Here is a 72089-nt window from a genome sequence, read left to right on the forward strand (position 1 = left end):
AAACTTATATGTAGTATTTTAGTGATTTATTAAAGAGATTGTTTAAACCTATAAAGAATAACATGTTGTGACATTTCCGGAGCAATGTGTTATTTTAGGATAATAGTTGTATTGTTTGAATTCTTATGTATTATGGGAAGCATAAGAACACAACATCACAATAGGAATCCAAAAATTTCTTTTATGTCTTTAATAAAGAACAAGATGTAGATAGTTGTATGGTTGGTAGAGATTATCAATGATCACATGCACGCCAGATTGACATAGATGTAAATGACTAATTAATGATTATTAATAGTCTAGAGTAGTCAAGAAAGAATGACCTACTTGATTTAACTCATTTATTAAGGCTTTGGTCAACGGCCAACCTGAGCCGAAAAACAGTTACCCAAATTGTGGCAGAAGCTGGCCATAGAATCAATAACTAACAGTGGAATTCCACACTGGTGAAGTACTGGAATGATCGTATTTTGATTAAGATGTTCACATCAGTCGTGACTTTCAACTCTCTATTATAGTACTTTATTATTTGATGTTATATTATGAACACTTATTTTTTCAAATTTTTAATTGTGTTTTAATTTCCTACTAGGTTTTATGACATCGGTGTTAAATTATTTTCAATTATGTGTTAAATAGCAAACATGCATGATTTACGAAATCCTAGAATGCTTAAACTGCATATAAGGTGCTATTATTTAGAATTGTAAGATTCCCCTACTGGGTAATTCTCCTATTACTCATCTCTACGACATCACAAATTTCAGGTGCACCTAGTTTAGGTGATTTTTTCGAAGAGACTCACTATCATGACATTATAGACGATCAGTCCAAGCTTCCAAGAGTGAAGCATGGGTACTACTGATGAGTTTTGAACTAGAGTTAGGTTTGAGTCTTTTGCTGTCATTTTTATATAACTACGAACATGATATTATGCCATTACTATTTTATGTATATGTCAAGTATACTGATGTTTGAGGATACATATATGTTTTATTGGACAATGATCAAGTATGACATATAGTTATTTATTTGTTGTTTACACTTATATATAGACTATTATAATATGGGTTATATATCATGCCTCTGGATTCAATTTGAAAATCATGGGGATTCAAGTTGAGTATTTGGGGCGTGACAACCAAACCCATTTTCAAACCTAGCCAAAATACCTAAAGCCATCCTAACTCTATAACCCAAGTCTAAAATAAAGTCCATACTAAGCCCATGGTCTTATACCTCCTGCTTAAAGATGACACATGATGGTTTCCTATAAGTCCCAATACCCAATGTTCCAACTTAATTAGAGAGTCAACTCCCCTGTGAAAATATAAGAATGCCCTCCTAAAAAAATATAGTCAAATAAAAAATGTACTTTAGTTTTTAGTAAAAATCCCTAAAGTTGGGAGAACGTCCAATGCTATATTTAAAAGGTGGGAATCTTCAAGTACATACATGGAACTCTCCAATTTGTCCATTTTAAAAATATACATCCACCCATTCTTTATGAGTTATTTACAAATGAACCAATGTCTGCTTTTTTACTTATCACTTCACTTTTACACATGTTACTCCCCCTTACTTATCTTTCCAAAAGTATTTTTGTTCTTTCATCTCTATTTATCAAAAATACTTTTAGAATTTCTTCTCACAAACTCCACCCTTACACTCATAAAAATGAAAAATCTAAAAAGAAATAATCAAAACCTCATATCCATTCTCTTTATTTTTAGGGTCAGACCACTTTATCCCCAAAAGTTTTTCAAAAATTCTATAAATAATCTATTTTCCTATGGGAAATTCATATTCTCAAGCCCCCATCCTCTAATCGAACCTCTTTACTTAGATTTTAAGTGGGTCATGTCTTTCCCATGTAGGAGAGTCATTACAATGATAAAACTAATTTCAAAATCATTTTGGGTGCCTATTCAAATCCATTTCTAAAAAAAATGGTGGTAACTCTAAATAACATAACGTTGAGGTTCCATGACGAACATCTTATGTTTACAACGAGTAAGTTATCTTTTTTACCCTTACAATCATATTATATATTATTTGCATGTTTCAAATGCCTATTTCTTATCAAGCACAATACAATATATTATTTCGTATAAAATTAAAATACAATTCATTTTTAAATAATAAGTAATACTCAAAATTTCAAATTTTAAATAATAATTTTTATTTCTAAAACCTTGCAAATTTCAAATTAAAAATAATAATTTCATACAAATCACCAAAATTTGAAATCAACATTGTCATAAAATCTGTTCATACAACACGCACGATCTTCTTTCTCGTAATAACAGTTGAAGCATCCCATCATCTTATTTCAAAGATGTAATAATTTAATTTTGGATGACTAATTTTCGAAAGAAATGAAGGATGTGTAATTATAAAAGCACTCCACGAATCAATAAGGGCAACCCACACCATATCAAATTTTTTTTTGTCTTATATGGGTTAAAGTTTTTGGAATGAGCCAATTTTTGGTGAGGATGATCTATATGGTTTGGAGATTATCCTCACCAAAATCTAGCCCATTCCGAAACTTCTAACCACATCAAAACTGGTTTCTAAAAACAAAAAATGGACGATTTACAGTTCTTGAACTTGTTTTGATGGGGTTAGAAGTTTTGGGGCTGATTTTTGGTGAGAATGATCTCCTCATTGTAGAGATCATCCTCACCAAAAATCAACTCATTCCGAAACTTTTAACCCATATAAGACAAAACAATTAGATTATGGTGTGGGTTTATTAATTTCTGAGGTGCTTATATAATTATCCATGGGCTATAAGAGGTAATATCCTTTAAAACATAAGAGTATACTTGTCCATGCTGAAAGAGAAGTGCTTACCACTTCAGCGCAAAAATTAAGCATCAAATAGTATTGATTTTTTTTTCCAGCATTAAGTACTGAAAATTAGTGCAAACAAACAATGCCTTAGTATAGAGCAATTAAAAAGTAAGATATTTGGGAATTTTCGAAAAGAATTTTTTTGAAATTGATTAAAACACTAGACTGTACAACAAGTTACTAAAACGTTGGACAATTCACGTTTTAATTTTTTTTTTTGAAAATTTTAAAAAATATAATTTTTTTTATTATAAATAATTAATAAAGTAACACATTTTTAGTAATTTTCCCCAATGAAAATAATCATATATTAGTTTTGATATATAAACAAAAACATATACATTGAAATGTGAAAAAATCTAGATATTAAAATATTTTAAATTATCATCATATTTAAGTTTGGGTTTGGGCAAATCAAGTTCCCTAATATCCATGCCCAAACCCAACCCGTTTTGAATTGGGCATATTTTTTCGTTGCCCCAACACATGACCGAACCCAAATTAATTATGCCCGAACTTGACCTAAGGCGTGGTTTAACCCATCCAATTTGCATCGCTAAGAGCAATTTCAACACACTCAGGCTAGGCATCCCCTCTCAATTGCAGTTTTGCAAAACTAGAGAGTCATCTATATCTAAAGAGTCATTTAAAGTTTTTTTTAGAGAGAGAGAAAGATGAAGAGACAAAAGAAACAAGTGGGATTCTCTCTCTCTACTTATTGATGGTAAAAAAAATAATGACAATGAGACTCATTTTATGCAGATGAATTTGGAGAGAATCATTTTGGCTGGAGTGCAAACCCTTTGAATAGGAAAAATGCCTCTCCAAAATTATGTCTAGTAGCTAGTATGGCTATTTGCGTTAGAATTCCTCTAGCGCGGGTCTTTGAAAAATTTGCTTTGTTTCAAAAGTTTTGGGTGCCCTCCAAAATTCTTGGGTGCCATTAACACTCCCATTCAATAAATTGGAGGGAACTGGAGTGGTGTGGTGGAGAGTACTGTATAATAGGGAGTTGTGGAGTGAGTGAGAGAGCAGAGGAGATGACGTCAACATTCTCCTTCCCCGTTTTCCCTCGCAAAGAAATCGTTACAATCCTCTCTGAATCAGGAATAGCAAACATCAGAGAGCAAGATCTCATCAATCCCAACCCTGATTTTATATATTCTCTCTACACCAGCATCCTAGTCTTTCTCGATCCTCTCCAGTACATCTACTAAAACCCTAACAACTTAAATTTTTTTTTTTCTTCTTCTTCTAAATCTTCATCTAGGGTTTCTGATATTGTTACAGGGACGATCATGGACAACCTGATTTCGATGCGTTAGGGAAGTTGGAGAATCCGGACCATCATGTAGATTCGGTCCGGAAGATTAATTTGTGCCACAAGATTAAGGAATTGGTGGCGTCTTTGAGTTGCTCCACGAGATTTAATTTGTTTGATCTTATAAGACCCGATACGGATCGAACCGTATTTTTCCTAAGTGCAATTCTGAACTTCTGCCTTCACAGGTAAATTCTTTTTGACAGATTTATGTCCAGAATCTCTCTTGCAGATTAATTCTCATGTTCTTGTTATCGCTGTTTTGTTGCGCTGTGTTGTGTTGTTTACTGTCTGTTTGGTTCTGAGAAATTGTGGCTCTAATTTAATTGGTCCTGCTTTGATTTTTTATTTTTAATCCAATTTACTTGTTGGTTCACTTATTTGAAAAAAAAGAGAAAAAAATTTACTCATTGTTGCCTATCTCTTAAATTGGTGAATTTTAGAAGAAATATTGTCGAATGAGTTTTATAGAATGCTGCTTCGAATCTCTTTGCTGGAATTGCTGGCTTAGATTGTTTAGTATCACATTGTTCTTCCATAATATCAATTGTTTGTTTCATAAAATTAAAAGAAAACATAAAAAAATGATAGGGTGTTCAAGGACAAGGAGCAAGAAATTCATGAGATTATTTTTGATATTATCGATCTTTTGTTTCACTGGAGTTCGGTGTTCATTGAAGTAAAAGGGATCTTTTTCGAAGACCACTAGGGGAGGTGGGATTAGGTTTGTAATCATATGGGTAGCTCTTGATTGCTCTTTTCTCTGTTTGCATTTGTTGTTCTTTCTCTGGGGTTTTTGTCATCTTGACCGCCCCCTTTCAATAAAGAATTTTTTACTCAAAAAAAGAGCATAGGAGAGGGGGACTTTTGAGAGTTAATTGGTGATGGGAAAAATTGTATTTTGGAATGTTTGAGGATTGGAGTTCATATAAACAAGAGCCAAAGTGAAATCTATCTTCAGGTAAAAACCCAACCATGTTTGTTTTGTAGGAGACCAAATTAGATAATATGGATGCTAGAATTAGATCTCACATTTGGGGTAGTAGACGGATCGATTAGTGTGAGCTCTCGACAATTGGTTCGGCGTTAGAGGTCTTGATTATGTGGTATAAAATACGTATGGATATTTCTGGTGTTTTAATAAGGTTTTTACCATCTATCTCCTTGTGAATTGCGTGGGAGAATATTTCTCTTGGGTGTTCTGTTGTGCATTACGACCTATCTATGATAGGGAGAGTTCTTAATATTTTTTGGAGTTGTGCGATTTTGTTGGTTATTGGGATAAATCATGGTGTATGGGCAGCAACTTTAATGTGTTTAGTTTCTCATATGAAAAGAATGTCATTTCTAAAGTGACTGAAGGCATGAAAGAATTTGGAATTTTTGTGAATTGCAATTTCCTCATTGATCTCCCTTTTTGAGGAGGCTATTTTTCCTAGCAAACCATCAATAGTGGCCCACATTATGCTAATTGGATATATTTTTAGTGCCTCGGAAAAGGGCACTAGAAGTTTGATTGGGGGAAAGTCTTCTTTTTCTATTTCACTTTGAGAATATGTTTTCTGCCCCAACCATGGTTGTTGGATCTGATATGGGTTCGGTGGTCATCTCTCTCCTTCTGTGAAAGACACCGTCCAATTTAGATGAAAGCTTAAGGCAATCAAAGGAAAGCTCAAGGTATAAAACAAAGAATTCTTTGTGAGGGTGGACATCAAAATGCAATTTTATTGTAAAATAATTCAATTGGATGTTTCGGAAGAATCTCAATCATTGTCCCAAGATGGAAAGGTCAGACAATCTAATTTAAAAGTTGAATAGGAAAAAATTGTTTATTTTGGTTGAAGGAGGGGTTCAACAACAAAAGCACTTGCTGTAGAGCTATATCTAGCCATAAAAGGAATAATCGTCTAGTTTGGATGATATTATGTAGGGTGGTGAATTATTAAAATTTGTATTTTGAGCAGGCCTATGTGAGGTCTTTTCTAGACAACTTTCTTCGGATCACCAGAAGTGGCTTGAACGACCATTTTGGGGAGGATGAGGTGTGGGAATCAGTGAGTAGTTTTTTTTTTTTGTCGGGGGGGGGGGGGGCAGTGGTAATAGTTATTGGGATAGATTGATTCGCCCCAACATCTTTTAAATTTTATTACTAGTATAAGGGAGTATCCAACATTTTTAAATATGGTCTAGGTCTAGGCCATTATCTTTAGAGGGCTTAGGTGTTATTTGGCCTACATTGCAACCTGTGTGCGTCCAACAAGCCTTAGTAAGGGTAGGAGTGTGACTAAGTTAGTCATGTTGGCCTAATTCATAACCAAATTCATATGTTTGCCTTTCTTCTTGATTATTGTGAATGGTCCAATGGATTTTTTTAAAGAGTTATAGAGGTTTAAGGAAGGAAGACTCTCCATCCCCATTTCTGTTCGACATCATGATTGAAGCACTAAGTAGATTAGTTGGTAGGACTGTAGAAAATGGAGAGATTTTTAATGAAGTCAGTCCAATGGTGATCCACCTCCAGCTTGTTGACGACACTTATTTTTATCGATTCATCTTCTAATAAACTTAGATGTCTTAGAATTTTTTTATTTATACATTGATGTGATGTTTGGTCTAACTATTAATCTTTCCAAAAGTATGGTCTACGGAGTTGAGGATGTTCTTAGTGTTGTTGAGCTAACAAGTGTACTAGGTGTTGAAGTGGGCTTTTTCCCTATACTTATCTTGGGCTTCCCCTTGGTGTTGCTACCTATAGGTCAAGGGAAATTTGGGACCCGGCCATTGAGAGAGTGAGCTCGAGGATAGGCTCTTGGATATGCAAATTCCTATCAATTGGTGGTAAATGAACCTCATGAAAAGCACTTTTGGCAATTGTTCCTATGTACTTCTTGTCCTTCTCTTTTCCAAGGAGTGTGGAGAGTTAGCTAAATTGATCTGTGGTTTTCTATGGAATGAAAAGGGTGGAATCCATATGTTTCATTTAATTGGTTGGATGTCTATTTTTACCCCTAGACAGTATGGAGTTTGGGGATTCGAGCCATTCAAAGGATGGACACAACTCTTTCAAGGGCATGGTTGTTGGTATTTTGTGGAAGAGAGTCATTCAATCTAAATGTGGGTCTAGGACGTTCCCAGATATTGCTTCATACGATTGTAGTGTCTGTATAGGGGCATTCTTTTTTACTTTTTGATAAGTATACTTTTATTAAGGAAGTAAGGAGGCTTTAAAAGACTTACCTTGTTACAAGCACTAAAGTTCAACTATTTTTTAACGGAACTCATAAGGTCCCAATTAAACATAAAATCCTTAAAAAAAATATGCCCCTTAAACATGTTGAAAACCTTACTCTAAAAGACCATGAAATCTATTATACTGATGATTACTTATTGTCTAAAGAGGCATTCTTAATTCCTTTCTTGAACTTATGAAAAAGATTGTATTTAGAGTTGGCAAGGGTGATGAGATTTACTTTTTGGGAGGATTGTTGGTGTGGCAAGCCCCCAATTCAACAATCAATTTGGCGTGCTGTATGCAATGTAAGAAGAGAAAAGCATTCCATTTAGCTTGGTTAATTAGTCACATTTTTGAGGTTCAAATATGTCCTTCAGATGAAGATTCTCGGGAATGGGCTAAGAGTCACTATGAAGATTTTTTTTGGGTAAAGTCCTTTCACAATGTTTGTTTGCCTTGATTAGGCCCCCATAGTTAAAGGTTTTGTGTTGTTTCATAATGTTTCTGGGAAACATTCCGGTTTTAGTAGAAATCAGAATGAAACATTGTCCTCAAAACATGGAATGTTTCTGTCGAGGACATTTCAATTTTTCTCATCACTGAAACATTGCATCAAAATGATATTTTAAACCTTGTCGGCCACTGTCATCTTGGGGACAAGGGTGTCCTTAAAGGTGTCTTTCTTCATCTAGACTATTGCTTTAAAAAGAATCCTGACATGGTAATCTCATTTATAGGGGCTTTCTTATTGTTAACTTATGCTTCCTTTGTAAATATAGATTAAGAGTTTGAGGAGAAGAATATAATAAGATATTGGAGAAAACTTGGGAGGAGTAGAAATTGAATATAAGAATATAGGCACGGACATCTTTGGGGTTAAACCGGTAAAAGATGAAAGATAGTTAAGTTAGAGGGGTATTATTGAACCTAGAACAGGTTGAAATTGGATCGTGGTGCATTCATAACCAATCTGGTAATCAAACTGGATCTTTATTGTGTTGGAACTTTATTGGAACCAAAAACCTCTTTCCAAAGCTAAGCCGATAACAATCAGATTGGATCCAAAAAGGGTTTGTTGTTACTTGATAAATCCAATATACGTAAACATAAATATAAAATATATATTTACTCACTATAAAATATAATGTATGTTCTATGGATTAGGTCTTCATTGGATTGGAGCTAAGCTGAGTCAGAACTAATCCTAAATTTTATTTGATTGGATTGAATTTTGGGTTCAATCTGATCTATTGACAGCCCCTACTTTTACTACCATCCATCTAAACATCCTCATTTTTTGGTATGCTAATTCTATGAACAATTGTTTCTTGATTGTCCAACATCCAGTTCCATAAAGCATGCTAGGCTATCAATGAATTTGATCAAACTTGATATTTGACTGATCTCATCTGATTATATCAGGTTGGAGCAATCTATTATGATACGACAAAGACCCAATCCAATATGATATTCGATCCTTCTGGATCAGTCATGCCCCAATCCAATAATGCTCTGATCCAAAGTATATTAGAACAGATAGACTACAAATATTATAGATTGTTGTATATAGGTTGTGTGTATATATTGTGGTTATTGGATCAGATTACGCTGGGTTTGGAGTTAGTCATGGTGTTTTGATAATGACATAATCCAATAATATATCAGTTTGGTCTAGACCTGATCTAATTTTTATCTGATTGACTTGGATTTGACTCAACCCTAATCCATTTATAGCCTTAAGAATGGCTGGTTTTGTTTTCTCAATCTGTTAAAAAGAGGGAGGGGTGCAACTCTAGAACTTCTTAGGTCACCCATCCTAGTACTATTGTCGCCTAAGCATGTTAAATTATGGAGTTCTGATGGGATCTAGTTCATTAGTGCTAGTATGATTGCACCCATGGTTAGTCTTGTTGATGTCTACTTTATCATCCATATAATAAGACACAACTGTAGGGCCCACTTTTGTGGGGACAAACTTCCATCCAGCTAGGATAAGCATTCCATCCAACTGCAATTTTTGTGGAGCCCACTTTATTGTTTTTCCCTTCACCCCTTCTAACTTTACTATATTTCCTCTTTTACTCCTTTAACTCATTTTATTTTTTTCATCTTTACCCTTTAACCTCAATTTTTTTTAATAATACCCCATAACTTTATTTTTTTCTGTTTTTACCCCCTTAATCCTAAAGAGGATGCATGAGTGAACTCTTGTCTTTATAAGGATAAAAATAATTTAATAGTTTCCTTATCAAACCGGATACACATTCACTTCTACACAAATTTAAGTTAATATGTGATTATACTTAATTGTATATCTTTAAACACTTGCTTAAATATTTCAGGGAATCTAAATTGAATATGTTGCAAACATATGTTGATAAACTTAATTTCCATGAAGGGCGGCGCTTGGAGTTGGAGTCAAGGATTTCACAGGTCTTTAAGGAAAATAATTATTAAAATAAATAAATAGTATTAATTAATTTAAATTTTATTTGGCACTTATGTATGAATTAACCATGCAGCTGAATATGGAAATTTCTGAGCTCAAAGATGCTAGTGAAAGAGAACAACCTTTTGTTCTGGAAGTAGATGCTAAAGTCAAAGAGTTACGTCAAACTATTCAGGGCCTCAACAATCACCAAATGTCGCTGAAAGCTTCTTTTCGAACACTGAGGGATAAGACCAAAGAAGTTGAAGACAAGGTTTGGTTTCACATCTTTTATATTTACTCAAAAAAAGAAAAGAAAGAAGAAATCTTCAATTCCTCATCAAGAAAATTGATGCCCGCATCCATAGTTTGATTTCAGGAAAAAGATGGCCATTTGAGTAAGAATAATTTTATGTTGAAACATGTTTATTATTGTTCAGTGCAAGAGGGCTCCATGCCGCTATAAGTCACACGCTTTACCTAGTGATAGATTGAAGCAACTCTTTGGACAAATGAATGTGATACTAAAGATTGATTGATCAAGTCACATGCCCTTGACTTGGTCTCCTCTTAAGGATCGAGGGAGTTAAGAAGGTCGTCCTATATTTTGAGAAATATTTGAGAAGCCCTTGTATTTTCAAACTGATGACACGCCCTTGACTTGGTCTCCTTAAAAGATTATTTTTTAATGTCTCAAATGTTTCACCATCATTTCAGTTTTTGACAAAACCAAAACATTGATGTGAAACGAGATCTTAAACCAAGGATCCAACCTTATTCTATCACTTTCTGTAAGGGTTCCGTACTGTCAAGGTCCAAGTATTGGTCTAGCCAGCTTGATGGCTTTCCTCTCCCAGCAAGGTAAGGCATGCACCTCGGTGAACATAAGGACACATTTCGGAAACAAGCTAACGTCCTTCGGCCCAACAATCGGTGGCCCCTCCCATGTTTCAGGGGTATAGAAACACAAACACACACACACACACACACACACACATACACGTGTCACAAATTGATTTTGCCAACTAACCAGCCGGCAATATCGTTTAAGGACTTCTCACTAGTGTCTTATCTAGAATATGCTATATGATTTAATAAGAGATATTCTATGTCCACACCAATTTTTTTGCTAATGCCACCCCAATTCATATGTAAATCACCAAAGGTTAGCACACATCTTGGGGTGGCGTTAGCAAAAGTTGGTGTGGCAATAGAATATCTCTTTAATAATTGCAACTTGCAATTTTCACCATCCACATTTAGGGGAATTATTGTCTGAAGTGGTTCTTGCATTGTCTCCGAATAAGACTAAGAACTGTTCAAAGCATGTTGTTTTTGACTCTTTTATGTTAGTAGATATTGTGCTTTTCAAATTGTCTAGTTTCTGTTCCTATCAATGTCTGCTTCGCATCAAATAATTTCTGCCAGAGACATATTATGTAGTTTAAATGTCAAGAACTGCTTTCTTCATACTTCTAATTGCTGCCTCTTGTCCCTTATAATTTCTTGCAGATTTCTAATGCTGACTTTGCATTGGTGCAAATTGCCCAAGAAAATGCCAAATTGCGATCTAAAATTGTTCAATCACCAGACAAGCTACAGGTACTGCTCTTGTTCTCATTATATGATAATTGGTGGGTAAAATTTGTCCTTATGTTATACATGGAGATCTGAGATTTCTTTGACCATGTTAAGTAACATGGTGTGATTGAGCAACCCTGTGAAGTACACAAGTATGAAATTCAGATATAAGAAGGATTTGGGACCAAGACAGTGTGAATACGACATTTATGCTTAATGTGGAAGTATAATCCACTTCATGGACACAACCTACACTTTAAAGCGTACAATGTAGTACAAGTACAAGCAATTGATAACAAATAAGTACAACATATAACAAGTAAATGTTACGAGGATAGAATAGTTTTAGGATATGATAAAAGAGTCTTTTGTAAATAGAACATGAAACCATATGGTAGGAAACTAGCCACTGATCAGTTTGAGCCTAAAATTCGAAACTCAAATAGGGATTTTAATTGGCCTGTTCAGTTTGAGCCCTTGTAAAATAGAGTTTCATCTGTGCTTGATTAACCAATGCCTAAAACAAGTGGACCTTTTCTTTCCCAATGGCTTCATTTTTCTAAACTTTTTTTGTTTTGTTTTTTGTATTTGTTTTTGATAGATATAAATTCTATTAGAAAGAAACAAATAAAAACTTAGTCGGGGGTCGAGTAGACCTACCAAGAGATCAAAATAAATAAAAAAGAAAAGACAAAACGAAGAAGAGGAGGAGAGACGGAAAAAAAAAAAAAGAAAAAAAGAAAAAAAGAAAAAAAGAAATGATGCAAACAACTATACAACTCAGCCGCCCCCCTAACAATTTGTCTCCCACCTAAAAACAAAGTCTTCAAAAAACTCCCTTACACTCCTTGAATTCTTTATACCAAAAGTAAAGAAACCGGATGATCAAGATAATAACCTCCTGAATCTAGTTGCTCAGATCCTTCAAAATCCCAATAATTCCTTTCCTTCAAAACACCTTAAAATATGACAAAGGGGGTCAAACTCCACTAAATTCCTTTCTCTCGAGTTTAGGGTCATCTATTGGCATCTTTTGAAAAAGATATGAAATTGATTTTGGGAAGCACCAATGAATGCTAAATAATTATATGAAATGAGATCAAATAGCATGAGTAAAATGGCAATTGATTGATAGATGATTAGTAAGACTCGCCATTTGTTTTGCAATGTAACAAAAGTCAACCAAAATAATGCCTCAAGCAATGGTTTTTGTCCATTGTCAAGATTTTTTCGAGACTCACCAACTAGATAAAGAGAACTATTTTAAAAGGGATTTGTGAGCCCCAGATAGATACAAAAGAAAACTAAGAAGATGGAGAAGAAAAAAGCAAAAAGTGATTGAAGAGCTTACCAAAAAGCTTCCATCTCTTTTGCTAAGCCAAACCTGAGATGGAATGAGAGAGTTCTGACCGATAATGGTAAAGATGGATTTGACCTCCCAGTTCTTAAAGTCTCTCCTGAACCCAAAATCCCAAGGCAACTCTTTCCTGGTCCAAAACATGAATTCTTGAAGAGGCAACCTAATTTAAGGAAGTATAATACATGTTTGGAAATTGCACATTGAGGGGCGAACCAGCACACCAACGATCCTCCCAAAATTGAATCCTAGAATCCTTCCACACCCTAAAAGAAATCCTACTATGTAACTCAAGAATAACTTCTAGAATCCTTTTCCACACATACATCAGATAGAGGATCTCCCTTGCCCTCTTTCCCAACCCAGATTGTCTAGACCTTGTTTCGACAAATTTTTGAAGCAAATAAAGTTCAACCAAACATTTCTAAGAAGAAGAATATGAGGAAAAATATTATAACTTAATTATTAGGTGGTATGCAAATTTTAATTTGGACCTTGGATTAGAAGAATTTTTTTGATGTGTCCAAGTAGTTCTGTTGTAAGAGTCAAGAGTAAAAGAATTTAAGCCTTGGAGGTTAAGGAGTCCTTTTGGGTAAATGAGCCTTATATATATTGAAGATATGTATGCTAAATACATATGACCTTCTCGTGTAACTCTCATTTGATCAATCTCCAAGATAAAATCTTATCCTACATAATACTTCTTTTCTAATGAAATCCTTATTTTTTTATCAATCTTTGTGCTATGGCACTTGTGTGGTGTCTGCTACATGTGCTTCATTAATCAAGTCGGTAAATTATATGTTGCAAAGAGCAATGTTTTTAGACATTGAGGCGTGAGGCAATGCTCTCGGTTGGCCAGTGCCTCGAGGTGTAAACCTCATACGAATGATAATTTTAAATATGTAGTATAACATTTAAAATAACAACTATTGACAAAAAACATATTTGTATTTCAATAATTCAAACTTTCTATAGTAAAAACTATTTTATATTTATTACAAAATACAATTAAATATTATTTTTCAATAACTTACTCTATATAGTACTAAATGCTACAAAGATATTTATAAACTCAATGATTTTCTTTGCATACACTATTCTATATTCAAATACATTTTTTAGTGTTCCAAGTATGTGGCATGCTAGCAACGATGAAGTATTTTTTTTCAAATAAATAAATAAAAATAACAAAAAAGGGAAAACTGTATAAGAAAATCAGAAAAATATAAGGAAAAAAAATAGGACTTGAACAATATATATGGATAACATTCATTTTCCAAATTAAATAAAATTGATTACATTTAGTCATTTGGTAACAAGAATTTGAGCTTGAAAATATGATGCATAAATTCAATATTTTGAAAAAATAATAGTAAAAATATGACCTAAAGAGAGTATATGCGAGTGAAAGAATAAAAGAAATAGCTTAGAATAATGCAGAAATAGGAGGTGGAAATAAGGTATATGTAGGAGAAGATATATGAAAAAAATTTGAACTTTTTGCTCCAATAGTCAAATCTTTGCGGAAAATATGCCATCACATGATCCAGAAACCCTAAATTGTATATGCCCTGATGGCATATGTGATTTACATATAAAAAATAGCATATGTGATCGCGTTTGACAACACTGTTTGTAACACATGCTTTATATATTTGCTCATCTTTATTTTTTTATTAGTTTGCATGATTGCCATATCCATTTTTCACATATTAATGTGTTTCGCATACTTTGAGTTTACATATCCACTAATTTTTTTGATTTGCTTTTGTTCAAAGGGGGCTTTGGAGGAGAAGAAAACAATTCAAGTTGAGGTAAAGGACTCTGAAAGATCAGCAATGCAATCTTTTCAAGAGAAGAATGCCACTCTTGAGGTGTACTTGAAGGTAATGTAATTTGAATTTTTTTTTCCGTATTTTATAATTGCATGAAATTGTCTTACTTTTTTTTTTTTTTGATAAGTTAAAATTTTATTAGAAAAAAAGGGAGAGGGGTCCAGGTGACCCCGAGAGAGAAAAAACTAATAAAATAGAAGCCCTAACTACTAAGCCTCCAAATTACAAAGAGCTCCCACCGAACTACAAAATCCTAAAAAAGCAAACCCTTGAACTCTTTAAAAGCCTCCCCCCCCTTCAACAAAAAAAAAAAAAAAAGAAAAAAAATTGAAAGAATAAGATCATGTGTAAGAAGATCTTTTCCTTCAAAAGTCCGATTATTTCTCATTCCAAAGCCCCCAACAAATGGTAAAGGGAAGAAGACACCACAGGATCTTGTTAGAAGTTCTTAGAGGGATCCCCTAAAACAGACACAACTCAAACAACTCTTTATTGACCTGGGTATGCCGCCATCCACCCCAAAAAGCCCAAGGAAATTTGCCCACACCTATTACGCAGTATCCCAATGCAAAAATAAATGATTAGCTGTCTCTTCGTTCCTCATGCACACAATGCAACAATTGGGAGTCTGAAAACCTGATTTGATTAGTTGGTCCAATGTGGTTAGTCTTCCTAAGCTGCCTACCATGCAAAAATAGTGACTTTGAAAGGAACCTTTGCTCCCCAGATTACAGAAACCGGAAAGGTAGGAATCATATTATCTTTGTTGAAGAGAATAATTTTTGGAAATCTCATTGACAATTTATGTTTCCCCCCTTTAATGGTTATGTACACTTGGTGCTTACTTCCTTCAATTAATATCTCTGACATGTTTCATTAAAGCCATGCTCCTGTAAAGGAGATAGTCACAAAACCATGTGAAAATCCTAGTTGAAGTTTATCTAATATAGTAAGCTCTCTTGCAATGGTTTTATATCACATTTACCTTGTTTGACTTTAATTTAATTTTCATGATTCACACTTAAAAAAAAAAAGCAAAATAACTTTTATTGAAAATAGGATAAGATGTCCTCAAAGGTACAACAAAAGGGAAAGCATCTAAACACTCTTCTTACAAACTAACTCCCACCTCCACAGAAAATCCTCAAAAAAGAAGCTTCTAACTCTTTGAATTGCTTACACCAATAGGAAAGCAAATCCAGAATACTAAAAATGACATCATGAAAATGATTATCCTTTCCTTCAAAGGTACGCCCATTCTATTGTTTTCATAAGCCCCAACAAATTGCAAAGGAGATGAGACTCAAAGAATCCTCTCTTTGCCTAGAAAAATTGCGGATTTCCAACATTGAAGAACCGAACAAGGTTGATACCAAGAGATACTAAACAAAGAGAGAAAATGGGACCAAGCTGAACATGCAAGATAACAATGGATGAGAAGATGGTCCACAGGCTCCCCACTTGCCTTGCATAAAAAGCAAAAATCAATAGAAATAACACCGCTAACCATGAGTTGGTCCTAGGTAAGAAGTTTGTCACAAACAGTTAGCTACATTAAAAAGCAAACCTTAGACGGGATTTGACTAGACCAAACATCCGCAATAGGGAAAATGGTAGAGGAAGAGTTCTCAAGAAGGGAATAGAACGATCTCACCAAGAACAAACCATCCCAGCTACCCACCCAAGTTCTACGGTCTTAGGAATTCATTGTCCCTTTTTCAGAGAAGTTTGGTCTCATTTCTTAAATCTTTTTAAAACTTCTTGGTGTTGCCCACATTCTATTTTAGATATTTTAAAAGTTGGCAGCACAAGGGTTTAAATTTGAAAGAAAGAATTCGTTGGTCCTAAACTCCATTTGCCTTATGATGAGGAATTTGGTTGGAACGAAACATTAGAGTTTTTGAGGGGAAGGAACACTCATTACACTTTTCTCTTAGAGCAAGCTATTTAAGGAGTTAGAGGGATAATATTTTGGGGATTTGTTGTATAAATGGCATAATATCTATATTGTTTGAGTTGCTTTTATGTTTTTTTGTTTCTTTACCTTTAAGTTGCCTCCAATTTTTTTATTTTTATTTTTAATAGTATTTGGCTTTACCTATATAAGAAAAAGGTTCTACAATCTTCCAACTGAGTAGAAAAATCATGGTAGGATAGGGTTGATAAGTGAATCCACCTGTATAATCTTTCAATCATTAAACCCAAAGTCCCAAGTTGTATCCCCTCCATTAAGAGTCAGGAAAGATGAGCATCCTCTTTTTTTGAGGATGTATAGCTTTGGAAAGAGCAACTGAAAAGTGGAATCACTATACCATCTGTGCTCCCAAAAATGACCACAACTACCTCTCCCCACCTTGAATTGGGGATGTTTGCTAAATTCAGTGGCAATTTTACATATCCCTTTCCACATGCTACTGCCGTATGACATTCTTATTGCCTAACTCTCCCACCCCATCCCATCTTCCACATGTCCTTTTTCCCAAGACGCTACAACCATTTTCCCAATAAGGCCTAATTAAAAGTCCTTAACTTTTTGATTCCCAGCCTCCTCTCCTTTCAGGCTTACACACTCTTCTAATTTACCAAATGAAACTTTTTTTCCCCATCTTTATCATTCCAAAGGAAATTTCTCACCATTTTCTCAAGTTGGACTTCAACCTTTCTTGGCATTGAAAGCATAGAGAGATAGTGGGTTGGGATATTGGGAGTTCTCTTGATCAACGTTATCTTTCCTCCTTTTGAGAGGTAGTGGGCTTTCCATGATCCCAACCTTTTCCCCATCTGCTTTAGAATTTGATCCCAAATACTTACATTCCTATAATCGGCACCCAACGACAAACCCAAATAAGATGATGGAAAAGAGTCCACCTGACAACATAAGAACTCTGCTCAGATAGGAACATCTGGAATCGATCCTACCCGAAAAGTTGTACTCTTCCTTAAGCTAATGGGAAAAGAAGACCACGTAGAAAATATACCTAATTTATGGAGATGTCTAAGAACGAAAGGGTATCATCCACAAACTGAAGGTGGGAAACTTGTGGACCATGTTAATCAACTCCAAACCTTCTCAATGCCCCCAAAATGGTAGCTCTCAACATCATCTTTCCAAAAGCTTCCACCACCAAATTGAACAGAAAAGGTGAAAGAGGGTCAACCTGTCTTAAACCTCTAGAGCTCTTAAACATGTTTTACATTCCACAGTGCACTATACTCAATGGAAGAGACAAAAACAACTCAAATTATATTGTTTGCTAAAATCAGTCTGCAGTTCATGGATATCTATTGCAGTCTCGGTAAGCATACAACTAATGCAATATGCGTTCTGAAATCTGCAAAATGTTCTTATTTGAGAATTTAATTCAACAGGGTGCATAATGGAAATAAGCTTGTGTGAAAGCTCAGTTTAATGTCTAAATTTTATCTATATGCACTATTATATGTGCAGACTTGTGTATCGTCAAATCTAGTAGGAATGCATGTAGACTAGTAGAAAAAGACAATCTTTGAAAGAAAGAGTATTCTATATTCTTAATGTGATTGTTATCCATTTGGCAAACATATTCATCAATCTGTACATCCTTTGGATCTGGACGTAGATTCCAATGTACCACATGAAACTCTGTCATATATTACAAAGAAAAGATTCGATTTTTGGGGAACCCATTTAAGGATGGTCTAAGATTTGAAAATTTTTAATTGGAGATCATGTGTGCTGCAAGACATCCATCAAGAATAGAGTTTCTGTATTTATGGTGTAGGGAATATTCCAATAAAAAGATATGTGCAAATAGAAAGTTTAGAATAAATTTATAGCTAATGGGGATGTGCACAGGAAATAACTACTATAGAATATAGATCATCATGGAACTTGGTCACAGCTTCCTTAGATACCTTCATTTGTCCAATCTGATTGAACAAAATAGAAGGTTTATATCCTTAGATCAAAATACACTATTCACAGATAATTAAGGCTGAGTCATAGCATATGTATTCATTTATGTATTGAACTTTAATAGAAATAGGAGACACTAAAATATAGTTTCTTGCACTTGTAGAATTACTGGAACTGCTTTGGTCTTTTTCATAGGACATTATAGTTTATAAACTGTTATAAAAACTAGCCAGTGATGAGTTGCTAAAAGTAGTCAGCAGAAAAGTTACCATAAACAGAAAGTATGATTTATTGTGAAATCAGTTCGATATTACCTTGAATTCCCCGCAAGAGAGTACACAAAGTACTTATATATATATATGTATATATTTATGGGTGTAGGTGGACTTGAACCAATACATATTTTTAATTTTGAGACAGACATATCTAGTTGAAGTAATTATTGACTAGATTCTATGTGCTAAATAATTGTTTTTTTTTTTTTTTTTTTTAAAATTTTCCAGGCTGGCAAGAAAATGTCCAAACAGTTCGCCCAAATGCAAACAATACAAGAACAGGTTTGGTTCTATATTTACTTACTTTCACAGTTTAATTTGGAAGACTGATTTGGAGCATCTCTTTCTAATAGCTCATAAAAAAAGCATCTCTTTCTAATCCAACTATGGCCAGAGTTTTGATGATACCTAAAGAGGAATTGAATGCTCAATGTTTCTTCTCCTCTCATGCCCAGACCTCTTTTGAAATGCATAGAAGACCTTGGACATTATTTTTAAAAGTTGAAGGGGTGCAGATGCAAGAGAGGTTGCTTCTATCATTCATAGGTTTCTGCCAAAGATATCTCATAGGCGTAGAATATACCCGATTGGGTGATTCTAAGCATCACATCTATTGACCTTTCTTCTACGTTTGTACTTTGTGACTTCAAAGAATGTAAGAAACTGTTAGGACAATGTAATCAGGTTGATTTAGGAATACATATTTTTATGGGTCAGGTTCGGAGCCAAAATTTGTCTTATATGGGTTAAAAGTTTCGGATTGGGCTGATTTTGTCTGAGGATGGTCTCTATGGCGAGGACATCATCCTCACAAAAAATCAGCCCATTCTGAAACTTCTAACCCCATCAAAAGTGGTTTACAAATTAATGGTAAAAATCGACGGTCCACAATTCTTCAACTTCTAAACCACTTTTGATGGGTTAAGAAGTTTCAGAATGGGCTGATTTTTGTGAGGATGATCTCCTTAGCATAGAGATCGTCCTCACGAAAATCCGAAACTTTTAACCCGTATAGGACAAATTTTGGCTCCAACGCTGCCTCCCTAACGTTGGCTGCTGAACGGGACCATATATATGTAACGATTATTTTCTTATTTTATGATCTTGGACCTATCTAATAATGACATAGGTATGTAAAATGGTAGTTTGGTTGACATGACTCCTTCAAGAACTTTGAAGAACAAATACGTCCGTGCACATGTATATAAATAATATTTTTAGATATATTTATATGATGATGTTTATTTAAACATAATTAAGGAAAGAAACATATGAAAGCAAAAGAATTTATACAATGTAAATAGAATCAAAGGGTGAACTATAGAAGACCTATAGTTATATATCTTAAACAATTTAATAAAGTCGTACATACAGGCTACCAACCATTTTTAAATATTTATAAATAATGTGAAGCAACTTCTTGAAGGTTTTTTAATTGTGTATTAGATGTTTCTAATTAATTTGTGGTTGATTGAGCTTATTTTATGTTTTGAATTGTCCATATTAATTTATTCTTAATCTCATAAATATTATCTTAGGGTAATTTTCACAATCCTGCATCCAATCATCACAGAAACCTCGAACTAGATGAAATAAGTCTTATCTTCCGTAATAATAGTGCAGTTTTTTGTTGTTTTAGTCTTTTTAGGGTTAGGGTTTGTAGAAGAAGAATTGGAAAAAGTGAGTAGTGAGAGAGCACACCTTCTCTCCCTCTATTATATTATATATCTACCAAGAATATGGACTAATTAACATAATACCACAATTACCTAGAATACCCTTATAACATAAGGTATTTTATAAAACCCCCCCCCCCCCTCCCCTCAAGTTGGTTTGTAGATGTCACACATATCCATCTTGCTAATAATATTACAAAATTGTGAACTACCATGTCCCTTGATTAGAATATCAACTAATTGATCTCTAGTATTCACAAATGGAGTACAAATGTTGTCGGACTTCAATTTCTCTTTAATAAAATGACGATTCACCTCAATGTGTTTGGTTAATATTATTTTGTACTGGATTATGGGCAATATTAATTGTTGCCTTGTTATCACAATACAATCTCATAGGGTTTTGGGTAGGCAAACCCATCTATACTAGTAGCATTTGAACTCAAAGGAGTTCACATACCCCGTGTGCCATGGTTCGAAATTCTACTTCTGCATTAGACCTTGTAACTACAGAATGTTTTTTTACTTCTCCAAGTCACCATATTACTTGTCCTCTCACAAAGATGCAATACCCTGAAGTAAAACGCCTATCTGAGATTGATCCTACCTACTCTGCATTAGTATAAGCTTCAACTTGAGTATCACCATGATTGGCATGTAACAAACCCTTGTCAGTAGAGGATTTCAGATACGTAAGTATTCTGTAAACTAGCTCACTACACTTACTGCATATGCAATATAAGATCAGGTGAGAGATAAATAGGTAACACACGACCCACAAGTCTCTGATATCTTCTTGAATCAAGAAGAGAGTCACCACTAATTTCACTTAGTTTGTAATTTGGGTCTATCGGAGTGTCACAAGGTTTGCACCCCATCATGTCCATCTCTTGTAAGAGGTCAAGAACATACTTCCGTTGAGAAATGAAAATGCCTTTCTTGGATCGGGCAACTTTAATACCAAAGAGTTTTGTAAGGGTAGAATAGTCATTTATTTTATATTGTGGATTTTCTATTATCTTTCTATTTTGTATGGGGGTATTTTTGTCACTCCCATGCAAACCTAATATAAACAGAATTTCTTGGAGGCATGTGATTCATTTATGCTCTCCGACTCTTTATTCTTCTTCTTTTCTCCTTTGTCTTTTTCTCTCTATTTTTTCCTCAATCCGACTTAGGATTTTTTACATTTACAACTTGGTATCAAAGCAGATTGAAGTAAAGAAGATAAAAAGGGATCAGAACACCTCGTTGAGAATCTCTGATAATGTTGACGTCAACAATCAGAAAAGACCCTAATTTTGGGTTTCAACCTAGGGTGACAAACATCAATATTCTCGATTTTTTGGTGATTTTTCCAGAATTTTTTGATGCCATATTGCAAGTTTTTTTTGGAGGTATATTGGTATCAGGAGGTTTTCTAGTTTTTATTCAAATGATCACCACAATCTTTGGAAGATGTTTTGATGTCTTAGACTACCAAGTCTAGACTCCATTCAAAATTCCGAATATCTCAAGGCATGTTTTGAGTCGATCGGAGTTCGATTGAGCACGCGGTGATGAAAACACCACTGTAGGTTTACCGCCCAACTTCTTTGCTGTTTTTTTTTTTGTTGTTGGTTTTTGGGTTGTGGACCCACTATAGTGGCTGTGCTGCTATCAGTTCTTGTTTCATGGTTGGTTTTTGGGTTGTAGAACCCATTATAGTGGTTGTGCTGCTCCTATTGGGACATGTGTGCATCCCTCTCATTGTTTTGGTTATATTCTTTGGTCGTGGGATCTCTATCTGTTGTGTAGCTGCGTTTTTTTGGATTGTTTTGTACAAAACAAATCCTATTGTGGTATTTTCTGCATTTCCTAGACTGTATTGTTGGCCTTTGCAGTCCTCTAGTTGTTGAGAAGATTGATGGCAACTTCTTAAGCTCCGAAGTCATGTCAGGCACTTCTTACTCTCTACAATAGTCGTATGTTCCCTTGGAGAACCCTAGTATGATGATTACTACGGTTAAGTTGGATGGAAAAAACTATCTGGAATGATCCCAATCGGAAAATGTATATCAGAGGTAGAGAGAAGTTGGGATATGTCACAGGAAATGTTACTGAGCCAGATCAGATGGATGTTCTCTATGACAAGTGGGAGACTGAAAATCTCACTATCATATCCTAGTTACTTCATTCCATGTAACCACACCTTAGTCGTGGGTTTTTGTTCCTCCAGACAGCCAAGGAGATTTGGGAGTTTGCAGCCCAAATATACTCTCTAGCAGAAGAATATTGCATGAGTTTATCAGTTGTGACAAGAGCAATCTATTTGCGTCATGGAGAGAGTACTTTGACTGAGCTATGAATCAGGTTCCTACCACTGAAAGATCTACAAAGATTTCATACTCAACTCCTCAACGGAATAATAGAAGTGGAGGTTAGAAATTTAGTGGCAAAGGAAACATGAATTCAAGTGATTGAGATAAGATCAAATGTGAGCATTGTGGCAGGAAAGGACATACTTAGGAGAAGTGTTGGGTTTTGGTTGGCCGTTTGACAAAAGTATACTCGGTCAGGGCCTTCCATAGCTCATAATGCTAATATGGATAATCCTACATAGGGAGGAGTTCCATCACAGCCTTCCTCCAAGGATAGGGTCACTGTTCCCAAGAAAGAATTGTAACAACTTAGTCAGGCTATGGCTTAGTTGGATCAACCATCCACTACCTCTTCCTTTGCTCAGTTAGGTATTATTGGTTCTGCCCATCACGTGTCCAATTCTTTCCCCACTCCTTCTGGATTATTGACTATGGGGCTTCCGCACACTGATAGGTGTGTTGTCCCTGTTCTCCTTTTATTCCGTTGTCAGGTAGAGACAAAGTTAGGATTGCTGATGGTACCCTTTCTTCCGTGTCCGGAAAAGGGAATATTACCATTTCACCAAATTTCTTGTTATCTTTAGTGTTGTATGTGCCCAATTTTTCTACTAACTTGTTATCAGTCAATTCTCTCACCAAAAAAAATAAAAATAAAATTGTTGCATCAATTTTTTTCGTAGCATTGCGTGTTTCAGAACTTGGATATGAGGAAGCCGACACTGGACGTCAAGCTGATGGCCTCTATCTTTTCGACAAGACTTCCATTGTGTCAACAACATTGCAAGCTAGTAGTAGTAATAGAATCAATAAAAAGCATGTTATGTGTTGGCATGCGTGTTTTGGTCATGTGTCTTTTCAATATTTAAAACTTATACTCTAACATTGTTTTTTTTCTTTGTCAAATCTTCATAGTGAAATCTGTGAATTTGCCAAACATTTTTGAGTGTATTTTCCTACTATATGTAATAAAAGTAATTATATGTTTGATCTTGTCCATATTGATGTTTGGGGACCTTCCCCTGTTGCCTCTATCTTTGGATTCTGTTATTTTGTTACTTTTGTTGATGACCATTCTTGATGCACATGGATATTTTCAAATTTTTTCATAAGATGGTGGTCACCCATTACAAGAAAAGAATAAAAGAATACTTTGGTGAAAACAAGATTGAACATCAAAATCGTGTGTTCATACACCACAATAGAATAATGTGGTAGAACGAAAGAATCATCATCTTCTTGAGGTAACCAGATCACTCTTGTTTGGTACCAATGTTCCAAAATCTAATTGGTCGGATGCAATTCTTATTGCTACGTAGCTCATTAATCATATGCTTTCTCATGTCCTCGATTTCAAGACTCCATGTTAGAGTCTTCAACCTGATTGACCCTTGTCTTGGTCCTACCCAAAGTATTTAGGTGTGATTGTTATGTTCATGTCTTTGGTCCTAACTGTACTAAGTTAGATTATAGGACTCTTAAGTGCATTTTTTTTGGTCATCCTTCATCTCTCAAAGGATACAAGTGTTATCACCCCCCTACATGACGTCAATTCGTTTCCATGAATGTTACTTTTCAAGACTCTGTTCCTTATTTCACCATAGGTAGATCTACCTCTCTTCAGGGGGAGAATTTGGGTGACAATACTAGTGAAAAGAGGTTTTTTCAAATTCCAATGTCTGTGCCAGTTCCCTCTGATGTGTCTCCTCTTGTTGATAATACTACTATAACTCGCAACTAGGTAATTCCATTATTCCTAGTAGTACTCCTTGTCTTGATAGTTTTAATCTTGCTATCCCTCTTAGAAAGGGACACAAAGGTTGTACTCAACATCTAATTGAAAGATTTGTGTCGTACAGGGCTTTGTCCCCCTTGTACAATTCGTTTGTTACCTCTTTAGCTTTTGTGTCTACTCCCTCATCTGTTGTAGATGCTCTAAAACATCCAAATGGAGGGAAGCAATGGTTGATGAAATAAAAGCCTTGGAAAAAATTCTATTTGGGAAGTAATTGATCAACCAAAGGGAAAGATACTTGTGGGATGTAAGTGGGTGTACACTATCAAATGTAATCTGGATGGTGCAGTTGAAAGATAGAAGGCAAGATTAGTTGCTAAAGGCTATACTCAAGCCTAATGGAATTGACTACAAAGAAACATTTGCTCCAGTTGCAAAGTAAACTCTATTAGAGTTATCATATCTGTAGCAGCTAATCAGAGATGGCTTTTATATTAGGAAAATAATGCTTTTTTATACGGTGACTTGAAGGAAGAGATAGCCTTTGAAATACCTTTTTGGCATAGAAGTGGTGAGATCTCGCGAGGGAGTATTTATATCTCAAAGTAAGTATGTGCTGGATCTTCTTCAAGAGACAAGAAAGTTGGGGGCAATACCGGTTGATATACCTATAGAACCTAATCATAAGCTTAATAAACAAAGTGGTGGGCCTCTACAGGATATTGGTATGTTTTAGCGTCTAGTTGGTCAACTTATTTATCTTTCTCTCACCCATCTAGATATTGCTTAGTTAGTGTCATAAGCCAATATATGCATTCTTCTTACACACAACATACCATATCTTGAGGTATCAAAAGTCTTTCCCTCTTGTTATTTAAAAGTAATTGGCACATGAGGATAGAAGCTTACATTGATGCGGATTGGGCAAGATCTGTAGATGATATGAGATCTACTTCTGGATAGTATACCATAGTAGAATGTAACCTAGTAACATGGAGGAGCAAGAAACAAAATGCTATGGCTCGGTCAAGTGCAAAGGTTGAGTTTAGAGCTTTTGTTCAGAGTTTGTGAGATGTTATGGCTAAGGACTATCCTTCAAGAGCTTGGCTTCCATGTAGATGGCTCAATGAGGTTGTATTGTGATAACAAGGTAGCAATTAGTATTACACATAACCCAGCTCAACACAACAGAACCAAACATATAGAAGTTGATCGTCACTTCATCATAGAAAAGATTATGTTTGGTATTGTGTGCACACCATTTGTGAAAATAGAAGATTCTCTTGTAGAAATTCTCACCAAAGGTGTTAATAGTTCTCAACTTTATGATATTTTGGGCAAGTTGGGTGTGGTTGATATCTATGCGTCAACTTGAGGGGGAGTGTTGTAAGGGTAGAATAGTTATTAACTTTCTATTGTGGATTTTCTAATATTTTTCTATTTGTAAGGGTGTATTTTTGTCACTCCCAAGTTAAAATTGACATAAACAGAATTTCTTGGAGTCATGTGATTCATTCATGCACTTCAACCCTTTATTCTTTTTTTTTTTTTTTTTCTGCTTTGTCCTTTTCTCTCTATTTTTCCCTCAATCTGACTTGGGTCTGTTACATTTACAATTGAAAGTACCTTGATTGACCAAGGTCTTTGATCTCAAACTCTTTCGCTAAGTGACTCTTCAGTTTTTCAATCACATTATGAAACTAGTTACTACTATGTCATCCATGTAGACTATACCAGCTGTAACTCTCTTATTTGAGTGCTTGATGAATAAAGTGTGGTCAGTTTGGCTTTGTATCTATCCATTCTTTATTATGGGACTACGAAATCTTTCAAACCATACTCTAGGTGATTGTTTCAGGCCATACAAAGTCTCCTTCAATCTGCAAACTTTCCCATCTGTATAGGGACACCTAAAGCCTGGAGGTGGTACCGTATGTACCTCTTCTTTCGTAAAAAGGGATAGAGAATGAGAATTTCTCATTGCATTAGAATAATTGGTACACAGAAATATATAGGCCATTCTAGGGTGAAAATAGGAAACTAATCTACCTAAATCAGAAAAAATTCCTATCATTACAAATCCCATGATTTAAGGGATCAGAATAATTTTCCTAACTAAATATACATGCTGATTTCTTTCCTAACAATTAGACTATGACAACTATACTAGTTAATCATGACAACTGTACAATTCAACACACCCCTCAAGTTGGAGAATAGATGTCTTCCATTCCCAACTTGGAAATAATTCCATGGAAAGTTGCACTGTTGAGTCCTTTGGTCAAGACATCTGCTAGTTGACTCTTTGAAGGCACATAAGACATGCAAATTAGACCTCTTTCCAATTTTTCTTTGATGAAGTGTCTGTCAATCTCGACATGCTTTGTCTTGTCATGCTGAACTGGGTTATGAGCAATGTTTATTGCTGACTTATTGTCACAAGACAACTTCATAGGACCTTCCCACTTGATTCTCTCCTTTTGGCTTAACAACAAGCTCCTATGTTTTGTTTTTTTCCAGTGTATCCATCTCCTCTCTCATAGCATTCCTCCACTCCCTTTTTGACAATGCCTCAGATGAAGTCTTTGGAACAGAAATAGTGTTCAGACTCAATAAAATTTCTATGGAGTGGTGATTAACTTTTAAGTGACACATATTAGGACAATGGATATAAAGGGTGTTTTGTGCATTCTCTAGTACCTTTCCCAACAGTAATAGGAACATCAGAACCCCCTTTTGGTGTTTCAATAGATTGTATATGCAAGGGAGAATCAAAACTTACCATATCTTCATTAGCAGAGTTCGGGATGTCATTTTAGACTTTTGTCAGGCTTGGAACAACTTTTCTCTTTGAGTATACCTAAGGAAATCTCATCGAGTCATAAATGCGGACAGACATTGGAGTGACTGGAGTATGGATGGGTATTGGAGTGGACACAAACTCTGGAACGGGTATTGACACAGAGTCAGGACTGAGACAGACTCGATGGAGATTGGGCCATACTGTTTTTGAGTAGATGGAGATGGTAAGGGTTACCTAAAGGAACTGAGATCACCACCACAACTTTATCTTCCATAAGTAGAATCTCCCTCTGAAGATGGGACTGTGTGAGGTACGGTTTGTTTTCAGCAAAGGGGACATCTGCATATATGTAAAATTTTTTAGGAGGATGATAGCATTTATATCCTTTTTGTGTATATGAATAGTCAAGAAACACACATTTGATTGCTCTGGGGTCTAACTTTCCTCTATTAGGGCTATGAATATGGACAAAAGAGGTACAACCAAAGACTCTGGGTATGAGATCGTTTGAGGTTCTGACATGGGGATGAAATTTTGCAAGACTTTCCATGGGAGTTTTGTAATCTAATGTTCGTGAGGGTAACCTATTGATCATGTATGTGGTAGTAAGTATAGCCTCCCCCCAATAACATTTAGGAATATTCCCTTGAAATAACAATGCCCTAGTAAATGGCCATTTTTCCTTTCAGAAACCCCGTTTTGTTGTGGTGTGCTAACACATGATGATTCATGAATAATGCCTTCTTTTTGAAAGTAGGGTATCAAAATTTGGTTGAAGTAATCCCTTGCATTGTTAGACCCAAAGTGTTTAATTTTTACCCCAAATTGGTTTTGTATCATGGAGTGGAAGTTAGGAATGACACTGCTAACATAAGATTTTTGTTTGATCAGCAATATCCATGTAACCCTAGTACAATCATCAGTCAGAGAAACAAGCCATCGAGACCCCTAAATATTTGGAATTGTAGACGGTCCCCAAATGTCACTGTGAATCGATTCAAAAGGGTGAGAACATCTTTTATTACTAATGGGAAATGATACACGAGTATGTTTTGCAAGTTCACAAATATCACAAAGAAAATCGATAACATTCAATCATTTAAACAAAGAGGGAAACATGATATTTAAGACTCTAAAGAATGGATGACCTAAACGAAAATGGTGAAGCCTAATGACATCTTTATTTGAAGAATTGAGAAATGATAAAAACAAATTATTCATGATTTTCTTTGAAGTACTCGATGTCTCAAGATAGTAAAGCCCATTCCATTCCTTAGCAAGTCCAATCTTCCTTTCCGAACATTGGTCTTGAAAAACACAGTAAGAAGGATGGAAAGTTGCATAACATTTTAGGCCTTCTGTTAGCTCTTGAATTTAAACAAGATTTGCTGACAATTTTGGTACATGGAAAATATTTTTAAGGACAAGAGAAGGCATCACAAATATATCTCCTAATCCTGCAACTATAGCAAGAGAACCATTTGCAACGGTAATTTTCCTACTATTAGGACACAGAGTATAAGTGCTAAAATATTGTCAGGTGTAAGTCATATGGTCTGTGGCCCTCAAGTCAATTACCCAAGAGTTGGTCAAACACTTTTCTGAAACATGTAATCCAAAACAAAATGAAGACTTACCTAAGAGTGCCAATGAACATGCACCAGAAGGATTCTTAAGATATCCAATCAAGCCTCTGAGTTTTTCAATCTCTTCACTATGAGTCTTCGTTTCTCCAGTCCCCTGTTTTGGTTGATTTGTTCTATCAGGTGAGCCTAAGATTGAGACTTGTGTTGACCTCCACGGTTTTCCCATTGTCGGCTTGGTGGTTTACTGTTCAATTTCCAGCAATTCTCCTTGGTGTGCCTTGGTTTTTTATAGTGGGTACACTACAAATTATCCTTATTATCTCTCCCTGATAATTTTGACAGGTTTGCTTTCCCCCTTTCTTGCATCTGAGGTTATTCAACTTTAGTCACCAAGGCTGAGCCATCTAAAGCTTGAGGATCGAACATTATGCCCCTTCGACTTTCTTTTACCTGAACTAGAGAAATCGTCTCCTCCAGTGAAGGTGTCTCCTCTTTGCTGAGTATCTGAACCCTAACTTGATCAAATTCATGATTCAGTCCAGTCAAGAAATCATATACTCGATCCTTCTCAATGAAGTTCTTCAAGATAGCAGCATCTTCTGGGCATTTCATCTCAAATACTTGATAGTGATCGAGTTCCTGCCACAAGTTGTTTTGTAAATTGGCATACTCTTTCACCGTTTTGCCTCCCTGTTTGGTTGCACTAGTCGTCACCTTAATCTCATACACTTTGGCTGCATCACAAGCTTTTGAATAAGTTCGCCTAACGGAATTCCAAATCTCCTTTGCTGTTGTGAAGAACACATAGGTGTCGCTAATTGCAGGATCCATAGAGTCCCATAACCATGACATGATCATGGAATCAACTTCGTCCCATGCTTTAAACTTTGGGTTTCCCTTTTTCGGTCTGGTCCCGAGAAGATGACTGAGTGTCCCTTTACCCTTCAGGTACATTTTTACAAATTGGGATCACTTGAGATAATTTTTGTCATTCAATTTGTATGTAGCCCGAACATTCTGCAGATCTCGAGTCATTTGATTTGTGTTGACCTCGTTTGTTTGAGCGAGGCATTTGAAGCCTTGGTTTCAGATATTGCCATGTTGATCGAAAGGAGAAAATGGTTGGAAGAAAAGGATTGAGGATGAAACAAAAAATAACGTAGCAATGAAGACTGCAATCAAAGATAGAAATTCAAAAAAGAGCCTAATGCTCTGATACCATATCATAAAAAGGGATAGAGAATGATAATTTCTCATTTAATTAGAATAATAGGTACACAGAAATATATAGGCTATTCTAGGGAGAAAAATAGGAAACTAATCTACCTAAAATCATAAAAAATTCCTATCATTACAAATCCGTTGATTCAAGGGATCATAATAATTTTCCTAACTAAATATACATAATGATTTCTTTCCTAACAATTAGCCTATGACAACTATATAAGTCAATCATGACAACTGTACAATTCAACATCTTCCTCCAAGTCTCCATGCAAAAAAAATATTTTTTACATCAAACTGTAGCAAGGGCCAATCCCGGTTGGTTGCAAGAGATGACAGAACTCTAAAAAAGTTCATCTTGGCCACTAAGTAGGCTTTATATCTCTCAATTGATCCATCCGAGTGATACTTCACTGTAAAAACCCACTGGCATTCCCCTGTCTTCTTCCCCGGAGGTTGGTCATCTATATCCTAGGTATTGTTCTTATCAAGAGCTTGCAATTCTACTTCCATTGTGTTTCTCCATTCAAGCTGAGAAAGAGCATCTGTGACACTGCGAGGAATAGAACAGAAGACTAGGCTAAGGAAAAACTACGACATGAAGGAGATAATGCACAATATGAAACAAAATTGGAGATAGGGTATTGAGGACAAGAACAAATATCTTTCCTAACAACAATAAGGTCTGAATCAATCACCACAGGACAAGTAGGAGAAATACATGAAATAGGAGGAACTGAGGAAGTTGCTTGGTAGGGCTCATGAGGGTCTTCTATAGCCCCTTCCCCCCCCTCTTTTTGAGTAACACTGTCAACTCTTTCTCTCTCGTAACAAAAGTCTTCCCATGTCCAATACCATTATGACCAACTTCCATTTCATTATCTTCATTGAACATGTAATAAGAAATAGGAAGAGGGGATGTCTCTTCATGCAACTACTTCCCCCCCTGAAGAGTTCCCCTAATAGAAAAAAAAGGGAGTGGACTAAAAAATGTTACATCTTGTGATGACCTAATGGATCATCACAAATTTTGAGGATTAAATGTAATATAATGATGTAATGCCTAAATTATTTTAGAAATGTTTTTGACATGACCTGACTCCACCATTAGTTCCAGAATAGTTGAAAAACATAGGTTCAACTGTAAACATGACCAAATCCAAGTTCGATACAAAACCCAGAAACCTCGAGATATGTGTTAGGGACTGAAAATCAATATTTTTACGGAGTAGTATTTTGGAAAAACTAGTAAGCCGAGTATGTAGATCTTGAAAAATTATCAATTATCGATTATCTAAACACCAAAATCGGAACTCCGAATATTGGAAAGGTAAGCTTTGTAGTAATGAGGATCTTTGACCCAACTCCAGTGAGTCAACTCAGCAAATGAGATGAGTTAAATGACTCATAGTTGAACTAAATGAGTCCAATCAGTTAAAAGAGTTGAGTTAAATTACTCACAACTCAATGTGACACATGTCATGTGATTCATAACTTAACGTGAAACATGTCATAAGACATTCCATGTGTCTAGAATGACTAATCTATTTAATGTAACTTAGTTACAGTCTATTTACATAAATAATTGATGTTTCTATGTATAATTTATAAGAAAATTTTTGAATGTATAACAATTTTCTTTTTTTTAAGGAAATTCAGCAACTTCTCTCTTTTGATTTTAGCAACCAACAACAACTACATCTACAAATTTGAAATAAAAATCTGCAAAACAAGAAGTTTAGTAGCTGAAATTCAAGGAGAAGATTAGAACTAAAGAAGAAGATTTAGAAGAAAAAGATGATTTTGACTTAGATTTAGAAAGAAAAAAAACAGTTTGATCAAGTTGAGACCTTAGAGGAAGTTAAGGAAGTTGTAGAGTTTTATTAAGCTTGGATCATAGAGTGATCAAAGCTAAGAAGACTTATTCTTTCTTCATATAATTATTTCAGTTTTACAGTTTTTAAATTTTTGAAAATTAATTTCAGATTATCATATGTTTGAAAAATCATACATATTTCTTTCATTTTGCTAAGTAGTTTAAAATCTGTGGAAATAGTTGTTAAAATGTTATATATAGACGCACATAAATACTTTATAGATTGTGTATAATGCTTATACTAAATAATATCAAACACTAATCAAGTCTACTTTAAGATTATTTAGAATTCTTTAGTTACTAACTATATGTGTACATATATTGTCTTTTATTCAATTTTCTATTTAGAATTAAAAATAACAGCATAGTGTTGAGAAAACTATTTAGATTTATTGCTGATTTATAATGAGAACAAGCTTCTCATTTGTATGTATATGTGTTGAGGAAATCCAGATTGAGTGTTTATGCAAAGGGCATTGGGTCATGTTGTGAGGTTGTTATCTATGCAAAGGGCACTGCCATGTAAGACATAGTTGTGTGATTATTTAATTCATATGCAAGAGGGCTTTGCCCTTTAAGTCATATTATACATGAACTTGAGATATCTGGGTTTCATCACACATATTTGGTGCGCATTACAATTTTATTTTTAAATAAAGGAAAGTAGTATATGTATTACATATATATGTTTGTACATAATTAAAAAATTAGTGAATACCTGAAACTTGATATTCTAGAGTAAGAAGTTAAGCTAGGATAGTAGTAGCGGTGTATCTTCTCCCTTGTAGTATGGGATGCACTAGAGAATAATATCACTACTGAGATTCAGGATATTCATTTCAGTCTTTAATGATGAATATTGATTGCTCAAGTGGTGGTTATAAACAGTGTAAGGATGATATGTATGATTGATCATAAAAGTCAGTTTTGTTCCTTAGCCTTTAAATTGCTACTCTGTCATGTTGTAATTTGTATTTCATGTAAACATTGTTAGATTATTTTACTATTGAGTTATGTGGTAAACTATCTTAAACACGTGGTAAGAATTACCAAGTTTATTATGTGTCAAGATGTTTAGCATGTTTTCTTATCATTGATTAATACTTATGTGAAACCTACACATTTATAAACTGTTTAATATGATTAGTTGAGCAGATATGATTATATTGTAGAAACTTTTCTACTAAGTAATCTCAATTACTCACCCCCCAAAAAAAATAAAAAAATTCACCAGTTTCAGATGTCCCTAAATTGGAGATTCGTGAGGAACTTGCCTCAGAGATGCTAAAAGAGGGAGATATTTGTAGTGATGTTAATCAAGAGTTTTGTTCAGTATGAGTGATAGTTGTTAGTATGATGAGAGGTTTGGTATCTTCTTTTGGTTATAGTTGTATATATTTGCACTATAGCTATTGTTATTCTTTTTGTTGTACATGTCATTTATGGAGAGTAAATGATATTGTACTTGGACTTTTGATATATATATATATATGATCCTCTCTTTTTGAGTTGATTTTGTGTCACTTTGATATATATATATATATAATACTGAGTTGCTTCTAGTATCATTACGATAGAATTGAACTATTGTCAAGTTAATTATGTTTATCAAATTTATACATGAGATTTTAATATCTCACGCTCGGGATTTGTCATAGAGTCATGGGGATCAGTGATAGGTTTTGGGGCGTGACACATCCATAGAGAAAATTTTCGCGAAGGAGGATGAAAACATTTGCATCCCTTTTTTATTAGAAAAGTCCCCAAGAAAGAGGCACTTAAGAGCTTTTGGGTCAAGCTTGGTACGATCAGAATGGGGCACATGAATAAAACTAGTACATACAAAGATTTTTGGAGGTAAGGAAAACAAACGGTTAGGGGAACACAAAACATCAATAGGAGATTTATATTGTAAAATTCTAGATGGCATATGATTTATAAGATAAGCAGCAATAAAAGAGTTTCAGACCAAAAAACTTTAGGAACATTCATTGCAAATAAAAGAGAACGTGCAACTTCTAAAAAGTGGTGGTTTTTTTCTTTGCTACTCCATTCTGTTGAGGAGTATCTACACAAGTGGTCTGATGGATAATGTCATGATCATCAAAATAAGACGTAAGGTTACCATTGATACATTCTCCACCATTATTAGATCTAAGAATTTTTATTTTAGCATCAAATTGGGTTTTAATCATTTTGTGGAAGGATTTAAAAATATAGCACGCATTACTTTTGCCCTTAAGTAAACCCATGTAAAATGAGAGAAATCATTCACAAAAGTTACAAAATATCGAAAATCATGAAAGAAAACAATAGGATAGGGTGCTCCCTACATATTAGAATGAGCAAGATAAAAAAAGAACTGCTTTTACTACCACTAGTAGGATAAGAAGTTCTAGTATGTTTGAAATATTCACAAACTTTACACTTAAGTTCAAAAACAACAATTGAATGAAAAAACCGAGGAAACATTTGTTTTGACAAGAAAAAAGATAGGTGGCCCAAATGATGATGCCACAATAATAACTCCTTATTGCTACTCTTCCCAATTGTAGAAGGTATATGTTGGATCAGTGAAGCGCAATATGATGGAATGTCCAGTAAGTAAAGTCCCCCTCCTCATGGCCCGTACCAATCGCATTTCTTGTCACCAAGTCCTGAAAAACACAATGAGATCGAAAGATATTGACACTACAATTGAAGGACTTGGTGATGTGACTAATAAGATAAGAGATTCAAAGTAAAGTTGGGCACATGAAGAACAAAAGATAATGGCAAAGAAGGTTTGACAGATATTACCTTTTCTAGCAGTGGAGAGTAAGATCCATCAGCAATTTTTTACTTTATCTTTACCAAAACAAATGTTATATGACGAGAAAAATGAGTACATACTAGTCATATGATCGGAGGCTCCTAAATCAATAATCTAGGAGACCTGAATGCGTAAATGACGTGGAAGAAGTACTAGGTGACTAACTGAGCCAAAAGACGTCTGAGAACCTCAACCTCATAATGGGAGAAGCCAATATTGTTTGTAGAAGGAGCCTATGCAGATGGAGTAACTGACAATGAACATCCGATAGAGACAATAAAATGAGCACTTGAGCCCCTTGTACTACTAGAGCGGTTTCCTCCTCTTCCACTACTGGAGAAACTATCGTTCTGTTGAGGACGGCCATGGAGATCCCAACAAGTCTCCTTAGTATGGTGAGTGTGACCACAATTTTCACACTTCAATTTATCACGCTCATCTGAAGGTGTCCCCACTCGGCCAAAACCTTTACCACGACTACCACATTTGCCACCTCTTTGAGACATGGAAGCTAAAATATCTCTCTGGAACAGGATATTGTTGTATAGTACTGCGACATCGTTCCTCACGGTGTAGATATGCATACACCTCAAATAATGACTAAAGAGGCTCTTTGCCCAAAATTGAACCCATACTTGCACATAATCGGAATTCAGACCAACAAGGAATTCAAACACCTTATTTTCCTCAACCAACTTCTTGTATGTAGCAGCATCCTCTGAACATTTAGTTTGAAAAGTCTAATAGTGGTCCAACTCTTCCCACAGATGATGAAGAGTAGAGTAATAGGCAGATAAGGGCTTGTCCCCGTGTCTCATTTGCTAGATACTTTATCACAACTCAAGTACACAAACAGAATTCCCAATCCGATTGAGAACAAATACTGATCACTAATATCTGGGTGCATAGAATGAAGAAACCAAGACATCATGGAGGCATTCTCTTGATCCCATTTACCATACATAGGGGCAGTAATTCCACCAGTCAAGTATCCGACCTTTCCTTTTCCTTTAACATAAAGCATAGCAGATTGAGACGAAGGAAGAAAGTTCTCTTCATTAAACTTTACAGTAGTAATTTGAAGGTTGGGAACTTCATTCTGAGAAACAGCAATGCTCCCTTCAACATTCAATCTAGCATTAGAGGATTGAGCAACCTCAGACATTGAAACAAAACTTGATCTCCACAAATCAGACCTTATAACTTCACTCTTGACCTCCACGAATCAGATAGTATGTTAATCAAGGACTCCAGTCTAAAACTCAAAAACAGGCTCTTCACATAACCCAGAGTGATCCCATAACCATATAGATGTTGATTCCAATCTAATTTTTTTTGTTAAAGCCCCAATAACACTCAAAAAATTATTTCTTATAGTTTCACAATCATAATCCTCAAAAAATTGAGAAAAAAATAGCAAAAACTGACCTAAAAATCGTCATATATAGGTTGAAGAGCACCTCACTGACTCTTTGATCTTGATCCAAATCGTGCAATGCCACTTCCATAAGCTTTATTACAAAAAATGACCTGACCTCTTGTGATAAACTATAACAAAAAAAAAAAAAAAAAAAAAAAACTAGCTGAATGGATCTGAGCGTGAGAAAATTTCAGATTTGGAATTTTTGGAAACTTTTTTTTCAATTTTTCACTCAAATCTGCTGCAAGTCACTTGAAACCAGTCCCAAAAATTGCCTAAAATCAATACCTTTCAAAATCATTCATCAAAGTTGAGTTTCGATGATGCCAGCAATCGTACATGCTAACGTCATATGTGGCAGTTGGTTATCCTCCCTATTCTATTCTCTCTTTCTCTAGATGATGTCGATGATGTTTGGGGTCTAAAAGTTGATACCAAGTTATTTGTTGTTTTATTCTTTTTAGGGTTAGGGTTTGTAGAAGAAGAATTGGAAAAAGTGAGTTGTGAGAGATCACACACTCTCTTCCTCTATTATACTAGATATCTACCAAGAATATGGATTAATTATCATAATACTACAATTACCTAGAATACCCTTATAACATGAGGTATTCTACAAGTGCAAGGGCTTCTTTCCTCTTCCACTTCTCATAAACTCTAAATTGAGAAGTCTTGATTCCTCATCAAAGTCGTTTTCTACATTTACTAGTTAATTCCTACACTCTCTTTTTGGAACTTGTGCCATCATTAAACAATTTGAGTTGTGTCCTATACTCTCTTTTTAGAACTTGTGGCATCATTTAGGGAAGTTTTTTTTTACTCTTGAATTTAGATTTTCCAATGGTATCCATTACTGATCACTTTTATCTAATTATAAGTTAATAAATTGTTTAATATAAAATATTGTAATATTCTAAAAATTCCATGAACTAGCAATGCACTATTTAGTAAATTTGACTACAGTTTACGATTGGGTGGTAACTTTGAGATTTAATAGGTTAACTCCGCCAAAACCATTGATAAAGACATCAAGGTTCTAAAATCTAGGTTGAGTGATGAAGGAGTGTTGGATAGATCTTTAGAGGCAAAACTGGTTGAACGACAAGGAAAAGGTATGTGTTTAATCAAGTTAATTTGATTTGTTTTCCTTTATATTTCAATATGAATTTAAAATAACCGATGTTTATCTAGTGGAACAATTGGAGGAGTCAAGGAAGGCATTTGAGAAAAAGAGAGAGCTGAAACATATGGAGGTTACTAAAGAATTAAATAATGTGAAGTTGGAAGTTGAATCAAAGAAGCGTGATTTGGCATCAAGGGAAAATAATGTTGAAGCTATGGTTGCTGAGGTAATAATCACTCAATATTTCATATACCGTGTCAGATTTTTCATTTCTAACTGTTTTTAACCTAATGTTTTCCTTGTATACTTCTCTTCTGATATTAGGCGGGTAACATAAATTTGAAAATTAATTCAGTAAGAGAATCCGGAGCAGCTACACAACAACAACTGCATCGTAAATGTGAAGAGATAGTGAATGAGGTCTGTTTACAATAGTAGTTTTTTTTCTTTCTTTCTTTTGCATGTCGTTTTCGTATAAATCAAATTTTTTCTTTTATTTGATAAGTTTTCAGTAAAATTTTGATATAATTTCTATTACTCCTCAAACCTTTTAAGTTTAAAATTGCACACTAAGAAAAATGAAATGATTTTCTTAGGGTCTGTATGATTTATGCAGGAAGATGATTTTCTTAGGAAAATGTGATTTACAGGTGAATGATTCCATATCCGTGGCCAAATCTTCTACCAGAGAAAACAATTTTCTCATTGTGGAAAATAATGCCACAACCTCCACCCTGAAAAAGAAAACTAAAAAAACCCACTTTCTTTTGGACTTTTCCTTAGGTGCCCATCAAACAATGAAAAGCAATTTTTGAGAAACTTGATTTTTCCTGAGGAAATCATTTTCACTGCAATCATACAGACCTTGAAATATTAAAAATTGAATTTGATCTACCTAGATATTAAAACAATATTCAGTGTGTGTATTGGTGGTGGTGGCAGTTTCAAAACTATTCACAGTCCATCGAGGCCGTTATGGATAGAGTTGAAGGCGATTCAGATGTGCATTCCAGAGCAGTAGATGTTAGTTAGATCAAGAGAAGCTGCAAATCCAATTATCATCCAATGACCCTTTTCATTATATGATACAAAGGAAGCTTCAATCAGCTCGTTTGTGCGTGCCTTCCTTCCTTCCTTGGTACAACGCATTTTTGGATGGGAATTCCCACCTTTTCTTTGTAAAGATTTCCCTAAAAACACTGAATGTATTGAATTCTGTATACTGTTTTATATTTTGCTAATATGCTGTTGTGATTAGATGAATTTTCCAAATAGGTTTATGATGGGTTAATACGCTGGGTTCCACAATAACTAGACTCTTAAACACTCTCTAACTCTAACCCTTGCTTATCAAAATAAGATTCCCAAATACTTTCCAACTATACTCCTACTTTTATATATATATATATATAGTCTCAAAAGATAAAACATAAACAGACAACTCCTACTTCTGCTGGCTTACCTAACAAAATAACTACTTAGATTGATATTTTCTCTATGATTCTACGTTAATTTTTCTTTTACAACCTTTATCTTTAATCTTTCTTAATTCGTATGATATGTCCCTTTCTCTTATTTATAATCAAGGGTAAGGTTGAAGAGCTCGAAATTGTAAATGATTTTGGAGGAAAATTCGAAGGTGAAGAAAAGGGTATTTAGGTCATTTTCAATTAATCTATGAGAGAAAGCACAAGTCATCTTTAAAAAACATTGGAGGAAGTTGAGGTTAAAAGAAATTGAGCCCCCCACTGACTCCATACTAGCTCCGACCCTGTTAGCAGACACACATGTGGCGAACAATGTGCCCTTGATTGGCCATGTGGTGATCGTTTGATCTGGATGGTCTTCATAGCCACATCCGGATATTGTCTGCTCTTTACACCTACATTAACTTGAATGCAGTCGGTCATTTTTAATTTTATATTTCCTCGTCAATCTAATCTCAATATCTTCTTCTTTATTTAGTTTAATTTATGAGTCATGCTGGGGTGGCACAGTATTTACTGTGATTCTCACAATTCTGACGTGGATATGCATACATAACCGTAGATGATTTTTTACTTGTATTGTGAGAAAACACAGCAATGGTTATGTCAACATCCCACGTCGGACTTGTGAGAATCGCAGTAAATGCTTTTTGTCATTTCAGCATTTTCCTTAATGTTTCTTTTAACAGTTAAATTTCTGCTTGTTGTTACTACCATCTCATAAATTTTTTTCTTCTAATGTGATTAGTACGCATCAATTACATAGGCATTCAAGAAGCACATCTCCACTTTAACCGTTTATATATAATCCTATGGAGGGACAACATCTTCCCTAATATCTCTATCCTTGTGCATAATAAATCTAAGGTAATGAATGAGGTCCATTTAAGGTTTTTCCAGACCATCCATTTTTATTGGATATTATTTTTGACTGCCAGCATTAAATTTACACTCTTATGTAGTTGCTTTTAGTTCTGATTATTTTAAATACCTTCAACTTGAACACCTCTCTATAACATCATTTACAAATAGCATTCACTGAGGTACATATTTTGAATACAAACAATTACTGTATCTATAACTAGAAAAAATAAATATGGACTCAAAGTCGATTGTTGATGTAAACTAATAGTAATTGGGAATTCATTTATCACTTCACCATCTGATCTCATATTGATAAGTGCCTAAATGTTCATATTTTACACGTACATGTGTCCATTTCTATGCCTTAGCTAGACATAATATTTGCTAAACATGACATATTTGCATGAATTATTATTTAAATGAGGAGGTCTAATCATACATGATTTATTTTCTAGGATTCTCAAGCCAATTAAGCAAAAATGAGGACCCAAAGTACGAATTTGAGATTCCCTCCATACCCAAGGCATTAGGATAAGTGATTAGACTAAAGATGAGCCCAATCAAGGCCAACTTCACCTTGGCGCGGGCAAAGGGCACGATGAGACGGTTGGGTGATGTTATCTGGCCCACCCACTTTCCAAAAGTGCTTCTCATGTGAAAATGATCGCAATTGATGAGTTCACATGTGTGCCACTTGAGAAAGTTATGCAAAAACATATAAAATGACCCCTTGGGGCTCAATTGAGGAAGTCAATCTCTTGTAATTAGTAAAAGTAGGTTTACTTCTCCATTTTTCTATAATTTTTTATAAATGAGAAAATGAAGACCTTGTGATTCAATGAAGATCAATTTACTTTACAGTTGTTTTTATCTTTTTTATCTTCTTGATCTTTTAAGGATGGTAATGACTTGAATATTTAACTCGTATCTCGAGGATTTTTTTACTTAAGATTGGCCATATAGAAAAATTATTTTTAGGAGTTGATTTTGATAAATCCAATGACACCATTAGGTCCGTATTGAAAAATCACGCAAAATGGATAATTAATTCATTAAAATTGGAATTTGGGATATAGACTTTTTTTTAAAAAAGAAAATAAATCATAAAATGACCCTTATGCCCCTAAGACTTTATAAATACCAAACTTAAGAAAATTTTTAGATTTTTCCAATTCTCACATTCTTTTCTTTTCAAAAAAAAAAATCTAGAGAAAATCCTAGCCTCATTTCATTTTCTACCTTAGTTTTCATCAACTTAGAGGTTCCGTTAGGAGTCAACATAGAAGAGAGAATCGATCGGCTTGTCACAAGCTTTGGGGAGAATTGAAGAAACAGAGCCTTTGATCACTTTTGGGATTGAAGCATTCGACTCAACTCAATCTCTCGTGTTCTTCGTTGATTTTCTTAGCTTGGATCCAATGTAGGGAACATTTAGATCTTCCTAATAGTCATAGTTTTCAATGCATTGTAGTTTTCAATTAAAAATCCGATATTTTTGTTATGAATTATGAAAAATATGTTATTTTACAAGTTCACGTTTTAAATTATTTTTTGGGTGTGTTTTATGTTTGGATTGTGTTTTGTAATTGACTTTTTGAGAGGAGTGAATTTAGGGCGAAATTGTCGAAGAGGATAACAAAAGCCTTTCCCCTTGGTCAACCCAAGAAATCTCGGTCGACCAACCAATTGCCTCATGAACAAGTGAAAAGGGCACTCCTCTCGGGTTCGATTGACCCAACTTCAAGCTCGGTTGACCCACCCAGAGCCCTAGTACAAAAATTCGACACTTTGCGTTTGTTGGGTTCGGTCGTCTGTCCCTATGTGAATTGCCTTATAAATCCGTTTTTAATTATTTTGAGCCATTTTTCTCATATATTTAAAAAAATGAATTTTAATATTTAAAATTGATTGTAAGTTGTATTTCCAAAGGTGTTCAATATTGGTTGAATTTGAAAAGAGAATAATTTGAGTTTTAAAGTTTTAAAGAATCATGTTGTAAGTAAGATGACTTGGAATTTATAACGGAGAGTGTAGACTCTCTTTTGATGTGTGTGTTGGCAAGTGAATATCTTGGGTTATTATTTATTTTTAATTTTCGCTAGGCGATATTGCATGTTTATTTACTTTTCTATACGACTAATGAGAATGTGATCGTTGTTAATGTTTGATGTGTTGGACGGTTGCATGGTAAGAAATTGGATATCCATCTCACACTTGTAATGTTAATTTTTATTTTATTTTAAAAAATAAATGTACATATATGTATCTATTTTGGGATCTGTTAAAGAGTCTGTGAATGCCTGAAGGAAAAGTCTGTCATGTCATGTCCGGAGTGAAATACTATCCTAGGATGTATGAGTGGGATGGTAAACTCCTATGTAGTATGGGATACATAGGAGAGTAACCTCACAACTGAAATCTGAGAGATCCTGTTATATTTTTATCATTAAACTATGTAATGCAAAGGTGGTTTGTGGATGTGTAGAGATGTCTTACGAGAATCATATATTCGCCTAATATGCTTAAATGAAGATGACTGGTCAATGATCATTAACAATCTATAGAGTAGTCTAGCATATTAATACTTCGTGAAAGGGCTTGTACCTTAATTTCACAATCAAAGGCCAACCATAGACAGATAAATGGTCATCCAATTGTGCTAAGTGCAACGACTGACCACAAAATTAGGAACTAATAATGGGGTTCCACATCAATGAAGTCTGGAACAAATCAGATCTTGAGTGAGAGGTATCCAGTCGTAATTCTCAATGCTCTTATCAACTACATTACTACTCTTTGTATTTAGTTCGGTTAAAAATGTTGTGAAGATTTTAAAATGGATTATTTACATATTCAACATATTTTATATATCTTTACTTCTATTTACACTAAAAACCTTGCAAATGTTTCAAGTGTCTTAGAATAATTGATTGTTTCATACCTAGGGTACTATTAGTTTGAGATAGATGTTTACATGCTAGGTAATTACCCTATTACTCACCCTCCCATTTCTGTTGAAAATCTATCCTCAGTTGAGGAACACTTTGAAAAGCCTCTAAAAGAGTTCTAGCTTGTGGGACACACAGATGATCAGAGACTACTCCCAACCGAGCATTAAAACTATTTTAATTAGTGCAATTGTTGTTTAGGTTTTGGGTTTTTTTTTCTTTATTTTTAAATGAGAGGGTAGGATTGATCCTAGTGATGTGATTCTTGTATATAGGCGATGTTTATGCCATTTCTTTATATTATTGTATTTTGAGTTTAGTATTTGAGTACTTATGTACTCATATATTTCGTGTGTTTATCATCACGCTTATAATTCAATTTTATTATATTTCTGTTGCTGTATTATCACCTTAACCATGTGTTGACTATTTATGCAATTATCATCTATGGGATGTGTTATTTAGTGTCATGGATTCTAGCACAAGATCATGGTGATTTGTATTAGGATTTGGGTTGCTATAGAGTGGTATTAAAGCGCAGCATTAGGCCCGTATGGGATATAGATCCGCTTTATTACAAAGATCTAGTTGATACCAAAGAATGGTATCAGAGGCCAGTATTAGTTATGTATGGGACAATAACTAGTTGAGTCTAGAGGTCTGTTAGAATCTAAACAGGGATACGACTAGGATGTAAGGTACTGTGGTTAAGTTTTATGACTATCTTTTATTCTAGGACTTAACAGAGTGAAAAAGATTTAAAAAAATCTTTAAAATATTACCCCCAAAATTTGTTACAACATGATCATTAGTGAGTAAGGCCAGATAAAATCTAGGCTACCTTATAAAATGAAAAAATAAACTCAAAATTTTGAGATGATGAATGAACTATTGTTATATTGCGGATAGTTACCCATTTTAAGAATTTAACTCACATATTGTTTATATCACAGTTATTGATATCAGAGAAAGGGGAAGGAGAAGAGTGGAAGATGGGTCAAATATTGGAGGCCATACCTCATAGAAAATCAATCTAAAATAATAGAAAATATGACTGAGATTAGGAAGCGTCAAGCTTACTCTCAAGGAGCAAAGACTGATCCACCCCAGGTCCCTCCTCAAGTATCATTACCTCCTGTGTACCCCCAACCATGGTGGGGGCTGTAATGCCTTAGGTTCACTTACAACGAAGCATGTTATTACATAATTTTCATAAGTTGCATCCACCATAATTCAATATGTCAGTAGACCCAACAGAGATAGAAGAATAGGTGTTGAGGACAAATGAACTTTTGGTTGCTATGGGTTGTATTGATAAACAGAAGGTGGCCATAGCTTCATTTAAGCTAGAGGGTGATGTTAGTCAGGGGGTAGAAGTTAGTTAAGAACTTGCAAGGGGATGTTTTGACCACATAGATGAGATTTCAAAGACTATTTCTGGAGAAGTTTGTGTCTAAGACTACAAGGGAGACAAAATATCAGGAGTTTGCAAATTTGACTCAAAAGACACAAACTATGATAGAGTATGAGACAAGATTTACCTAATTGTCATGATATGCAACGGACTTAATGGCTACAAAGTTATGGAAGGCAATGAAATTTTTTAGAAGATTGGAGTAGAATGATTGGATTTGAGAATACAACATATATATAGATGGTGAATAGTGCACAAAGGATTAAGAGATAAGAAGGAGAACTTCAAGCTATTAGGATGCAAATGAATCGCTCTACAGGAAAGTTCCTGAGTCGGTCAAATCCGAAAAAGACCTATAATTTCAGGCTAGACATATACACTGTACCGACCCTCAATGATCGATGTCTCAAAATATTGATTTATCCGCACTTTTCCCAAACATTTATCTCAATTTTCGTTACTATTTTTCTATATTAAGTAAATAATCATGTTATGTCTCGAATTATCATGTTGCATGTTCCACCATGTTAAATAAGTTTATTAAAATGAAATAATTACAGTTGTCGAAAGTTTGATTATGCATGTGTTCACTGTGTAGTCAATGATCAAATCATCGAAAATGAACCTAAAATCAAGAAAGTAGTTTTGCATTTCAATTAGGAGGAAAAATGGAGCAACCCAATCAAAATTCATATCAAATATTTTTTACCTCATTATGTGGCGGTGAGTCATCACTACGCCACGATAGAATTTTGGTGGATCGTTCTAATTTTTTGGGGTTTTACTCCGCACGTAATCTTATTCACAAATGCAATGGTGATTAAAGATGGATCTTTCTAGAACCTCGAATTTCTATAAATATGGTATTTCCCAATGTAGAAAGAGCCTTTTGCCCTTGGGACTTTTCCCTTGCCCCTCTTCCTTTAATATAAGGGGTTGTAGCGAAGTAGTAAAATCTCAGGAGTCCAAGGTCGATCCACGGGGATTATCTAGAAATTGAATTAGAACACAGATGAGGTGGAAGAAGATTTGACCAAATTATTAAAAGATGATTTTCCACACTTTCATATGGAGCAAAAATTAAAATATTTAAAATGGAAATTAAAAAGCCTTAAGGCATCGAGGTTCCACTCAAAAATCACAATTTTATGCATTCACTATTTTTTTTCTCGGTTAGGTTCGAATAAAGAAATTTTTTTAAAATATTTTTAAAAATATAAGGTTGTCACATGTTGCACATTCACATATCACAGAAATTCCTTAAGCAATCAATGTAACAATCATGCACAATAAATTAAGAAAAATTTTCAAATATTTAATGTGATGATCGTAGATAAAAACTCAAAAATAATTTATTGATATATAATTGAACAAAAATAATTAATTCACCTTAAATCAATCCAAAAAGTATAAACATTAATCCACCATTGTTAATCGAAATAAAATTACAATCTTCGAATTTCACCCTTAGCCCTAGATAGGACTTTAGCCAACAATCTCAATAGATGAGTGCATCAAAATTATTGAATAAAAAACATAGAAAATTAAACTATTATAGTGAAATAAAATATGGGGATACATTAGAGAGGAAGATTAAAGAAGAAGAAGAAAAAAATTGATTGCAGTGTAAAGAAATAAATAATGTTAGGAGAATAGAAAAAAATAGAAATCAATTAAAAAAGAAGGTGAGAGACATGGTAGGAGAGAGAATTTAGCATGTGGAAGGAAGATAGAGTAATAGAAACAAGAGATATATATATGGGATTTTTTATAATAAGACAAAACAAAAGAGGATTTTGTTCTTTTACCTAAGAAAATGTGTAAAGATTTCTATTTTTAGGGAAACTTTTATTTATTTCTTTAGCCCTTTGTTTAACTTGTATCATAATTGTTCCTCCATCCCTTTGTATGTTTTATTCAGCCAGGAGGAAAAATGGAGCAATCCAATCAAAATCCAAATCAAAAAGTTTTTACGACACTATGTGGCAGTTAGTCATTACTGTGCCACAATGGAATTTTGATGGATCACCCTAATTTTTCAGGGTTTCGCTCTGTACGCGATCTTATTTGCAAATGCGATGGTGACTAAAAATGAATCCTTTCAGAACCTCAGATTTCTATAAATATGGCCTTTTCCAATGTAAAAAGTGTTTTTGGTCCTTGTGACTTTTTCCTTGCCCCTCTTCCTTTAACTTAATCCCCTTGGCCTTTTGACTTATATTTTTTATTTTTAGCTTAGGTTTTTCACTAAAGTTTTATAAATCTTATAAGTGAGAATGTAATTATGTTTGTTCAATGAAACAATACTTGTTCTTCTACTTCTATCTTTCTCTATCACTTGCAATGACCTTACGCTAATCTACATTCCATTAGAGAGTGGAGAAGCCTAGAGCAAGACTACTTTGTTGTAATTTTAGTTCTCTTACCTCTTTTATTATTTTAATGACTATGAATTCTCTTCAAGGCTTGTCCACTCATATGAATTAAGGCTAGAGATGAAATATTACACCTTACATAATAGGAATACATGCTTCATACATAGATAAGTTTAAGATGGTGCATGTTTAAGTTAGACATTTAGTTGTATGAGTTTCACACATTAATGAGTGAAGGAACTCTATCTCAGATTGTTTTAATTTGGTTTTCTTTTGTAAAATCATTCGATCTAAGGAGCTAACACAAAATCCTTATGATTGAGTTATCAAAGAGGTTAGAAACTAGGTTTAACTTAATAGTTTGTCTGAGGTGGATCCCTCTCTAATGGAATTTTCTTCCATTGTTCTTAGTTTAATTTGTTCTATTGGTCTATTTTCCAACAATCTTTAATTTTATTTTTGTGACTTCAAAAATAAAAAATAAAAATAGATTTTACATCTTAGTTAGATTCAATTTCATAATCTTTGCTAGATTCTACCCTCTTTCCTAGTGTTCGACCCTCACTTGCCTTCCAACAACTTTGATTATAAATTTTAGTTTTATCCATACTCCATCAGAAGTTTGGCTTTGTTATCGGGGAAAGGTGTAGTAATTTTAGTTTTGAGTGAATTTTTTTCTATTCATTTTTCTATTTTTAGTTTCTGTCAATTAAAAAAAAAAGTCAAAAAAATCAAAAACAAAATTTACATTACAATCAGTGAACCATAAAGAGGTCACTGTAAAAATTTATTGACCAAAAACGCTGATGTCACGGCTATAAAATTTTGGACTTTAGTCCTCTAATTTTTACAGCAACTCTTTCTTGACCTCCTGATTGTAATAACAATATTTATTTATTAAATTCGTCTATTTTGTTCAATTTTTGACTTTTTTTTAGGTCCGAGCAATTTTTGGAGAAAAAGCCTAAAAAAGTATCAAAGCTCTAAAACTCATTCCATTTTTTTAATTTTTCCTTCTTTTAATTTCATTTTAGATAGGTCCAATTTTATTTTTTAGATACTCTTTGTATTTGGTCCAATTTCGTTTAGTTTGTAATTATCCAAAAAGGCTTGGATTGTAATAGACTAGGGAAAGACAACGGTTAGACGATACCATCACGACTACTTAAGTTCGTACACAAAATCTAGAGTTGGTGGCCTAAGTTGACTCAACTCATCTTCGTTTGTAACTCGTGATCCTTTAATTGTATGATTTCCTGGAAAAAAGATCTCTATCTCGTGTTGTGATTTCTCTTGCAAGAAAAAAATTGCGTGATGTAATTTGGCAAATTTCTCCAATTATAAAGAAATCATATTTTTTTGATCCTTAAAAACTTATCAGACACCTACCCTGGAATTGTTATGTTTTGTGAAAAAATTGTAAAAATCCGGGATATCTTTTTGATGTTTGCTTCAGATCTCCATCATGACTAATATGACTTTGATTTTTTTGTTGTTGAAATTCTTCCTAGTTTCACGGGTGCATCATAAAGTAGGCCCTTGTTGATTAGAGCTAAAAACTATTATGCATCATTTCTTATAGTTTCCAAGGTCAATCCTAATGACAGTCTTACTAGTAATGGAAGAATGTTTGGTTAAGTGATTTTTTCTTTCATATTGTCAAGACAATGCAAAATAAGGACATATATCAAATACACTATGATGACATTAAGAAAGAAATAAGATGAAGTATGATGTATTCACCTGAATCGAGTTCACTATGGTGATTGTGGATGCAAGGGCCTGAGTTTGATGACTAAGTTGTAAAGATTCCTGTCATAGAGAGACTTGCATGTTAGAGTTTTAAAACATATTGGGTAATGGTTCTTACAAGTCTTCTCTTAATTTTGAAGTCTTACCAATATGAACTTTTGAATGTTTGTTTTTTCCTCCGTAGTTGTTTAGGTGGTGTTCATATATACCTTGTAGATACGTGATTTTCGAGTATGAAGATTAGCACTAAGTCAATTTGGAGTCATTACCATTCTTTTTTAGAAAATTGACATTTTGGCATTGTAGTGACACTCGTACAGATTTGGACATTGATCCACCTAAGATCTAGGTAAGGGATCGATTAAAAAGATGAGGTGTTAGGAACCCCTCTTTCCATCAAAAGGTGGTAACCTTGAAAATGTGGCCATTTTAAAGAAATAAAGAAAAAAAATTAATTAAACGACGATTTTTGCCTTCAGATGTGAAAGGCTTTTGATGTCGGCTTAAATTAGGAGGGTCATCTCATTGAGAGAAGAGACCCTACCATGTTTTGTCTTTAGAGAACAAGTTTTGGAAAAATGTCAGCTTTGCGGTTATGGATCCATTCCCATGGAATAAGAAGCGCCAAACTTCCTTTAGCCTCAAAATGTGTTTTGTAGTGTGTGCAACTTGTGATTAGGGATTAAAGATGGTATAATTTTATATTTAAAAGGGGTCAATCCTATACTTTCAACCGAATTGAGGTCTAATCTACCAGAGGTAGGGGAGAGTTAGAATTAAATCATATGACTATTCTAAATCGAAAATAAAATAAAAGAAGTATGGAGGTTAAAAAAGGGAAAATGGAGAGGAGAGTATGATAATTTTTCACATCATTTTGTCTTTACTCTACCTTGTCTTTGGAGTCTTCTTTTCTTGAATTTTCTTTCTCTTGATCTCCTAATATGTCTTCTTATTCTTGTATTTGAACTTGAGGATGATAGTGAATGTATTTTAGTGTAATGATTGTGAGTTAAGAGAATTTTTAGAGAGGTTGATAAGGGTGAGAAGGATTGAGAGTTGAGAGGTTTGAAAGGGGGGATTTAAGCTTTTTGGGTTTGTAAGAAAATATGGGTTTTATAAGATTTTGAGATGAATTTTATGGGTAGAATTAGGTGAAAGTGTGAAATGATGAAGAATGACATAAGAATTGTAAATTAGGTTAGGAGATTTGAGATTAGGAGAGGGGCATATATGGAAAATGATGTAAATGGATTAGTTTTTACCCTAGTAGGTTAGATCCTTCAACCCATACGGGTTGAGTGTATGTGAAGTTAAGTGGTGTGAGTGTTGTTTAGAAGAATTGTTATATAAGAAGGTGGTTGTTGATATTTTGAGAGGGTGGAGGAGATGATGACAAGTGTCAAAAGAGGTATAAGGGTGTGTGTTAGATGAGTTGATTAAGGAGAAGGGGTGTGGGAGGATAAAGATAACTTGTGGAGTAATTTGAGGAGAATGTAATGGGTTAGGTTATGATATGAGTGTGGGTTGTTTAACTTTTTTAGAATGATGATGAGGTTGTGTAGACGGATTTATAAAAGAGGGTTATGGTGGTGACATGTGTCCCTCATTGATGATCATTGATTTTGGTGATGATTGATTATGATCATGGGTATGATTTTGGGCTTGAGTAGGGGACTTGGGCTTAGAATTAAGTAGTAGTTTATATTGGGTTGCATTAGAGGTATACGTCTATTGGGCTTAGGAGTTGCGTTGGACTTGATTAATGTCACGCCCCGAAACATACACACAACCTGATAAACAAACAAGAATAATAATAATGCTAAGAGATAAAATATATGCAACGAAAACCATCCTGAATAACTTCAAAATCAGAGTAGCAGAAGCTAAAAGTCAAAATCATGATCCATGCCAATCCTCAACATCATTACCATGTTCCAAAGTACAATTCCCAAAAAGAATGCATCGTTTCTCACAAAATATGAAATCAATACATAACATCTAAACTCCTAAAATAATCCTCCAATTGATGGGGGTTGTAAATTGTCGACATAAACTTCTGCGGGAACCTCATCGAATAGCTTCTCGTAAGCAGGCTCCTCAGAAGCTAAGTAATCTGAAAGGGATGAAGGATAGGGTGAGTAACAGGGGGATGTTACGTAGCAGGATGAGTGCCGTTCTAATAACGAGTCATACATGCACGAGTAATCATTTAAATAGTTAAATCATGCAGATTTTTCATAATGCAATATACAAGAAATTGTCTAAGCATAATTAGCCAACAATTACAATAAATTTCAATCTATAACTTAAAACAGCATACAACTTTCAAAAGAAAACCATCTATCAACATTACAATTAAAGAAAATATACATAATACGAACACGGTGGTGTACTCGCTAAGAGAATAGAGGATCACGCCGATATAACCGCCTCGGCTATGGTAAACTCGATATTTCAAACTTCAAATCCAACGTAGAATCCCACCATTATAATTTGATTTTGTGATGGTCTAGCATACCATGGTTGGTTGACTATTTATCCAGCTTAGACTGGTCATTGAGCATGAACCTAATATTGAATTCAACTAATGGTGAGGTCGACCGTTTGATGATTACAAACTAATAATGATCACTAATTAGCCCAGGAGACCCCTCGCGTCGAAGCCTATCAAGAGGCAATGCATGTGAATCCTACCTACCTTTACACTATACAAAGACCACATTTACACACAATGTTCCCCAGGAAAGAAGTAGGAGAAATTTTCGGATCTCAAAAGTTGTAATATGCTTTAAGGTATCCTATACTACCAAAGAGCATATGACATCCAGTGCTAATCTTAGATTGACCCGTCGCTTCCGGATATACATCAACGCATCACTCTTTCTAGGATTTTACAACTCTTTTCTGGTAAAGAAAATAGTTTGTTTGTATATTATATATAATTTTTCTTTTATAAAAATACAAGCAAGCTCAGTAGTGTCCTCTAGTAATATCTATTTGTCCTTCAATCAATCTATCAACTGACCCCTATATCTATCTATCATTTCTTATGTGGTATGGCCACTACATAAGGATGGAGACACTGCCGCATCATTTAGTCGAGAACATATGTTTTCTCTATCTATTCGTCAATCAATCGATTAATCTATCGTCTAACTTCCTACGTATCTATCAAAGTATCTTTATTTTTAAAGTTATTCAAGACCTATATGGTATCAATCGAATCTATTTGATGGTATTGGTAGAGTCGAAAGACTCGGTAAAATGCAATAAACCATAAGCTGTAAAAGTTGTCCAAATTTGACTAAGTGTTGGAAAAGGTGATTTTTCAAAGTTGTTGAAATTGAAAATGGATTTTTGTAATAGATAACCCTTGATAACATGAGAATGACCATGTAATTTTTATAACTTAATTCAAAGTAACGTAAAAGATATCGTATTTTGAAAATCAGACAAAAATGTCAAAATTTATGTTTTGTTCTTTAAACCAAAAATCGGATTTTGATCCTTTGAATTTTGGATCTTGAAACCATTCCCATTATTTCGAAATAGGGGGTAAAACCTTAATTTCATTATTGAACTTAAAGTAAGTGGAAAGTAAAAAATTAAATAGGCCTGCAGTAGGGGCTAATGGAACCGCCAGCTCCTTCCGACAGCATTGAACAATTACACGAACTTTCGATTTTTCGGATTTCTATTTAGTTTTTCGAATACTTCGACCCATCCATAAAACAAATGTTAAAACTTGATAAAAACATGTCAAATCTCTATCCTTAACATGAATTGATAAAAATTATATTCTATGGAAGATATCATACAACTTGAGGGTAGAAAGGAAGGCATCTTATTTGTGTAGCTTTCAACGATTTATCAGAGGCAAAGAGCGGTATGAAGGTCAAGGTTGGTGATCTTGGATGCGAGATGTTTAGGTGGTCGTGCTACTCTTAATGACAACACTCCTTTTATTTCTTTTGACGAATGACGAATGACGAATCTTCTTCCAAGTAAATGAAACCCCGAGTGGGATGTTTCGAAACTCACTCACTGATTTTTGGTAAGGGACGGAGAGAACAAGAAGGAAAGTAAGTTCAAGGACCGTGAGATTGTAGGGCTCAACGTCGTTTTCAACTTCTTCTTTATTGTCGAATTTCAACGATCACTCAACTTCGATGGATCTAGAAGGAAAAAGGGTAAAAACCCTTGGTTCTCTAATAACTTAGGTTTGGGGTTTATTAGAAAGAAGGAAAAAGTGAAATAAAAGAAATCAGATTTCTTTTATTTAAGGACTAGAGGGCAAAGTTGCTATTTTTGCTCTATTTCTATTTTCGACGATAACTTGATTTTCCGAACTCGGAATTCGACGAATGAATACTCCATCCTCTCTAATTTTTTTTCACGGACCTAATGGTGTAATCAGATTTTATTAATTCTCATTTTAACAAAAAATATTCATTTTGGGTCCCACTTGAAACGAAATTAGAGGATTTTAAAACTTTTTTGTCCAAATTGGAATTTGAGTGTGCTTACGGGCTAAAATATGTTTTTCAATCATTTTGAGTTCAATGACGATGTAAAATTTTGATAAAAATGAATAGAATAAAATATGGGTATTTCACCCTAAGTTCTCTATCAAAAAATATCTCGAGATTTTAATACTTGGTTTCCTCGAGATATGAATTAGAAACTCGGGGTATTACATCCTCTCCCCCCCCTTAAATAAAATTTCGTCCTCGAAATTAAAACATTCCTCAGTCCAAAAGTAAGTCCGAAAATTGAGTCCACATTTCTGTTTCTTTTTCCCAAGTTGCTTCCTCGACATTATGATGTCTCCAAAGTACCTTCACTAATGGAATAGCTCGTGATCTCAACATCTTCTACTTATGATCAAGGATTTGTACTAGCCCTTCCTCATATGATATGTCTTCCTTTAGATTCAAAGATTGCCAATCAATGATATGGGATGGATCAGGTTCATACTTTCTCAACATCGACACATGAAATACATTGTGAACCTTTTCCAACGGAGCAAGTAATGCCAACTTGTATGCAACCGTGCCAACTCTGTCTATGACCTCAAATGGTCCCACATACCTCGGCTTCAATCTACCCTTAATCCCAAACCTACTGATTCCTCTCCTGGGAGAAATCCTCAAAAATACGAAGTCACCCACTACAAACTCTAACGGTCGTCAACGATGATTTGCATAGTTTTTCTGTCGACTCTATGTGACTTATAATTTCTCTCGAATGATCTTAATCTTCTCAGTAGTCTCTGAGATGATGTTGGGTCCCAATAAGGTGCCATCCCCAACTTTTGCCCAACAATTCGGTGATCTACATGGCCTGCCATACAATGCTTCAAATGGTGCCATGCCAATACTAGATTCGTAACTATTGTTATAGACGAACTCGGCTAATGCCAAGTGGTTCTTCTTGTTACCCCCAAAATCTAGCACACAAGCCCTTAACATATCTTCTAGTACCTGTATAACACATTCTAACTGCCTATTGGTTTGTGGGTGGAATGTTGTACTCATTTTCAGCTTCGTGCCAAATACAATTTGAAAATTCTGCTAGAATTGATATGTAAAACGTAGATCCCTATCAGATACAATCGAAACTGGGATTCCAAACAATTCAGGTGCATTAATAAGATCGAACGACATTACTAGGTACTCAAAGTGCCCTGACCGTATTCGGAATGCTGTCTTCGAAACATCCTCCTCTTTGATCCTCAATTGGTCGTATCCCGATCTTAGATTAATTTTTGAGAAATACTTTGCACCTCTTAGTTGATCAAACAGATCATCAATCCTGGGGAGCGGATCTTGTTCTTTATAGTCACTTGGTTTAGTTTTCGATAGTCAATGCATAACCTCATTGACCCATCCTTCTTCTTAATGAATAAAATTGGAGCACCCCAAGGTGAGCCATTCGGACGAATGAAACCCAAATTTATCAACTCCTCAAATTGACATTTCAACTCCTTCATTTCTGTTGGGGCCATTCGGTAAGGTGGAATTGATATGGGTTTAGTTCCTGGGATCAATTTGATTGAGAAATCAATCTTCCTGATTGGGGGTAACCCAGGTAACTCTTCTAGAAAGACATCGGGATAATCACACACTACTCGAATTGCCTTTATCTTTATTGACTCTTTGTTCACCTCACTAATGGTTGCATTCATGTTATACATCCTACCCAAATCAGCACCATTTCAAGATGGTTTTATCATTCAGACCATACGATTTTGGAATCCCTTGAACTTGAATTCTGACTGTCCCGGTGCACCAAACTGAACTGTTTTTGCATAGCAATTTATAACTACATGGTACGTTACTAGCTAGTTCATACCTAGGATGATGTTGAAGTCTCGAAGGTTTAAGATTGTCAAATCTAGTTCAAATGAACTATCACCTATCTTAAGAACACATGATTTACATATACGATGTGGCACTATCTAGTTTCCTAGAGGAGTTAACAATGAACGTGTATTTTCTATGTCTGCTATAGATAATTTTAGCCTTTCTACCATGCTAAAAGATATATAAAAGAATGCGTGGAACTCGAGTTTATCAATACATGTACTAAATAGTTGTACAACATGATTGTACCTTCTACGACATCTTCTGAAGCTGTAGCATCCACCTGTGTCATAGCATAAACCCTTGCTTGGGTCATCGAGTTACGTGCCTGTTGGGGGAACTTGGGGCAATGTCTTCTCAAATATCCAAGTTCACCACACTCATAACAGTCTGACCCATGGGTGCTCTCTGTGACGGTAGTGAGGGTCTGGCAGTCTGGATTTGAGACCTCGAAGTTTGTCCTTGGTGTAGACACCCCATTTTTGCATTCGCCTGATTAATCAAGGTGATCCTAAAAAATGAAAGATCTCTCAAGTTGATTTTATTAAGAATGGGTTAATGGTTGATTGAAGCCGGGAGATTGTCGGGTTTTTTTCTTTCTTTCTTGTAATAAAAAAAATAAATTTTTTTTCTTTCTTTTTTAGGCATGCGTTGTTCTATCCTTTGACAGTTTTTATTTTTATTTTTATTGTACGTGTGTGTTTGATTTTTCGATTGACAATATTTAATCATTTATTTATATATTTATTATTATTATTATTATTTGTTTTTTGTGCTCTGTTTGTTTTAATATGAGAGTGTTGCTGTCCGTTGACAGCAAGCAAGGAGAAATTGTTTTTAATGTGCTGTTGGCAACAACAATAGGTAAGACGATTTGGGTGGGTTGCAGTGAGTAAAAACGTTCTTTTATGTTTAAAAAAAAAAAAAAACCTTCAATCAATCTTTTAAAACCCCTCTTCTTCCAAATAGTTCCATCGTCTTCAACAGAGACCAAGTCAGTCTCTCAAACTGATCGGTGGAAATCTCGGTCCGTGTAGACACCCCATTTTCACATCCGCCTGATTAATCAACTCGTCAACCCGATCGCAATGATTCCCAATGATGAATGTGTATTCCATTGCTTTATTTTGTTACCAGATGTGTTTCAGAAATTCGGATGAGGTATCTCGAATTGACAAAACCTTAGAAATCACGTTACGCTAGGAAAATACGACCCCAGAAACATAGAAATCATCATATTGCAGACCAAAAAGAAGTTTCACGATAAAAATCACTAAAAATTGACCAAATTACCAAAATACCCCTAACCTCAAAACAACCCTAGAGCCTACGTTACGCTTAGGAAAACTCTCTCAAACACATAAAATAAAAAATCGAAACCAAATAAATCATTTCAACAATTTTAACAGAATTCGACAAAATTACGAAAATGCCCCTCATAAAGTTCATGACCATTTCACACAAAAAATTTCATAAATGACACAAACTAATATTTCCATTTGATTCCTTACAAAAAATCGATTCTAAAACATCCTAGAACATTAAAAACTGACTTAAAACGTGAAAAGTCCTCTCCGGGGGTAAAACGGTAATTTCATAATTTTCATGATAAAAAATTCTGAAATTAATAAATAAAATATTAAATAATTAAAGTGAAATATTAATGAAATTAATTTAAAATTTTGAATTAAAAAATAGATCAATCGGGCTTTCAAGTAAAATTGTTGAGGGTTCGTGAGACCAAAAGTCATAATAGAATTATACTTGATTAATAACTCTATCTAATAGAGTTCTAACTTAAAAACAATTCTACCTAAAACAATTCTAATTAAAACACAATTCTACCTAAAATAAGTCTAACTAAAACACAACTCTAATTAAACACTAACTCTATCCAAATCAACCCTTAAAAACATCTATAAATAGAGGTGCTCACACCCTATTTTCGGATCAAATCATAAACCCTAGGAGAAGTAGGTCTAGAAGCTCCCCTAGCCCCCCATAAACCCTAGTTTTGGAGCCCCAACTCCTTACCTAACATCCCCCCTTCAATTTTTGTCTAGAAAACCCCTAAAATCCCTCCAAAAACACCCCTAAATCCGCAACAAACTTGAAGAGTTCAGATTCAGAAACAAGGAGATACCTTGATCTAGGAGATCCGAAGTCAAATCCGGAGACAAAATGAAGCAAGGGAGTACAGTACAAGGAGCTCTTTTTGTCAGATCTGAGGGAGAAAAATCCTTACTATCGGAAAGGTATGAAATTTTTATTTTTTGTTTTTATCTAGATTTTTAGCAATGTGATATATTTGGGAAGTTAGTAGAGACCGGCTTTGGCCGGGTGGGGTTGGTGCCTAACACCTTCCAACCCCGTAACATGATCCCCGAATTCAGATTTTTTGTGGTAGATTAGTTCTTTTTATCCATGTTAGAGTTAGTTTGGTTCCTAGACCACAATAACTAGGTGGCGACTCCCAAACCTTAAGGGTCAAAAGCGGATCCGCGCACCCGGTGGATCGAGGGCGCTTTCAGTGGCGACTCCGCTGGGGACATTGAGGATCAAACTTGAAAAACCCCGAGTATGGGAACGTTGCCAATGACCTAGTTTTTATTTTTTTATTTTTTGATCCTATTTAATTTTTAGTTAGTTTTTTATTATTCGTTTATCTTTTTTATATATTGTTGGGTTTAATCATTAATTTCGGTTCAACTTTGAATGCGTTATTCTAGCATATTATTATTTTTCATATAGTTCAATCGAGAGTCATTTATGGTGACTTTAAATGATGATATCAAATGTTAACGGATAATGTTGTTGAGGGTGGAATGATGATCATTGAGGATGAAATAATAAAGCAAAAAAGGATTTTCTTTTATTCTCTATTTTAAAGTATGTCGATCCATTTTTTTATGACAAAGGATTTAAAAAAAAAAAAAAAAGGGAAACATGTTCGATATAACTCGTTTTTAGGTAGTTGTTTTTCATTTTTTATTTTTTAGATGTTTTATAGGCAAGAGAGGCTGCCCATTGACAGCATATAATATCTCAAACAATAAAATTAAAATTTTTTTTTTTTTGAATTTCTGTCGGTAGAAACTGTTGGGGGGTGTGTGCGTAGTAAATCAATTAACGATTTTGGGGTGCTGTTAATAAAAAACCCATTTTATTTATCTATTTCCCATTCAACCCTTTTAAAATATTTTTTTTAAAAGAAAACCCATCGTCTTCTTCAGCCGAACTCTTCCTGTTAAGCTCTTCCTCCTCAAGCAAAACGAACCAGAGATCGATTGATTTTGATCTCCCAATCCAGTCGACGCTAACCCACTCGATCGGCTTCATTCATTGGAGTGGTATGGAGCTTCAACTTGATGGCTCCTCCACTGTTTCGCTCGGATCTCGTCGTCTTCAATGGAAACCGACTAATCCGAATGAAAGACTTTCAACCGGCTTGCAACTTGAGGATCTCACAATTATTAAATTGATTGAGGATGAAATCGCGGCTCATGGAGTCTGTGGGGACAGCATCCACTATGATCTTGAGCTAAACAAGCCGTTAATGGCAGCGGGTTTCTTTTGCTTAAAACTGGTTTTTAAAATCGCAGGAAATTAATGATGAACGAAGAACTTTAAATCGGCCAAACCGATTTCAAATCGATTGGTTTGAAGAGCTCAATTGGTCTCTGTTTCTTTTTAAAAAAAAATTTATGTTTCTTGCTGACGAACATGGCTGAAAGCCGTTTGAGAAGATGGTGTGAATGTTGAGTAAACTTCTCGTTTTTCTAAAGCCACACCCTTTTTATTAAATACAATGACCATTTGTTATGTTGACAGCACCCTACTATACCAAGTCGCCTTTTGTTTTGTTTTATTTTTTAAATTTTTTTTTTTTTTACTGTTTTTGCTTGTTATCCTTTTAATGGTTTTTATAAAAAATGTGTTCCTCTAAATTTGTTTAAAAAAAAAAAAAAATCAATTTGTTTCTTAAATGTCCCATTCTTTTATTTTCCCTATCTCAATTGGTTTAAAAATAATCATAATTACTTAGCCCAACGATTGTCATTTCATTCTCAATCCAATATCCTCGAAAATGTTAATTTGATTAAGGTCACCCCAAAATGACCTTTGGTTGGACTATAAAAATTACAAAATCATGCTTATTGCAACGATCGAATTTAATTCATTATCATATGCCATATTTATTGATTAATTTACCATGATCTTGCTTGAAATACATGATTGATGTTGATCGTAATGTTAATGTGCTTATGTGATGGGAATAATGTGATCTTAATTATGATTTGAATGGTTTTGGTTTTGATTAAATTTCCATATAATCCAATGTATGATGGTATGATCAGGGCCATGGGCCCATTTGTTTGATAAAGGCCCCGGGCACACCCCACCCTGTGTTGCACACACCACATGCACGTTTACCGTTTTACTCACTTACACGTCCCATTTAGCCAACGTGGCACTAGTGCGTGGCCCGGTCTCTTCGGAGATGCGACGTCATTCATGAAACCCACAACTCCAGTCACGTACCTTAGGGTATATCAAACTGGGGGCATTAATACCGTCTGATCAAGTGATTCTGAGAGATATATTGATACACCCAGGCTGGAGCGACCTGAGCCTTTTGACCTATTGTAAGCCACACAGTCACATGTCCCGGTTGCCAACATAGTACTAGTACGTGGTCGGTCCCCTCATGGGATGCCAAACCATTTATGAAAGTTACAACTCTTGACTCGTACCCGTAGGTATAAAAGGTAATCTAAGTATATCAATTGCACTTCTTGGTCAAAACCGATGCCTAAGAAAGATCTTGCCCCGCTGTACCCTACTGTACGAGGGGGATAGACTACGTCTATTCTAGACGAGAGGTATTTAAGTGGGCCCTTGCTCAGCATTGTGCGCCACCTCTCAACTGGAGATCAAACTGGCTGTTTTTGGCTTCAGAGAAGTGAATTGAGGTTTTAGATTATCACCTATACGGTATATCAAACCAAGTCACCACGTATCGAAGGGTATATAGGTGTGCTTGGGCAAGGGTGGCTAGATAAAAATGCATTGCACGTAGTAAGCTTAGAGTCTAGAAACCTTCCCAGTAGGTTACGACTCGAACTTATCGTGGGTGTTCTCGGGTTGTTTATTGAATGAATGCATGTGATTGATGAATGTATGTGAATGGTGTGAATGATGAGATCAGGGTGTATGACTATCCTCAAGGATCAAAAATTTAGTTTTTTGAAAATTAAAGTGGGTGCACCAACCCAATAAAGAACCCATTCTGTTACAATGATGACCCAGTCCATCCCGATCCAACAATCACGGTGGGCCGAGCCATTTAAATTTTCAAAAGGAGACAAATAATTTATAGAGAAGAATGTTTTCCAAAAAGAATTGTTCTCTAGAAAAAATGTTTTCCAAGAAAAAAATATTTTCCAGAAAATATTTTTCATAAGAATAAGATTTTCCAAAAGAAGATAAAAAAAACTGATCTTTTACATGGACCTTGGAAGAGTACTAAAATACCCTTTTGTGTCAAACCAGGATGTTAGCCGCCGGCAATAACCCAATCGATCAGTTAGTCAAAACAACCGTCATAGGAATGCACCCTGTAGAGAAGATCAATTTTGGGAGATTCATGTTGAGGAGTGCTCTCTACTTCCATGAGTTTGAGATAGACTGGAACCTCTTAAGTGCTATGGCTAAACGATGGAACCCCTATCTTCACATATTCCATATGGGGTATATGCATTTGTGCCCCACTCACGAGGACTATTGTGGTATCATGAGGATATCCATTTCGGGACCTCTAGTCAGGCCCTCGTTGAAGACCGGATATTCTGGTGAACTAGCCAAGGTCTTAGTCAATGACGGGAGATTGAATTTAGTACCTTTACTAGGCCCGTATCGCTCCCGCAGTCACCCTATCAATATAAAACCCGAAGCCTGGCGAGCCACTAGAGATTATCGATTATGCCTAAGAATCCTAGCCCAATACATACTGACCTCTAATAGTGATGGCCAAACTATCCCTGAGTCCTTCATAGATATAGCTTCTCAACTCTCAAGGAAAGCCAACCCAGTACCTCTCATCCTAGCTGAAACCTTCTCAGGCTTAGATGCCATAAAAAATAGTGAGCGGGAAAGCTTCAAGGGAAGCCCCTACCTACTCTATATGTGGCTTTGTGATCGTCTCAAAATCGTAGAGGTTCCTTCAAACCTCGAATATGGGCTAGAACACTTTTCCAAGAGAAACTTGTTAGTGCGTCACAACTCAGTCAAAGCTTGGAGCAAATGGTTAGACTCTCGCCTCGCCTGTCATATTGATTTTAGGTGCCCTTGGTGGATGACTGATCCCCCTGTTCTAGGAACCAAAGGATCCTACTATGTTCGTCTGATTGGTTTAGAAGAAACATCTTTTTACCATCCTAATCTGATCCCAGAACAGTACGATGTACCTACAGAGTTATCCTTACCTCAGCACAAAGCTTTCTTTTCCCCCGAGCCTTTAACTGAAAAGTTAGTACACCTCATTGAGAAAGCTTGGAACAAGCGCACCTTAGGGTATCCAGACGGACCAGCAGAATTCAGAGAGCCAGTTGTTATAGCCAAGATGGTCAAGCCTGACAGTAATCCTGATGACCATCAAGACAAAACCAAGTGTCCATGTAAAAATAGTTTAAATCAAATTTGTTGAAAGAGGTTTTAATAAGAACATATAGTTTATCATTTTCAATAAAACTATCTTTCCTTTTGAATAAATATTTATTTTCTTTTCAAATACTCATTGTGTGAATGGATTAATTAATGGATTGGTGCACAAACCTCAATAAAATGATTCTTCAAAATGTTATCAATTGGTAATACCGAAATTGACTAAATCAACCTTTGATGGGGTCATAAAGGATTATCATTGCGCCCAAACTCAAGCGTCCACCTCCTAGTTGGAATCGTAAGTCCAGTCGGTTAGAAAGAACCACAGTACCAAGTCAACAAACAGAGATGGCTTCAGAATCTGAGCTCACAGAGATCCGTAAGATCTTGGTAGCCTTTGCCAATGATATCAGCAATATAAAAGGTAAAGTGAAAATGTTGGAACAGACCTCGGAATCGACAGGAATTCCTTTAGATAACCCAAAAGGGAAAAAAGTAGAAGAGAGACGTCCACGTGAAGTTTTCGAGCTCGACGGAGACGAAGAGTATGTTGATGAAAATCCGGCGTTATCTAATAGAATGTCTCAATTGGAGTCCGCAATGAAGAGTATAAAGGGTATTGATGAAATTACAGCAGGCATTGAAGCTTTGAATCGCATCCCTAGAATCCATTTGCCAGAAAAGTTTGTGATGCCTGAAATGGACAAGTTCAGTGGGACAGGGTGTGCGAAAACACATCTTAAGGTGTATGTTACCAACATGCGCACTATGGGCTCAGCGACGAATAAATGACATTGTTGTTCCAAAGAACTCTATCGGGATTAGCACTACGTTGGTTAATGTCTCAAGATCCAGTTACTGTGGGTACATGGGAAAACATGTCAAAGGCCTTCTTGCATCAGTATAAGTACAGTACCGAGATTGAGATTTCAAGAAGGGATTTGGAAGCAACTAAATAGAAAACTGGGGAGACATTCACTGATTTCATTGGTCGCTGGAGGACCAAGGCTTCTCAAATGTGGGATAGACCTCCGGAGAAGGACCAAGTAGCAATTATCCTAAAGAATCTCTCTCAAGGATATGCTCAACACCTAGTGGCCCAATACCTTCCTACCTTTGAATCCTTGTTGCAAGCCGGGAGCCAACTTGAGGATGCGTTTGCCTCTGGAATCCTTTCTAACCCCTCAAATAACAAGCCTAAGAAATCATATGTTCCCAAACCCAACATCAACCATACTTACATCGCCAATACCTCAGTTACCCCAGCTCAACCCCCAACCCGGAATAATAACCAGGTTCACCCGAGTCAACCTCGAACTTCGCGTCAATTTACCAATCTAGGGATGACCCTTACCGTAGCTTTGCACAAACTGTTGAAGAAAGGGTTGCTTACCCCGATTCAACCTCGACCTTTACCAAATCCCTTGCCAGCCGGACACAACCCCAACTTATTCTGTGAATTTCATCAAAATCCTGGCCATCACACGAATCGATGTATCACCCTGCGCCATGCCATTCAAAACCTTATTGATAACAAAAAGATCACAATCCCCAGCTTACCAAATGTCACCACTAATCCACTACCTACCTATCAACCTCCACCGACCCTGAACATAGTTTCTCACACTCCATTACCATTCAACCCTGTTTCTCTCATCCATCCAATCCAAGTTAAACCGCCCAGTTACCCCCTTGCCGGGATAGCCTTCACTGATGAGGTTTTCACCGCAAACTATGAACCATTCGATTTAACCTCGGATGATACCTATTGTTTATCCCCGCCTCGTTACGATAGTCCCGCGTTCACTAGTTACCTGTTGGCCCAAATGAATCTGAAAAACCCTGTACCTTTAACAGACGAAGATCCATACGTGTTGACTGAAGAAGATGAGCCCTTCTCCCTTTTTTGTGATGAAGTCAGACATATGACTCGAGGTGGAAGAGTTTTTAAGCCACAAGAACTCTGTGTTGATAATCCTGCAGCCCTAGCAAGAAAAGAGGAAGAAGATCCCACTAAGGAAAGCATCGAAGAAGATAACTCTGTGATCAAACAGTTAAAAAAATTAGGGGCCAATATCTCAGTATGGGGTTTACTCATGGCTTCCACTGCTCATAGGGAGGCTGTTCTCAAAGTACTAAACACAGCCCAAGTCTCCCTTGATACTTCTCCAGATCAGCTGGCCAGTATAGTGGGGGCAACTTACGTGGAAAATATCCTATCCTTCTCGGACTCAGATCTCCCAAAAGAAGGAGCAAGCCATACTAAGCCGCTGCACATTACAGTTGATTGTAACGGAATGAGGGTACCTTTAGTTTTGATTGATAACGGGAGTGCACTAAACGTTTGCCCGTTAAAAATGGCTACTTGTATCGGATTTAAGGTTGACGATCTTAAACCTACTAATCAAGGTGTTAGAGCCTATGATAACACCAAGAGGGATGTACTGGGAATTTTGCACCTTCGACTGTCCACTGACATAGTTGAATTTCCTGTGGAATTTAGGTTATTGACATCCAGTCTTCTTTCAATTTACTGTTAGGGAGACCATGGTTACACCAGATCAAAGCCATCCCTTCTACACTACACCAGAAGGTCAAATTTATCAAGGATGGGCTGGTAATTACTCTTCATGGAGATGCTGAAATTGTAGGGATCATAAATAATACTGAGGCTAAGGATGAGCCGTTGCTTGAAATTCAACCAGAACAACAGGGAGTAGAGCTCAGTGGGTTCGAATTTGAAAAGATATGCTCAGTCCAATGGGATCAAGCCATGAAAGAATATTTTCCAATGGAAAATACCTCTAATTGCTACATGGCCAATATATTCAAGAAAATGAGATTCTTCCCTGGTATGGGCTTAGGTCGCAAGCAGCAAGGTATTAAAGAGGCACCAGTGATTAAAGAGGCCATCGGCACATTCGGACTAGGATATAAGCCTACTAAGGAAGATTGGGCCCAATACTGGAAGACAAAACGGGATAAGGCCATTGCTAAAAGGCAAAGGCGTACCACAGATCTCATTAAAATGAAGCCCTATCGAAAGACCCTCAATGGTTATTTTGTGAAAGAAGGAGAAGACTTCCGCTACTGTGGGTTCCCAGAGCCGTTCATTGATCATATCACAGGTACTCGTCTGCCGGGGTTTGGCATGGAATGGCCCGAAAAGGAAGCAAGCATAGAAGTTAAGGAGAAGAAAGTTGAAGACTGGCAGCTCGATCTAGACTCCCTCAACATAGATCAGCTATTCATTGAAGATCATGGTATCTTAGTGTTGTCAGTTGAGAAAGAAATCCCAAATCCTCAGTCTATAATCAAACCCGCTGTTGGGTCTCTATCAAATTATCATGTAATCAGTCCTGTGTTGCATGTCAAGGCTGGGTCTGTCGGTCCCATTAGTCCTGTTCAGTCTGACATGCCAGTTGAGTCATTTATTTTTGTTGAGTCAAGTAAGTTAGTTGTTTCTGCTGAGTCTGTTGCTTCTAGGGAGTCTGTTTTTCCTACTGACTCGAGTGAGTCTGTCAAGTCTACAATGAGTCCTGTTAGCCCATCTCTTTTTAATGAAATGAAAGAAATTTTTGATTACCCCGAGCGCAATAATAATTCAACTAATAATCTGACTTCGGAGGGAGAGTCTTCTAACGAAGAACCTCCCCCCTGAAATAATCGAATTACTTAAACAAGAAGAGGAACGTCAGGCTCAACCTCTAATAGAGGAAGTAGAGGTTATCAACCTCGGAACAAAAGAAAGTCCTCAAGAAATTCGTATAGGGGTTACTTTATCTCCCGATGAACACGAAGGGATAGTAGAATTACTCAGAAAGTTCAAAGACGTATTCGCGTGGTCTTACGAGGATATGCCGGGGGTAAGCACAGACATTGTCCAACATCGAATTCCGTTATATCCTGATGCTCGACCAATCAAACAGAAACTTCGACGTATGAAACCGGAATGGACTTTGAAAATCAAAGAAGAAGTTACGAAGCAGATTAACGCTGGATTTTTGGAAGTAGTAGAATACCCTGAGTGGATTGCCAATATCGTCCCGGTGCCGAAAAAGGATGGAAAAGTTAGAATGTGTGTGGATTTTAGAGACTTAAACAAAGCAAGCCCAAAGGATAGTTTCCCTTTACCACTCATAGATGTTCTAGTAGACAGTACAGCAGGGCACGCTTTGTTTTCTTTCATGGATGGATTTTCAGGGTACAATCAAATAAAGTTGGATCCTCGAGATATGCAAAAGATATCGTTCATCACACAATGGGGGACCTTCTGCTACAAGGTCATGCCTTTTGGTTTGAAGAACACTGGAGCTACCTATCAAAGAGCAGCCACGACTTTACTACATGACATGATACACAACGAGGTCGAAGTCTATGTAGATGATATGATAGTCAAATCCAAAGAACGATTAGGGCATGTTACTGCGTTAGAAAAGTTTCTCACAAGGATTCAAAAGTATCAACTCCGCATCAACCCATAGAAATGTGTATTTGGAGTAACTTCTGGAAAGTTATTGGGGTTTGAAGTCAGTCAGAGAGGGATCGAAGTAGACCCTGTAAAAATTAAAGCTATCCAAGAGATGCCACCGCCCGAGACTGAAAAGCAGATTCGAGGTTTTCTGGGCAGAATCCAGTATGTTAGCAGGTTCATCGCTCAACTCACCAATGTTTGCGAACCTATTTTTAAGCTTCTCAAGAAGAATGAACCAACAGTTTGGAATGAGCAATGTCAAAAGGCTTTCGACCAAGTCAATGAGTATCTTTCAAACCCACCTATTTTGGTCCTACCTACACCGGGTGAACCACTTCTTCTTTATTTGTCAGTCACAGAAGAAGCTATGGGATGCATGCTTGCACAATATGATAAAGATACTCGTAAATAAAGGGCCATCTACTACATCAGTAAGAAGATGTTAGAGTATGAACGAAAATATTCATCCTTGGAGAAAACTGCTTAGCATTGGTATGGGCTACTCAGAGACTCCGGCATTATATGCTGTCTCATTCAATTATCCTATTATCTCGGATGGATCCTCTCAAGTATCTTTTTGAGAAACCGGCGTTGACAGGGAGAACCGCGCGATGGTTATTGTTGCTATCAGAGTTTGACATCACGCATGTTACGCAGAAATCCATCAAGGGGAGAGCTGTAGCAGAATACTTGGCAGATCACCCTGTAGTAGAAGGAATAAGGCCTGTCGATCAATTCCCAGATGAGAACATCTTGCACGTTAAAGAAGAACCGCAGAACCAAACATGGCAGTTATACTTTGATGGAGCGGCCAATCAAAATGGGTATGGAATAGGGGCAGTCTTGTTATCTCCAAAAGGGTGCCATATTCCTATCGCTATTAAGTTTGCCTTTTCGAACACTAATAACACGGCTGAATATGAGGCGTGCATCGCAGGGCTCGAAGCTGCTTTGAACCTGGGCATTACAGAAATTGAGGTTTTCGGGGATTCAGCCTTGGTCATACATCAGTCATTGGAAGAATGGAAGACTAGGGATGAAAAGTTGAAACCCTATCATGAGTATTTGCTAAACTTAGTCAGTAAGTTTAAAGCTATCCTGTTCCAGCACTTGTCAAGGGAAGATAACAGATTTGCTGACTCCTTAGCAACTTTATCTTCAATAATCCATTTGCCTCCTGGCATGGAATTAAGGTCGATCACGGTCGAAGTCAAAGACAAACCCGCGTACTGTCATCAGATCAACATTGCTACTCGACTACCCGATGGAAAGCCATGGTACACAGATATAAAGAAAGTGTTGGAAAAACAAGAATTCCGGAAGAAGCATCGAGGAAAGAACGACAGACCCTACTAAGATTAGCATCTCAATTTATCCTGTGCGCAGGAAGCTTATACAAAAGGTCTTATGATGGGATTCACTTGTCGTGTGTTGATGAAGATCAAGCTGAACAGATAATGATTGAACTACATTCAGGAGAATGTGGCCCTCACATGAGTGGGAAAATGTTAGCTAAGAAGATTATGAGACAAGGATACTATTGGCCCACGATGGAAACAGATTGTCATCACATGGTCAAAACCTGTCATAAGTGCCAAATACATGCGAACCTGATACATGTGCCGCCATCTCAATTAGTGGGTCTGACTTCACCATGGCCATTCTCAGTCTGGGGAATTGACATTACTGGTAAAATATTGCCTAAGGCATCAAACGGATACGAATACATTCTAGTTGCCATCGATTATTTTACCGAATGGGTCGAAGCTGTCTCTTATGCTGTCCTCACTGCGTCTCGAGTTGCAAAGTTTATTCAAACAAACATCATCAATCGATACGGAGTACCTTCGGAGCTGATATCTGATAACGGGTCACACTTTAAAGCTGAGGTTATCAAATTGTGTTCAAAGTTCAAAATTTCACACCATAAATCATCTCCTTACCGACCTCAGACTAACGGAGCAGTCGAAGCAGCAAATAAGAATATTAAAACTATCCTCAGAAAAATGTGTCAATCACATCGAGATTGGTCAGAAAAACTGCCATTTGCATTATGGGCATGTCGAACCTCAATTCGATCTTCCACCGGAGCTACTCCCTACTCCTTAGTATATGGCATGGAAGCAGTCTTGCCAGTTGAAATGGAGATTCCATCTCTTAGAATTTTGGTAGAAAGTCAGTTGTCAGAAGTAGATTGGGTTCGCCAACGGTATGAAGAATTGAATTTGATCGAAGAAAAATGACTAAGAGCATTGTACCATGTGCAAGCTTATCAAAGAAGAGTCGCCTTTGCGTTTGACAAGAAAATCAAGGCTCGTCACTTACAAGTCAGAGATTTAGTACTCAAAGAGAACAGGGCACCTCTATTTGATCCCAGGGGGAAGTTCAAACCAAATTGGTGAGGTCCGTTCATCGTCAAAGAAATATTACCAGGAAAAGCTGTTAGACTTCAAGATCATGATGGAATCGAATTACCAGAACCAACCAACCTTGACCAAATCAAACGGTACTACATTTAAGGAGGCCATCTTTGGCTGAATCAATTATCTTATTACCCAGTTCAAATATCCTTTCTCAACCCTTTTGTAGCTTTTTTCAAAAAAAAAAAAAAGAAAAGAAAAATTGTGCCTTTTATTTCTTAGCCTGATCACCAAACCTAGGGGTGGGAAAAATTCGAACTACGTTTTGGTCTGATCCCAAAATTTTGGGGTACGTAGGCAACCTGAGAAGTTACTTCAGGTCCGACTATATCAATAAAAAAAATCTATTTCCCCACATAATAAGAAATGAAAAAAATTCAAAAGAAAAAAAAATTCAAATGGGGAAGAAAATTCAAGAAAAAAAGAAAATAATTTAAAAGGAAATGTCACACAAGGGGCATTTGGGTTTTGAGCCTCAAAATTCCTTTGTTTTTTATACCCAGTCCTAAGCTTACCTATAAAAGTCCTCCTAAGTACCGTATGAAAAGTCAAGGAGGGTGGCAAAGTATGATCAGACAGTAACTCCAGAAGTTCAGAAGAGAAGGAGAAGATAAAAAATGATGAAGCCTGCTAAGTTGAAAACCCGAAAAGGGCGACTTAGGCAAAAATTAAGGCAAGCTCGCAAGGTTTAAAATCTGAAAGGACAACTTTGGCAATAATTAGAGCCAAGAAAAAAAAGCAGCTTGCTAGATCGAAAACCTGAAAAGGCGATCTAGGCAAAAGTTAGAGCAAGCTCGCTAGATTGAAAACCTTAAAAGGCGATCTAGGCAAAAGTTAGAGCAACAAAGAAAAATAGAAGAAACTCCCAAGCTGAGAGCGGTCCGAGCTAAAACATCAGAAGTCCGAATAATCGAGTTCAATAATTAGCTTAAATCAGGCATAGACTCAGAAGCCACCAGTATCTTGTCTACGATCGATCTGAAAATTTTGACTCCCCTAAGTGAACCAAGGGAGATAAGGGTGAATTCTATGATGAAAATCGAAAGGAAATAATTTTGTACTCTTGAGCCTGACTCAAAAACCTTCAATAAAATTAATCAAAATTAAAAGTTGAGTCTTTATTGCGCTTATGGTAATCAATTATTTCAAACCTTCATACAAGGGGCATTTTCTTTCCTTTTTAATGTAATTTTTCCCCTTATACTAGGGGCATTTTTTTTATGTGTTCAATTATTTTCAAGGCCATGGTCATTGTCAAACTAGAGGCATTTTGCTTTTGAGCAATGTTAATCCTAAGAGATAATGAGAACCCCAAATTTAAGGTAACCCTCTTGATAACAGTTTTTCGAAAAACTTTTGAGGTTTAAAAGAAATTAAAAAAACTCAGGTTTTAAATTCATAAAACTTTTGGATAAAACCTTGAGGTTCAAACAAAAGTACTTCGGATCTCACATTTGACTGTATCCAGAGATCAACTAATAACTCATTAGGAGATATGGCATTCTTTCGTTCTCCAGATTCTTTTTCAGGTCCAATCATTCTTGGAATCGATCATTTCTCTTCCAGATTCATTATCTTCCAGATTTATTCGTTCTTCGATTCATTCTAATCAGTTTTCTCCAAATTCATTCATTCCTCTGCCAGTTTTGCTCAATTTCCGCCAAGGGTTAACTTGGATTTTGCTCAGTTGACGCCAAGGGTTATCTTGGATTTTGCTCAGTTTCCGCCAAGGGTTATCTTGGATTTTGCTCAGTTGCCGCCAAGGGTTATCTTGGATTTTTCTCAGTTACCATTGAGGGTTTTCTCAGTTTATATTCAAATTATGCTCAGATTATACTCATATTTTACTCAAATTTATCTTAGATTTTAAATCACACACTTGCATAGTTGTTATATCAGTCAAGGAGAATTTTTTAAATTCAAGGATCTGACACTGCTAGTGAGAGCTCGCGCTCAAGGACCTGACATTTTCTTTTAGTTCGGGGAGAGTTTACGCTCAAGGATCCAAACACCTTGACGAATTGCTAAATCAGGCTGCAAAATGAACTGTCACTGCTTTGGCATTCAGATATCGCACTATCTACCAAAATAGATTTGTTATCTAGTTTGCTTCAACCCTCTGCCAAAGAGGGGCATCTGTAGACACCCCATTTTCGTATCCGCCTGATTAATCAACTCGTCAACCCGATCGCAATGATTCCCAATGATGAATGTGTATTCCATTGCTTTATTTTATTACCAGATGTGTTTCAGAAATCCGGATGAGGTATCTCGAATTGACAAAACCTTAGAAATCACGCTACGCTAGGAAAGTACGACCCCAGAAACATAGAAATCATCAATGCAGACCAAAAAGAAGTTTCACGATAAAAATCACTAAAAAATTGACCAAATTACCAAAATACCCCTAACCTCAAAACAACCTAGAGCCTACTTTACGTTTAGGAAAACTCTCTCGAACACATAAAATAACAAATCGAAACCAAATAAATCATTTCATCAATTTTAACAGAATTCGACAAAATTACGAAAATGCCCCTCATAAAGTTCATGACCATTTCACACAAAAAATTTCATAAATGACACAAACTAATATTTCCATTTGATTCCTTACAAAAAATCGATTCTAAAACATCCTAGAACATTAAAAACCGACTTAAAACGTGAAAAGTCCTCTCCGGAGGCAAAACGATAATTTCACAATTTTCATGATAAAAAATTCTGAAATTAATAAATAAAATATTAAATAATTAAAGTAAAACATTAATGAAATTAATTTAAAATTTTAAATTAAAAAATGGATCAATCGGACTTTCAAGTAAAATTGTTGAGGGTTCGTGAGATATTTCTTTCAAGACCCCTTCATTTGGGGGTCCAAAGAATTAAATATATAATAGAGGGGGGTTATCCAAAAATTAAAAGTAAATCAAGCAAGATTGAAGTCAAGGTATTAAAGTCAATCAAATGAGACTGAAGTCAAAATTAAAGTCAATTAAGCAAGACTAAAGTCAAGATATTAAAAGTTAATCAATTAAGACTAAAGTCAAAACATTAAAAGTCAATCAAATAAGACCAAAAGTCATAATAGATATTATAATGATTAATAACTCTATCTAATAGAGTTCTAACTTAAAAACAATTCTACCTAAAACAATTCTAATTAAAACACAATTCTACCTAAAATAAGTCTAACTAAAACACAACTCTAATTAAAAGATCTGTAATTAAACACTAACTCTATCCAAATCAACCCTTAAAAACATCTATAAAGAGAGGTGCTCACACCCTATTTTCGGATCAAATCATAAACCCTAGGAGAAGTAGGTCTAGAAGCTCCCCTAGCCCCCCATAAACCCTAGTTTTGGAGTCCCAACTCCTTACCTAACATCCCCCATTCAATTTTTGTCTAGAAAACCCCTAAAATCCCTCCAAAAACACCCTTAAAACCGTAACAAACTTGAAGAGTTCAGATTCAGAAACAAGGAGATACCTTGATCTAGGAGATCCGAAGTCAAATCCGGAGACAGAATGAAGCAAGGGAGTACAGTACAAGGAGCTCTTTTTGTCAGATCTGAGGGAGCAAAATCCTTGCTATCGGAAAGGTATGAAATTTTTATTTTTTGTTTTTATCTAGGTTTTTAGCAATGTGATATATTTGGGAAGTTAGTAGAGACCGGCTTTGGCCGGGCGGGGTTGGTGCCTAACACCTTCCAACCCCGTAACATGATCCCCGAATTCAGATTTTTTGTAGTAGATTAGTTTTTTTTATCCATGTTAGAGTCAGTTTGGTTCCTAGACCACAATGACTAGGTGGCGACTCCCAAATCTCAAGGGTCAAAAGCGGATCCGCGCACCCGATGGATCGAGGGCGCTTTCAGTCCGATCGGTCTTAGTTCCTAACGAAGTCGCTGATTTCTCTTGATTTA

The 72089-nt window shown here is 35.6% G+C and overlaps 1 protein-coding gene across 1 annotated transcript; it reads left to right on the forward strand.

Annotated features, from left to right (window-relative positions):
- Positions 1–3845: 3845 nt before the first annotated feature.
- LOC147409927 (kinetochore protein) lies at positions 3846–38655 on the forward strand. The gene is made up of 11 exons (XM_086432103.1): positions 3846–4063; positions 4150–4368; positions 9755–9845; positions 9935–10114; positions 11353–11442; positions 14560–14667; positions 19015–19068; positions 37273–37387; positions 37467–37624; positions 37723–37818; positions 38341–38655. Exons 1-11 carry the CDS (start codon positions 3900–3902, stop codon positions 38428–38430), a joined length of 1365 nt encoding a protein of 454 aa, XP_086288229.1. The 5' UTR covers positions 3846–3899; the 3' UTR covers positions 38431–38655.
- The last annotated feature ends 33434 nt before the right edge of the window (positions 38656–72089 follow it).

The sequence above is a fragment of the Akebia trifoliata genome, chromosome 2 (genome assembly GCF_017979445.1).
Source record: "Akebia trifoliata isolate Shusen 1 chromosome 2, ASM1797944v1, whole genome shotgun sequence".
NCBI lineage: Eukaryota > Viridiplantae > Streptophyta > Magnoliopsida > Ranunculales > Lardizabalaceae > Akebia > Akebia trifoliata.

What these genes read in the sequence shown, in the direction of transcription:
- LOC147409927 (XM_086432103.1), top strand. Translation starts at nt 3,900, where the DNA reads ATGACGTCAACATTCTCCTTCCCCGTTTTCCCTCGCAAAGAAATCGTT. An exon ending in CCAAAGAAGTTGAAGACAAG is followed by an intron (nt 10,115 to 11,352) that starts GTTTGGTTTCAC and finishes AATTTCTTGCAG; the next exon opens with ATTTCTAATGCTGACTTTGC. An exon ending in CTCTTGAGGTGTACTTGAAG is followed by an intron (nt 14,668 to 19,014) that starts GTAATGTAATTT and finishes AAAATTTTCCAG; the next exon opens with GCTGGCAAGAAAATGTCCAA.